This window comes from Micromesistius poutassou, assembly GCF_964030765.1.
Source record: "Micromesistius poutassou genome assembly, chromosome: 7".
NCBI classification, from domain to species: domain Eukaryota; kingdom Metazoa; phylum Chordata; class Actinopteri; order Gadiformes; family Gadidae; genus Micromesistius; species Micromesistius poutassou.
Window position 1 is genome coordinate 9,788,743 of NC_140277.1, and position 60,948 is coordinate 9,849,690.

Below are 60,948 nucleotides of genomic sequence, written 5' to 3' on the forward strand. Positions count from 1 at the left end.
GTGGAGGGGATGGGAGGAGGGGGGAGAGAAAGGGAGGGCTGGCTGGTGAAGAATGAAACAATAAAATAAGGGGAGATACGGACGGAGTGGAGCCACACTCCAGCGGCCCGATAAGCTGAGAGGGACCAGCTAATTTGCTACAACTTTAATTTGCATGCATTTGAATAGACTTACTAATTGGTATTAGATGGTTATGCGGTGATAGAGGGGAGGGAGGCAGACTGGTTGTTTGGTGGGGATTAAAACAGCATAGAGTGTGTATGCTTTGTTAACACTTGAAAAGTGAAAACCCTTAACACACTCACTAAGACCCTGTATACACGTTCTGAGGTATCTTTAAATAAAATAATTTTTGACTAGGCCTTAGACAAAACGAGTACTAAACACGGTAACAGTAGTCATATCTTTATTAACATTGTAGTGCCTGTGTTGGTGCTGATATTGGTGGTAATGCTAATGGTGGTGATATTGCTGATAGTTGCCGACAATTCCAGACAATGGTACTGGTGGGTTTCGATTAGATCAAATAGTAGTTAGTACATACTGTAAGTGGAAAGACGTATAGATGGTCGTGGCGTTATCCTATTCTTCTTCCTCCTACCTCTCCTTCTACCTCCTCCCCTCATCTTCATCATCTTCAAACCTCCTCTCTCCCCCTCTTCCTTCTCCTATCTCTCATTCTCTTTCATCTTGCCCTTTTGACATCTCTTTCTCAATGTCTTCTCCTTTCCTCCTCCTCCTCTCCACTCTCTTCCATTTCCTCCCCCCCCCCCCTCCCTGTCTCCTCATTTCCTTCATCCTCCTTGTCACCCCCTTAACTCCTTCTCCACTCCTCTGTTTCTCCCTTCGTCTTCTTCCGCTTCTTGTTTCTTCTCACATCCTTCCTCCTCCTTCTATTTCTCCTCTCGTCTGTCATCTTCTCTGTCCTGAAATAGTCTGTATCGCACCTCGTTCACAACCGGTGTCTTGCATGTTAGCCTATGGGTATGTGTACATGGGACACATTAACTGGGTGCCTGTGTGCAGAGTGTCACCGCGACGACAGATGGACTTGTCAGAAGGAGAGCCAGGCGCGTTCCATCCGAAAGCCGCAGCCAGCCTGTTCCAGGGTGTTTCCTTGACAACCACGGATGACACCTTGCACGCCTCCTCCTCACTGGTCGTTGCTTGTGACTGGCTGGTAATAATGTGCTTTCAGCGGAGCAAGAGCAGCAGCATGGCTACATGACCGCTCTTTATTTGTTCCACCAAGGCACAGGAGCCAGCGTTAATGTCAGTCACTTTAGAATCAGAGGCATGCTCGTGTGTATGTGTGTGTGTGTGTGTGTGTGTGTGTGTGTATATTCATGCATGTGTGTGTGTGTGTGTGTGTGTGTGTGTGTGTGTGTGCGTGCGTGTGTGTGCATTTGTGTGTGTGTGTGTGTAAGTATATGTGAATGCATTTGTGTGCACCTGTGTTTGTGTGTGTGTGTGTGTGTGTGTGTCAGCAAGTGTATGTGTGTGTGTTTGTGTGTGGGAACGATGTCAGTTCACAGTGTTAGTGAGGACAGCTGTGCTGACAACAAAGACAGCTATGAATATGGATACAGCCGAGACACGGAGGAACCATGACTGCACGACTACAATTAAAATTTAGCACCACCCAATACCTAGAAAGTGCCATGCCCATGTATAACGCAAAACTCAACTGCCAAAGTCAAAATTGCTATCAAAAGTGAACAAACTCACTCACTTGACTGAAGACGTAATCCGTGCCCTCATATTTACATATTCCTCTGAAAGCATTTGGCATCAACAACTGGAATTAATTTAACACATCATTAAGCAAACCCATCATTTAATTTGATGCAAAATGGTTGCAGTAATCTATGTCCTATATTGCACACACTTGCAAGTAAGGGTGTGTGTTGTGCGTGGGAGAGGGACTCTGATGTGTTGATCAATGTTGGGACCTGGCTCATTAAGGGATAAGACTATGCTTTTTTGAGAGAGGGTGAAGATTCATTACCAGTCTGTTCTATTCTCGTCATTTAGCAGATGCTTTTATCCAAAGTGCATTATGGTAAATTCAGTTAGTTAAGGAGCAGGGAGAATGTAAGGCTATCTTGCTCAAGGATGTCTACAGGTTAGTCTGTGGACGTTAGGGGATCGAACCCAGGGCCTTTTGGGAGATGAAAACCCCCTACCATCTATAGAGGCCCTTACTAAGGGCAGCATGTTATTCACAGTCAGGGGCCCTTTAGTCCAGCCCAATGTGTTACCTTTACCGGTCAAGCTCCTTCACCTCTGTTTCATTGAATTCGGATTTGTGGCTGCAGCCAGCCATTGGAACATCGGGCCGCCCGTTCTGGTCTTCAACTCACTTCAAGAACAAACCCCACAATCACAACTCAAGTGCCACCCGAATGGCCTGCCGAAACTGTTAGGGTCTTCTCCCAGGCTCTCCCGTACAACAAAAGTGTCACAAGAGAGATTAGAAAATGGAGACCCTTTAACAGGGAGGCTCATCATCCTCTAACCTGATCAATACAGACCTTCTAGACCTCAGCGCGTCTTTCTTAAACAGAAACAGATGGGAACCTTTTGTTAGCAACAGTTCAGCCAAACAACAGACAACAGGTTGAAAGAGATGACATGGATTTAGTGATGGAGCTCTGCACTAAAATGGCTTTCAAGTCTTTGAAGTTGCTTGTTGCTAATTTTATGTTCTGTTCATAATAGTTGAATCGGGGGCGGATTTATATGTAAACAGCTGAAGTTTACTGACAAGCCTCTGGTCTTCTGGGAATAATATATATATATATATATATAGGGAGGGAGAGGGGGAAGGAGAGGGAGAGAGGTACACATACAGTACAGGGGATAAGCAAGAACACTGTCTGTGCGCACACAGACACACAGGTGCACATACACACCCACACACACACACATAACCTTCTTTGAGCAAAAAAGGCGGAGGCCTGCACAGTCAAGCATAAATAGATTTGATGAAACATCTGTTTAGAAAAGCCGAAACATCAGGGGGACAAGCATGGAAATGTGGACGGGACATTCGCTATGTTGTCACGCAGATTGGAATTATAACCCGTAATAATAATAACAATGGAAAACCTAACTAAAGAAATCTCAAGTCACTAGAGTCAACAACCATATGAATTGGAGTAAGCCAAAATAAAGCATAGTTATGGTATTAGGGTTCAAAGAAAGTTTGTGGATTCGTTCATTATTCATATTGAAAGTGGTTGTAATTACGTTATGACGCAGGTGTAAAGACAGATGTGTAAACCTGTTGGTGCTGTTGTCCCCAGCTGTCATCTATAGATCCAAGATGGCCTTCACCTAGTTGTCAACGTCATCTGATTGGAGGTCAAGGGGAGTGACAAAGTGTCTGTTTCGTCACACGGACAAATCAATACTGTGGTTTGGACATGTACTTCATCTTGTTACACGTAGACGCTGTCAAAGTAAATGAAGGTCTTCTCCATTATGCTTGGATGGGACAAGGACACTGTCTTTTTAAATATATTTTATTGTCTTTCTTTAAATACTCAGCCAGTTCAGTTGTGTCTTATCAGTTACCTAAAAAGAGTCAATACTTATAAAAGAGTCAATACAATACTTTCTCTCTCTCTCTCTCTCTCTCTCTCTCTCTCTCTCTCTCTCTCTCTCTCTCTCTCTCTCTCTCTGTCTCCCCATGATGACATATAATTTCCTGATTAATTATTAAACAATGACCAAAACACCGTACCATTCCTATGCTCCTATACTTCCAGAATGGAGGCGTTCATTGTGCTCAGGCGTCGGAGGATGAACAAGCCTTTTTCCTAAATTTAATCAGATATTTAATACAGAGAAGGCTGAAAATATCTATCAAAGATGAACAGTAGCTAAGAAGACAGCCATTTCTGGGATGACTATGAGTTAGTGCAGTGATCTTTACAAACAAGCAGTGGCGGTTTTAGGTACGGGCGAAGCGGGCAGCCGCCCGGGGGGGGGGGCAGGGGGGGTGGGGGGGGGGCACACGGAGGGGGTCTCGCCCGGGGTGCAATTCAATGTAGAACCGCTACTGCAAACAAGAGAGACGTTTTTGTTAGTTAGGAATCACAACTGAAGGGTGATATCCTTCTGGTTTTTAATTGATACCTTAAATGACAAATGCCACAGTTGTGAGCAATATAAGGAATTATATTATAAGGATAACTACTTATGCCTACTTTGTTTTATTGCAGCAACAATGTTGAATACCTTTTTTTATAACATCATATTTCGGCTGAAACATGCATCTTTAACTTAGATCTCATCACTTTTGTGTAAAATTAGGATAATTCAAACAAAGTGATGTGGCTGATGCACAATAAAGAAAATAATGTGATCCTCAATCAATCCAAAACACGGAATATAAACATTCTGTGTTTAAACTCAAGAGTGATATATACTTTTGAAGGTTGATTTGTTTTGTGAAATGAACAAAAAATATACAAATATTCCAAGTTGACTGGTTCGCAACAGCACTACAGGGCTCATGAAAGCAAACCAACTGTATTCACACTCTACAATAAAGACAGATATAAACACAATTGAATTCAAGGACTTCAACAAAATACAAAGAAAATGTTTGTCTTCTGTGATTTGACTAATTATTAACAATGAAATGTTGGCTATATATACAATCTAGCTATATATATGCTATATATACAATCAGTCTATTATTTATTAACTTGGCCACTGCTACTGTGACTGTTACTACGGCAACGAGGGCCAAGTGATGTTAGTGATGCTGTTAGCAGAATCCATTCGCCTAACCAAACCTTCTCATGAAAGCCTTAGGACTCATTAGAATGGTGTTAATCTTAAATGTATCTACACATTATTGAGATCTCTTCATGAATTCATAGGAATAGGAATGAATATAACATCTAAATTCAGTTGGCTAGCCCTGAAAGGCTGTCGCCTGAAAACAACCCACTCATGCCCCTACTTTGTAACACGTTGCCATAGCGACAAATCTACTCAAGGGGGGGGGGGGGGTCTCTCGTAAATACCGTCATTATAATATTAATTATAATGATTACTTGTTCCAAAAGGTCCCACACATTGAGTGTGTCTTGAGTTACAAAGATACAATCTATGTGAAATAATTGTATATGTATACAACACACTCCTTTATTCATATTATAATCATGCTTCTCTGGTATTCATATCTCCTCACTTACACGTGCACATAATTACGAACACAAATTCACTGACCTTAAACTGCCATGTCCTTTGAAAGTTTTGAAGGGCATTAACTTCCTTCATGTGAAATGATCTGCCTGACAATGGGGGTCTAAGTAGAAGTGGCTGGTCTTGTTGTGGATATGGATGGGTAGTGGTATAAAGTCCTTTCTTAAGAGGCATTCAGGGTTTCCATCTGTGGGCCCTCACAGGCATAACCCTTGCGGGTGTTGAGATTTGGTCGTCTGTAGAGGCCAGTGATGGTCACAGGGGAAAGGGCGCTAGTGAAATCTGCATTAGGGTCAATGAGGATGAAACGTGGTTGGAGTGAGATGTGAAGGGTTTCTCCTCTCGGTTCAATGCAATATCACACTCTGGTCTCCAGTGCACAGTCTGACTGAATTCTGAGTTCATACTGGTCATCTGATAATTACCATTTCTTTCCTGTCCTGCCCATTGTGTGGCCCTGTCCTTTTCTAGCTGTGTAGGTCAGGTTGCTAGCTCTCTCTCCCGGTTTAATTGTGAACATTGTCCTGAAGCTGGAACCGCCATCATATCAACCCTTGTGTCGAAATAAACACACACATGGACATAGACGGTGGATGCGTTCCTCTTTGGTGAGTGGAACTTCAGTGGTGAGTGGAACAAAGCTGACTGCTGAATCTCCAGGTTATTACCTACACCTCGTCCTCCTAGTTGGATCTCTGAGTCTGTCACGGGCTTTCTGCACTCTGTCTATCTCACCACACCTCTTGCTCCTGGGTGAGGTTATTTGGCCATGCTATGCTTCCCTGTCATAATGCTAGCTAGGGGGTTGTTGTTTTTCACTGACAAGCCTACTTTGTGACATTGCTGCCTGGCTGTGCATGATGCTTTCCTCGTTCGCTGCTGTCATGTAGATGGTCTGTGTAGTTCTCTGGTTCACTGTGTGGACATTGAGGCCATTTAAGACAAGGTTGTCAGGGAACATGGTGTACCCTTCAAAGATCTGAAAGAGTGGAGACAGTTGCTGTAGTTAAAGAGCAAGTCTCATTGTATGAATTGACAACTTCTCAGTGGAAGGAGGACTCAATTGTCACTTCCATTCGTCTAGTGGGTCGAAGCCTGACCCACTTGCCTTTTTACACTTTTTGAGTGGGTAAGGGCTGGGGGGGGGGGGTGAGATCGTCTTACTAGCTGCACTCTGCTGCCCTGGCATGCCCATGAATTGAGTCATTGATGATGATGAGACTTCGAGGAAGGTGGTGGATTTGTGGAAGGTTGATTTGTTCCATGACATACATCCAGTTCCAATACTCCTGTTGGAGAAGAGAATCCTGACCCTATTCATTGCTGGGTCCCTCCGGCGAGATTCTTATCTCCTTACACCGTTCACAGAGGGGTACGACCTCTGGGATCACTCCCTCCTCTGTGTACGGGCTCCTGTAGCTTCCATACATGACAAACATAGGGGCATTCGTCGAGACATACCGATTGGCTTGTAGGTGTACCTCCCTAGGCGGTGATTGATGGCAGTGTTGGGTCTGGTCTATCTCTGCAAATCCAACAATGGCCCGGGGCGTTTCAATTTCACACTGGTAGGCACACACACAGAGCGCAGTGGGTTGTTTTTGTCTGCGTAGTCCATTGTGAACTATTTTTTTCCCATTGGACATTTTTCCCATTTAAATGCTAAAGAACTTCACCGTGCCAGAATGCTTATGATCATTCTCTTCCGCTGGTGCGACCGTAGCAGAATCAAGGAAATGACCAATGGCCAACCTCCATTATGGTTCCTTGGTGCTGACAGAGATCAAATCTGGTCCTGTCGGGGGGTCCTAGTGCATACTGAATGGTGTGGATAGCAAATCCATGTTAGATGACAGGCAGTTGATCAATCTGTTTAGCATGTGTTGATTTTCTTCAGTCTGTGTGTGTGTGTGTGTGTGTGTGTGTGTGTGTGTGTGTGTGTGTGTGTGTGTGTGTGTGTGTGTGTGTGTGTGTGTGTGTGTGTGTGTGTGTGTGTGTGAGGTTGTGTCCGTGTACCTGCGTGTGTGTGTGTGTGTGTGTGTGTGTGTGCGTCTGTGTGTGTGTGCATGTGCATGCGTTCGTGGGGATGTATAGGATCTATAAATGTGAGATATACATTAATGATACCTCCATACAAATGAATAATAAGGGTTAGGGCATCTTGCTCAAGGATTGCCTTCAACTAGACTGCGGACATTGGGGCTCGACCACAGAACCTTTTGGCTGGGAGGCCGACACCCTAACCACTTGAAGACTATCCATCTCCCTGCACACCTCTTATAAATAGACAATGAGTGCTTAAGCATCCTCATTCATGATTGGCTGCCTGGCCGTACTTAGCCCATGCGGGGAGCGTACCTATGTTCCCCGGGTCCTATGTTCCCCGGTCACGACAAACTTGCACGCTGACTCCTAACCCTAACCCTAACCCTAACCATAACCGTGACCCTAACCCTTACCCTAACCGTAACCCTAATATTCATGATTCTTCCGGATTCCACCTACGAAAAACACATTCGCTCCCCGGTCACATACAAAGTGGGGAACATAGGACCCAGGGAACATAGGACCCGGGAACATAGGGATGACCCCCCCATGGGGGCTTATAAGATGAACTGTTACAAAACATAATAATGATGCAGTACCAAAGTACATTCATAATTATATGGATCCAGTTCAAATAAACAAGGAAAATACAACATGAGAATCAGGGATGTAGTGCATTTTGTCTTCTCCCCCAGGCTAGATCTTAATATTTTGCCCCTGTGAATGCCAGCATTTTGCCAGTTTTGTCGTAGCCAAAGGCCTTGCCCACTCCTCCCACAACAGCTCTCTCTCACCGTGTCTCTCCCCGGCTCTGGGACATTTGGACCAGTTGACAGGCAGGCTGAGATGTTTGGGTTGTTTTCCCGCCGCCGCTGAGGTTCCCACTCTGTTCCTTTCTCGGCTGGGGCTCCTTCACTGCGGGGATGTTGACAGCACAGCTTGCTGTATTCCTGAGGGTCAGAGGCAGCAGCAGATCTGTAGGAGGGCAGACGGCGTGTGCTGTGCTCATAGCCGAGTGACTGAACAATGCGGTGTTACAGACAGAGCTCCGGCACATCGGCATACCCTCTCCATTGCATTAAGGGCTATAATGGTGGCCCTTCTCTCTGCTGGAATTCTGTATAAATAGGTAAGGGGACTGCAGAGGGGAGGGGGGCGGTGATGTGGTTCGATCGCACCATTTCGCCACCTGGATGGTTGGTGTGTGTGTGTGTGTGTGTGTGTGTGTGTGTGTGTGTGTGTGTGTGTGTGTGTGTTTGTGTGATGGGAATAGGTGGTTATTGGATTTCAGCTGGTCGTGGCTGGCTGGTGTATCCATGTGTACGTGGTGGTAGCTGGAACAGATGACCTACGGCTACTGACAGTCCCATCACACTAGTCAATCTTGTTTCCCACTCTCCTCCCTGAGTGTCTGCATGGCCTTCTGCAGCCATGTCACTCTCTGACATAAAATGCACAGCTTCTAGATCTCTGCCTGGTCTGACCACTGGAGGTGCATCTAAGGTTGGGTGACAATATCTGTTCACTTTCCATCATTATCTGTGTAATTTAGATTTAGATCATGTAAATGTAACTAACAAGGCAAGAAGGTGAATTTTGCACCAGAAACTCCCATGGAAATATTGGGAGTGTCCTGTTTCTGGTGCTTAACTCTTTAGTTTGTCTCTAATACATCCATCGTAGTGCCTTGGCCTCAAAATGTCCTGGGGGTGGATCCTTGGCAATGGCAAAAAAAAAGGGGGGTTTTGGTTAAAATAAAAAAATGTTGTAGTCTAAATACTTTTCCTTCCACTAACTGACGACGTAGCAAACTAATTCATAATGTGTCATTGATGGCACCCATTTTAAATAGAATACATTGTAAAATTAAGCTAGATTACTTACAAACTCTTTCCAACTACCGCCACTTAGTGCTCAATGTGTTCAACTGGCAAACTGACCCTTAATGATCTCTGGCCTCCGCCTGCAGGTCTTAGGTTCCAGCCTCCCGTGGTATGTGTGATAAGTGACGTCTGAGGTATCTGCCACTCATGGATAGATGGGGTTCTCTTTCTCTTCGAAGCACTTTAGGCAGGGCTCATGTTTCATGCGCTTTTTGTTTGCCTTTTCTGTTCCCCAGGCATGCAACTTCTTGAATCCTCTTGAATCAGAGTCGCCTAGCTGAATGTGATACTTGTTGGTGTTCTTGAATTTTATACTCGTTTCTGTACTTAGGTAATACCATCTATGGCACGGAGGAACTCACACTGGATGAGGTCATGGCTAGACTATTCCTCAATTTACTGAACTATTACTATTACACCAATTAAGAAGCTTAAACTCACTGATGAGCAAAACTAAAAGGACTATGGCTGTATGTATGTGCATTGTTGTTGTATGTGTAACATGTGTTACATACAACAACAACACATTGCTTATCTCATCTTGTATTCTAATTGTTCCTTTGTTCTGTGTAACCCAAAGCAAAGTGGTGAGCCTGCTTTGTTAAAATTGATGCCGAAATGATGTTGTTTATATTTGTGTTGACTTTGTGTTGCAGACCAACCACACCACTTTAAATTCATTCCACCGCCGTCTGACTATCAATAAAGTCCTGTTGTGGACAATAAACGTAAAACCTAATCACCCTATTAGCATCGACATTGTCTAAAAGCCACAGTAAACATTTGTTTTAAAAAGAAATGACTTTTTTTTTTGTCTGTTTCAATCGAAGACTTTACAGGGGGATACTACATTGAAGAGAAAACTGTATTGTATATATAGAGTATAGAGAAATAGCTCACTTCTTGACACAGAGAATGTATTGCTTTATTTTACTGCGCAAAATATTCTGGGGATCCTAGGGAGCAAACGTACCCCCAAAGGTGGGTCACGGCATGAGAAAAGTTTGGGAACCCCAGCTCTGTAGTGTACCGTTGGGATGCCCCCACCTCCCCTAACCCTGCCTCCATCTGATGAATTACTCTGTGCCTTTCACAATTTGTCTTCCCACCACTCCTCCTTCCCCGGTGTGTCCCATCTCCTCTGGGCCGTCCACAGAGACCTCTGGGGCTGCAGGTTGGGTGTGCTGGAGCGGAGTGGGACTCGCCTCAGGTGAGCAGTGGTTGGTTCGGGGGGAGCTGGATGTGGTTCGGGGGGGTGGGGATGCGGTTCAGGGGGGTGGGAAGGCTGTCACTGAGGTGCTTCATCTCTGCCAACAAGGCCCTTGGTGATTTTTTTCTGTTTTTTCTCTTCTGCTGAGATACAGCACAGAGAACAGCTTTTTGAGGTCAGATACTAACACGACTAATCCATCAATCGATGTAAAAATAAAAAGACAACAGCATTTGTGGATCCTGTTTGCATGAAACTACCAACAGTGCATATTGAGTAACATCACAAGTTTATTTTTACTGTAAATTGCTGTAAGATAATAGCCATCAAGATGTGTTGACTTTGATAATTTTGATATAACCATGGCTAATTCATTTTTGCTAAACTTTTCTTCCTAACCCTGCATTGTTCAACATTTTTCTGCAGACTTTTAATAGATGAACAATTTTCGATTTAAGTAGAGCCTATAAACCATTTTAAGCTGAAATGTTTTGCTTCAGAGCAAGTGTAATCTTGTAATCTTATTTCCTGAGTGTAATCAATGTCTGGCTGATAGAGTTTCTGCAATGTTTTGCATTACATTTTCAGAACTGATCCCACTTAGCTTGAACTCTGAAATTAAACTATCTAGAATCAACTGCCCTGTATCAAATCAACCTAAAATGTAATATTGATAAATATTTTATTATTTATGGATTAAATGTTCTTTTGTTTAATTTCTAAATACTATAACAATAAACAGTGTTTTCCTGTATAATAGAGAGAGGAGGATTACATTTTAAACAAGACACACAATCAATTTAGTGAAAAACATGAATCTTCTGATGGTAGCGGGCTCTTTTGAAAGAAACAGTTGTAGCAGTTGATGGCAAAATATCCATTTGGTTTTGGTAAAGAGCTGTTGCTCTTTCATGCTGAACATATCAAACAGTCCTGAACAAACAACAGTATCACTTCTGGTTGTACAGAGGATATTTTTGTTGTTGTTGAATGAAAACTTTTTTTTAAATGTTATTTATACTGTATCATTTTGTGTATACATAAAAAAGATTATTATTATTTTATTAACAATGCTTTCTGATTCCTATACTACAGTTTTTGTTTTAAAAAATTTGATTTATTCTAGCTACCCCAATTTTTATTGTGTACTTTGATATGTCTATCTTGTAAATCATTTGATAGAAGAATATACTTAATGACTAATAGTCACTTTTTTAATAATCGTCAAATTAAATACAGAGGCCTAATTGTCAGGTAAAAACATTAGTTTAAGACAGTACATTCATACATGACATACACATTCAACAAGTATATGAAGTAAACGATCGTTCGCCCATCAACAGTTCTAAAATCAAAAATGATACGTGACTCTGTATTAACCTTGGCCGAGTCATAAGTAGCCGGTGCAACTCAATCTATTCATTCTAAATATTTTGACAGCACAACCTACATCTACCTTAGTAGTCCCGGCTCTGGGTTACCCTACATGGAAGGCGTTTGCTCTAGGGCCGAGACACAGAGCCAAGCCACTGTTTGTCAGTGCGTTTATCCATCATAGCCATGTGTCACCTGAAGCATAGCGTGGGAGTTAGCCTCAAGAGAGAGGGCTAGCTTGTTCCATACGACGCTGTGTTAAGTCAAAGCGGTCAGCTTAACCATTGCAAACCAAGGATTTAACCGTCGGGATTGCATTACGGCTGTCAGGTTGTTTGTGTCCTTCAACAAACGTGGATTCTTGGATGTTGGATGAGTTCCAGTGGGAATGCACAATAGATGGATGCTAAATTAATCACTTCATAGTCCCTAAATGCATTAATCCATTCGTAATTAAAGAGATGGGCCTCGATCAGACACACTCTGAAGTGTAGCACCAAGCATCGGAGGCCACATTTAATTAGGCCTAAACAGAGCTTAGAGAGCCTTTGTGTTCCTCAGGGTAGAGCTAAAACGCAATCACTTGTGATGGTGTGCTCAGTCTATCGCTATGAAATATCGGTTGCATGTGGATAACATAGTAGTAGTAAAGTATTGGTTTACTAAGTACTAGTAACTAGTATATAATGTAAATTATATTCATAGCCCTATTTTTTTAAATGAGGGAGTGCATTGATTGTTTTATGATGGAGATCTTTGGGATAGGCTGTTGGACTGCCAGTGCACAGGTTCTACGCCAATCCCCCAAGTCTACAGCTTCAACTGTAGGCATCCTCAAGAAGCTAATTGGGTCACGGGCCCAAAAAATAAAAATAAAGCATGTTTAAATTACCATCCCGCCCTTGGAATTCTGTCAATATCACCCCCATCCCCCCCGCCCCCCCTCGACCCTGGGTGATCCCAGTCCAAGGATCTTGTGACTAATGCTACTGTCACACACCCACTGCCCCCCAAACCCCCCCCCTGCCCCTCATATCACTTAAATGAACATGGCTGTGTGGCTGCGTCTCCACTGTTGCGCCCCAAACAGTCCCATGACCCTCTTGTGTTGTCTTTGAGTTCTTCAGCACATGGAGCCCAAGGCAGACGGGCGGATGTAGATGGGGGGTGGAAGAGAGTGAAAGCATTTCCATTGAATGCTTGTTTTTGTTTGCCAGATTGTTGTCCTCCACGGAATGAGGAAGTATGCACAAAGTGTAAGTGGCAGTCGGCTCGAGGCAATGTGTGCAAGTTTGATGCAGAGTTTGCCGACGCACCCGGTGGGGCTGGCCTGCTAACCGTCTCTGGTGGTGGAGGGTACTTGGTCGCCTCTGTGAGAGGGTGATGAACCACAAACTAGTCTGACCCCTCTGGACCTAGCTAGGGAAAACAAACAGTTCAGCTATTTCAAAATAATGCTAATTATGGAGGGGGGAATACAGGGTCGTAGAAACTGTCCCAACGCATGACATTGAGCGCTACTTGGTAGAAGTGTAGGCCTACTTTTTTGTACAGTTTTTTGTACAGCGCTCAGTTCTCTGAAAAACAGGGCAGTAGGCTGTTAGGACGAACCGAAACAACACGCCAAAGTGCATAGTGACAAATAGAAAATGAAATATCACGCGTTTATCGGACTAAAGTTTACCAGCTGCTGGGGATACTCTATACAAAATGGGAGAGCTCTATATAAACAGCTTGAGAATGGTGCTGCGTCGCCAAGCCTAGTACATTATTTTACAGCGCTGGCTGCCCGGGGGGATTATGTAAACTTCTTAGAGGGACCAGGCCTTGGGTGCCTGCACCCAGGACCAGCTGTCGGTTACTGGCACACATTATAGCGTAGATATAGGCCTCATACAATATAACGGATCTCTTATAGAATATAACTCACTAATACCGTTTTGATGAACTCATATGATAACAACATTTTAAATCTTAAAATATAGGCCTAATAATAGAACCTTTGATTTTAGTAGCGTGGTTGAAATTCGTATAGGCCTGGGCCACATAAAACCATTAAGCGACTGACAAATGTAAAATGACTGAAAATGACTATTAAAATATAAGAATATTAAAAATGTGTCGATTCTAACGACATCGCCACGGTGGTGTTATGATCTGACCCGGGGCGGTCGTCCCCAGGCGAGAGCTGACTTTACCGGTCGTCTTCGCAACTTTACGCATTTTAGAGCCACTAGCCTAGTACAAACAGTTTGGGCCTGGTTCCGTCCAACAGTTCGAATAGATTTCCCAGACGAAGATGACACCGTATGTCGACAGCTTTATGTTTTAACGAGACATGTTTAGAGGGAGATGAGTGGGCAGAATAACTAAATCAAGATCTATTTATTATTTATTTAGACCATATACCCCCCCCCCCCCCCCCCCCCCACACACACACACACACACACACACACACACACACACACACACACACACACACACACACACCCACCGCTTTAACCGCGCGAAACACCTGAGCCTCTCTGGCAATGCGATGCAAAACAGTCTTCTATCTAGAAGTATAGCCCACCACCGGTAGCCCCACCCCCACCACACCACCACCTCTGTGTCGAGTCCCAGTGACGCCCCACCCACACGACTACCTTTTATGATGAGTTCAATTGAGTCGTGCGTTGCTTGGTGGTAGCGTGGAGGAGTCGCTCGCTGCGTGTCCGTTTTCTGCACATTGCTGCCCGATGTCGTCGAGTCGGTGGACGTTCGTAACCCGGGGCAGTCGTGCGATTCGTGACGCTGTTGTAGAGGGTTTTGTTTGTGGTTGTTATGAACGGAGATAACCTAATACCTAAGAGGCGAGTGATCATGTTGACATCGGAGACGCACAGTTTCCTGAGATCGTTTTGGACCCGCTGAAGTGAGAGGAGAACGCGTGTTTCATGCGACCATGGGTGGGCAGATAACGAGGAACACCTTTTACGGTAGGCTGAATAAGAAAGCATGTTTCACTAAATGTTTAGGTCATTTCTAATTTTGATTTTAGTGATATTGTTATATAGGCCCAAGGTATAGTCCACCAGACATTTTTTTTCCTTCAATTGGGAAGAGCTCTGTGCGTCCGGGTTCCACATGCCCGGCTACTTGCTTAAAGTTGCTGTCATGAATAGAGCCATGCATTAATGCAGGCTCTCCAGTGAGGAACTGGTTGCTAAGTGAGTGTGTGTGGGCTGCTGCTGACGTATGGCATGTGTCTGTGAATTAGTTATACAAATCCTATGCGATTGTTGTTTTGGAAGTCTACTACATATCATGAATTGCAACTGTTAGAACTTTTTAAAAGATGGAGTGTACGTTAGCTGTTTTCTTTATTGAATTATACATCCTTTGAGACAAATTCAGAATTCCACGTGGTCTTGGGTGTTAGTCCCCTAAAGCAACACTACTATTGACGGGTTTGTCATCATCTGTCATGAGTAGGCTACTTTCTAATAGTCAACCCTATGTTCTGGTTCCCTTCATTCTTTACATTTCTGTAGTAGGCCTAGCCCTACCAACTTTACAAATAACGATGTGAGTTAAGCAGTCATCCAAAAAACAAAGTGTGTGTGTGCGTGTGCGCGAGCGTGTGTGTTTATATATAAATATACATGTGTTTATATAGGCCTATATATAGACAGATGGATAGCTGGATGGATAAGCCAAGGCGATATATATGGAAAAATCTGAAATCGAACTAACCATAAAGGTAACTTTTAGTCATTGGTGCGCGTTAACTTGACATACGCATCCCATTCCCGTGCGTCTGCTCACAATGACGTCACAACACGTCGGAAGACGCAGTTCAATGAAGCGTCAGTCCGTTTCCAGGGCCTGACTTTTCTCTTGTTCTGCATTCTTCGAATGAACGACGGCCAAAATAATTAGGGACCGAGCCAAACTTGGCAAGGACCCTATTGAAATCCTCATGTTTATTAGGGACCGAGCCAAACTTGGCAAGGACCCTATTGAAACCCTCGTGATTATTCTTATTATTATTATTATTTTTAGTCGACTTCGACTGCATTTTTCCCCCCCTGCACATATTCTAAAACTCAAATTTTTTTGGTGCAATTGTGGGGACTGGTGAAAAATTTGATATTCTAGCCCTCAAATTCACATTCGCCCCTAGGTGGCGCTATAGCAACTGTTCAAAAGTGCAAACTTTGCACAAGCATATCTCGCCACCGGTTTGACCTACACTCATGAAACTTTGCACACACATGCATATCCTCATGATGAACAAAAAAGTCTCTTGAACTGAACACTTCCGGTAGCCATATTTTCCGCCATTTTGAATTAGGTTAAAAACAGTAAATTCCCCAAGGATCCCAGGTTTTTCGACTTTGACCAAAATCCTTTGGCACATATCATATATGGCCCATTATCTTCAATCTTACTTAAGGATTAGTCTGTACAATAAAGTTTAGAGCACCAATGAGTTCTAAAAGGGGTGTGGTTGAAACCTCGAAAATAGTTAATTGCTCATATCAACGTCAAGTTGGACGCCTATGATGTTGGCCCCAATACAAAAGTTGTTCAGAATCAAATTCTGAACAAGATAAAGTCAACATATTTTCAAATGGGGCGTGGCATCGAAATGGGCGTGGCCTGACACTAAAATCGCCACAGTTCATAGACGCAATGTTTGATTTCAGCAGGAGCGACTTAGTGGCCGTTAGGTACCAAAGTTCTAACTGCTCACCAAAAATTTAGTCGATTTAAAAAACAACATGGCCGCCAGAGCCTCAAAATCACTGTGCGGAGACCGTAATAGTTATGAATATGAAATTCACAGCACACGTGTAAACTGGTGCCGATAGCTCACATACCAAAATTCGTGTTTCTATTTTTTGTAGCGCCCCCTACAGGAACTTTAAAAAGCAGCCCCTGCGCCACGTTTCACCAATATGTATGAAACTCAGTATTCACGTACAATGTGCCCATACCTACAGAAAAGCCTCTTGGACCCATGCCCCAAACCCCACAGGAAGTCGGCTATTTGCATTTCTAATTTTCACTTTTGGCGGCCATTTTGAATTTTTTTCACTTTTTTGCCTTGTATTTGAATGAACTCCTCCTAGGGATTTTATCGGATCTGCTTCAAAATTGGTCGGTACAGTCATGAAGTGGTGCTGAACCAAAATCATGCTATTTGTGATTGTACGTTGAAGGGCGTGTCGGTGGCATGCCGTCAAAGTTGGCCATTTTTGAATTCCGTCGCCTTGTATTAAACTTACTCCTCCTAGGGAATTTATCAGATCTGCTTCAAAATTGGTCAGTACAGTCATGAAGTGGTGCTGAACCAAAATCATGCTATTTGTGATTGTACGTTGAAGGGCGTGTCCGTGGCATGCCATTAAAGTTGGCCATTTTTGAATTCCGTCGCCTTGTATTTGAACTAACTCCTCCTAGGCAATTTATCGCATCATTGATGTAGGGTTAATGAACATGTAATTCAGTTAAATGTGGTCTTACATGTTAATGTCAAAACAATCAGTAGGACACCACAGGGCACCTCTGCTTCTACAGATTACATAAATTTGCGAATTTTTTTTAAAACTGCGCTTTTTTAAAACTGAGCGCAGTGATGAACGGGACCTCGTGCCGGCTTGCGGCTGCGTCACGTGCGGTCCTAACATGTGCACATCTTGCCAGCACACATGTTACGACGGCACGTGACGCGGCCGCAAGCCGGCGCGATTTTTTTTTAAAACTGCGCTCAGTGATGAACGGGACCTCGTAGTGGCGGCTGCAAGCCGGCGCGAGGTCCCGTTCATCACTGCGCGCAGTTTTAATTAGGGACCGAGCAGAACCTGCAAGGTCCCTATTGTTTTTGATCCGATTATTATTAGGGACCGAGCCAAACATGGCAAGGACCCTATTGAAACCCTCATGATTATTATTATTAGGGACCGAGCCAAACTTGGCAAGGACCCTATTGAAACCCTCGTGTTTATTATTCTTATTCTTATTTTCCCTCATCTTCGACTGCATTTTTCCCCCCCTGCACATATTCGAAAACTCATTTTTTCTTGGTGCATTTTGTGGGACTGGTGAAAAATTTGATATTCTAGCCCTCAAATTCACATTCGCCCCTAGGTGGCGCTATACCAACTATGCCAAAATTTCAACGTTTGCACAAGCATAACTCGTCACCGGTTGGACCTAAACTCATGAAACTTTGCACACATATTCAAATCCTCATAATGAAGAAATTTGCAGATACTAACTTAGCACTTCCGGTAGCCAGATTTCCCGCCATTTTGAATTTAGTTAAAAACAGTAAATCTCCCCAAGGATCCCAGGTTTTTCGACTTTGACATAAATCCTTTGGCACATATCATCTATGGCCCATTATCTTCAATCTGACATAAGGATTAGTCTGTAGGATAAATTTCAAAGTACCCATGAGCCATTGAGTTCAAAAAGGGGTGTGTTTTTCACCCCAAAAATAGTAAATTGCACATATCTACATTAATTGGACTCCTATGGTGTTGGACCTCTCTACTAAAGTTGTTCACAATCAAATTCTGAACAAGATTGAGTCAACAATTTTTCAAATGGGGCGTGGCATCGAAGTGGGCGTGGCCCGATACTAAAATAGCCACAGTTCATAGACGCAATGTTTGATTTGAGCGGGACCAACTCAATGGCCATTAGGTACCAAAGTTCTAACTGCTCACCAAAAATTAAGTCGATTTAAAATACAACATGGCCGCCAGAGGCTCAAAATCACTCTGCGGACACCGTAATAGTTATGAATATGAAATTCACAGGACACGTGTAAACTGGTGCCGATAGCTCACATACCAAAATTCGTGTTTCTATTTTTTGTAGCGCCCCCTACAGGAACTTTAAAAAGCAGCCCCTGCGCCACGTTTCACCTATATGTATGAAACTCAGTATTCACGTACAATGTGCCCATACCTACAGAAAAGCCTCTTGGACCCATGCCCCAAACCCCACAGGAAGTCGGCTATTTGCATTTCTAATTTTCACTTTTGGCGGCCATTTTGAATTTTTTTCACTTTTTTGCCTTGTATTTGAATGAACTCCTCCTAGGGAATTTATCGGATCTGCTTCAAAATTGGTCAGTACAGTCATGAAGTGGTGCTGAACCAACGCCGTGCTATTTGTGACTGTACGTTGAAGGGCGTGTCCGTGGCGTGATGTCAAAGTTGGCCATTTTGAATGGAATTTCACTTTTTCGCATTGTATTTGAACGAACTCCTCCTAGGGAATTTATCGGATCGTTGATGTAGGGTTAATGAACATGTAATTCAGTTAAATGTGGTCTTACATGTTAATGTCAAAACAATCAGTAGGACACCACAGGGCACCTCTGCTTCTACAGATTACATAAATTTGCGAATTTTTTTTAAAACTGCGCTTTTTTAAAACTGCGCGCAGTGATGAACGGGACCTCGTGCCGGCTTGCGGCTGCGTCACGTGCGGTCCTAACATGTGCACATCTTGCCAGCACACATGTTACGACGGCACGTGACGCGGCCGCAAGCCGGCGCGATTTTTTTTTAAAACTGCGCGCAGTGATGAACGGGACCTCGTAGTGGCGGCTGCAAGCCGGCGCGAGGTCCCGTTCATCACTGCGCGCAGTTTTTTCTTCTTCTTCTTATTTTCCCTCATCTTCGACTGCATTTTTCCCCCCCTGCACATATTCGAAAACTCATTTTTATTTGGCACATTTTGCGGGACTGGTGAAAAATTTGATATTCTAGCCCTCAAATTCACATTCGCCCCTAGGTGGCGCTATACCAACTATGCCAAAATTTCAACGTTTGCACAAGCATAACTCGTCACCGGTTGGACCTAAACTCATGAAACTTTGCACACATATGCAAATCCTCATAATGAAGAAATTTGCAGATACTAACTTAGCACTTCCGGTAGCCAGATTTCCCGCCATTTTGAATTTAGTTAAAAACAGTAAATTCCCCAAGGATCCCAGGTTTTTGGACTTTGACAAAAATCCTTTGGCACATTTCATCTATGGCCCATTATCTTCAATATGACATAAGGATTAGTTTGTAGGATAAATTTCAAAGTACCCATGAGCCATTGAGTTCAAAAAGGGGTGTGTTTTTCACCCCAAAAATAGTAAATTGCACATATCTACATTAATTGGACTCCTATGGTGTTGGACCTCTCTACTAAAGTTGTTCATAATCAAATTCTGAACAAGAATAAGTCAACAATTTTTCAAATGGGGCGTGGCATCGAAGTGGGCGTGGCCCGTTACTAAAATAGCCACAGTTCATAGACGCAATGTTTGATTTGAGCGGGACCAACTCAATGGCCGTTAGGTACCAAAGTTCTAACTGCTCACCAAAAATTACGTCGATTTAAAAAACAACATGGCCGCCAGAGGAGGGTCGATCACTCTGCGGACACCGTAATAGTTATGAATATGAAATTCACAGGACACGTGTAAACTGGTGCCTCTAGCTCACATACCAAAATTCGTGTTTCTCATATGTGTAGCGCCCCCTACAGGAACTTTAAAAAACAGCCCCTGCGCCACGTTTCACCAATATGTATGAAACTTGGTAGGCACGTATAAGGTCCAATGCCCTACAGAAAAGCCTCTTGGACCCATGCTCCAAACCCCACCGGAAGTCGGAAATTTTAATTTTTTCATTTTCACTCTCGGCGGCCATTTTGAAAGTTTTTCACTTTTTTGCCTTGTATTTGAATGAACTCCTCCTAGGGAATTTATCGGATTTGCTTCAAAATTGGTCAGTACAGTCATGAAGTGGTGCTAAACCAAAATCGTGCTATTTGTGACTGTACGTTGAAGGGCGTGTCCGTGGCATGCCGTCAAAGTTGGCCATTTTTGAATTCCGTCGCGTTGTATTTGAACTAACTCCTCCTAGGGAATTTATCGGATCTGCTTCAAATTTGGTCAGTACAGTCATGAAGTGGTGCTGAACCAAAATCGTGCTATTTGGGACTGTACGTTGGAGGGCGTGGCCGTGGCGTGATGTCAAAGTTGGCCATTTTGAATGGAATTTCACTTTTTCGCATTGTATTTGAACGAACTCCTCCTAGGGAATTTATCGCATCTGCTTCACAATTGGTCAGTACAGTCATGAAGTGGTGCTGAACCAAAATCGTGCTATTTGTGACTGTACGTTGAAGGGCGTGTCCGTGGTGTGCCGGCAAAGTTGGCCATTTTTGAATTCCGTCGCCAAAAGTTGGCAATTTTTGAATTCCGTCGCCTTGTATTTGAACTAACTCCTCCTAGGGAATTTATCGGATCTGCTTCAAAATTGGTCAGTACAGTCATGAAGTGGTGCTGAACCAAAATCGTGCTATTTGTGATTGTACGTTGAAGGGCGTGTCCGTGGCATGCCGTCAAAGTTGGCCATTTTTGAATTCCGTCGCCTTGTATTTCAACTAACTCCTCCTAGGGAATTTATCGGATCATTGATGTAGGGTTAATAATGTTAGTTAAAGTTGTTACAACATGTAATTCAGTTAAATGTGGTCTTACATGTTAATGTCAAAACAATCAGTAGGACACCACAGGGCACCTCTGCTTCTACAGATTACATAAATTTGCGAATTTTTTTTAAAACTGCGCATTTTTAAAACTGCGCGCAGTGATGAACGGGACCTCGTGCCGGCTTGCGGCTGCGTCACGTGCGGTCCTAACATGTGCACATCTTGCCAGCACACATGTTACGACGGCACGTGACGCGGCCGCAAGCCGGCGCGATTTTTTTTTAAAACTGCGCGCAGTGATGAACGGGACCTCGCGCCGGCTGCCCTATTGTTTTTGATCCGATTATTATTAGGGACCGAGCCAAACATGGCAAGGACCCTATTGAAACCCTCATGATTATTATTATTAGGGACCGAGCCAAACATGGCAAGGTCCCTATTGAAACCCTCATGTTTATTCTTCTTCTTCTTATTATTATTTTTCAGAACTTCGACTGCATTTTTCCCCCCCTGCACATATTCGAAAACTCATTTTTTTTTGGCACATTTGTGGGGACTGGTGAAAAATTTTATAATCTAGCCCTCAAATTCACATTCGCCCCTAGGTGGCGCTATAGCAACTGTTCAAAAGTGCAAACTTTGCACAAGCATATCTCGCCACCGGTTTGACCTACATTCATGAAACTTTGCACAAACATGCATATCCTCATGATGAACAAAAAAGTCTCTTGAACTGAACACTTCCGGTAGCCATATTTTCCGCCATTTTGAATTTAGTTAAAAACAGTAAATTCCCCAAGGATCCCAGGTTTTTCGACTTTGACCAAAATCCTTTGGCACTTATCATATAAGGCCCATTATCTTCAATCTGACTTAAGGATTAGTCTGTACAATAGAGTTTAGAGCACCAATGAGTTCTAAAAGTGGTGTGGTTGAAACCTCGAAAATAGTTAATTGCTCATATCAACGTCAAGTTGGACGCCTATGATGTTGGCACCAATACAAAAGTTGTTCAGAATCAAATTCCGAACAAGATAAAGTCAACATATTTTCAAATGGGGCGTGGCATCGAAGTGGGCGTGGCCTGACACTAAAATCGCCACAGTTCATAGACGCAATGTTTGATTTGAGCGGGACCCACTCAGTGGCCGTTAGGTACCAAAATTCTAACTGCTCAATTAAAATTAAGTCGATTGAAAAAAAAACATGGCCGCCACAGGCTCTGGTGTCAGGGTAAATCACTGTGCGGAGACCGTAATAGTTATGAATATGAAATTCACAGGACACGTGTAAACTGGTGCCTTTAGCTCACATACCAAAATTCGTGTTTCTATTTTTTGTAGCGCCCCCTACAGGAACTTTAAAATGCAGCCCCTACATCACGTTTCACCAATATGTATGAAACTCGGTAGGCACGTACAAGGTCACAATACCTACAGAAAAGCCTCTTGGACCCATGCCCCAAAACCCACCGGAAGTCGGAAATTTTAATTTTTTCATTTTCACTCTCGGCGGCCATTTTTAATTTTTTTCACTTTTTGGCCTTGTATTTGAATGAACTCCTCCTAGGGAATTTATCGGATCTGCTTCAAAATTGGTCAGTACAGTCAATAAATGGTGCCGAACCAACGCCGTGCTATTTGTGACTGTACGTTGAAGGGCGTGTCCGTGGCGTGCCGTCAAAGTTGTCCATTTTGGAATTCCGTCGCCTTGTATTTGAACTAACTCCTCCTAGGGAATTTATCGATTCTGCTTCCAAATTGGTCAGTACAGTCATGAAATGGTGCTGAATAAACGCCGTGCTATTTGGGACTGTACGTTGAAGGGCGTGTCCGTGGCGTGATGTCAAAGTTGGCCATTTTGAATGGAATTTCACTTTTTCGCATTGTATTTGAACAAACTCCTCCTAGGGAATTTATCGCATCTGCTTCCAAATTGGTTAGTACAGTCAAAAAATGGTGCTGAACCAACGCCGTGCTATTTGTGACTGTACGTTGAAGGGCGTGGCCGTGGCGTGCCGTCAAAGTTGGCCATTTTTGAATTCCGTCGCCTTGTATTTGAACTAACTCCTCCTAGGGAATTTATCGGATCATTGATGTAGGGTTAATAATGTTAGTTAAAGTTGTTACAACATGTAATTCAGTTAAATGTGGTCTTACATGTTAATGTCAAAACAATCAGTAGGACACCACAGGGCACCTCTGCTTCTACAGATTACATAAATTTGGGAATTTTTTTTAAAACTGCGCTTTTTTAAAACTGCGCGCAGTGATGAACGGGACCTCGTGCCGGCTTGCGGCTGCGTCACGTGCGGTCCTAACATGTGCACATCTTGCCAGCACACATGTTACGACGGCACGTGACGCGGCCGCAAGCCGGCGCGATTTTTTTTTAAAACTGCGCGCAGTGATGAACGGGACCTCGTAGTGGCGGCTGCAAGCCGGCGCGAGGTCCCGTTCATCACTGCGCGCAGTTTTAATTCTTCTTCTTATTTTCCCTCATCTTCGACTGCATTTTTCCCCCCCTGAACATATTCTAAAACTCAATTTTTCTTGGTGCATTTTGTGGGACTGGTGAAAAATTTGATATTCTAGCCCTCAAATTCACATTCGCCCCTAGGTGGCGCTATACCAACTATGCCAAAATTTCAACGTTTGCACAAGCATAACTCGTCACCGGTTGGACCTAAACTCATGAAACTTTGCACACATATGCAAATCCTCATAATGAACAAATTTGCAGATACTAACTTAGCACTTCCGGTAGCCAGATTTCCCGCCATTTTGAATTTAGTTAAAAACAGTAAATTCCCCAAGGATCCCAGGTTTTTCGACTTTGACATAAATCCTTTGGCACATATCATCTATGGCCCATTATCTTCAATCTGACATAAGGATTAGTCTGTAGGATAAATTTCAAAGTACCCATGAGCCATTGAGTTCAAAAAGCGGTGTGTTTTTCACCCCAAAAATAGTAAATTACACATATCTACATTAATTGTACTCCTATGGTGTTGGACCTCTCTACTAAAGTTGTTCAGAATCAAATTCTGAACAAGATTGAGTCAACAATTTTTCAAATGGGGCGTGGCATCGAAGTGGGCGTGGCCCGATACTAAAATAGCCACAGTTCATAGACGCAATGTTTGATTTGAGCGGGACCAACTCAATGGCCATTAGGTACCAAAGTTCTAACTGCTCACCAAAAATTAAGTCGATTTAAAATACAACATGGCCGCCAGAGGCTCAAAATCACTCTGCGGACACCGTAATAGTTATGAATATGAAATTCACAGGACACGTGTAAACTGGTGCCGATAGCTCACATACCAAAATTCGTGTTTCTATTTTTTGTAGCGCCCCCTACAGGAACTTTAAAAAGCAGCCCATGCGCCACGTTTCACCTATATGTATGAAACTCAGTATTCACGTACAATGTGCCCATACCTACAGAAAAGCCTCTTGGACCCATGCCCCAAACCCCACAGGAAGTCGGCTATTTGCATTTCTAATTTTCACTTTTGGCGGCCATTTTGAATTTTTTTCACTTTTTTGCCTTGTATTTGAATGAACTCCTCCTAGGGAATTTATCGAATCTGCTTCCAAATTGGTCAGTACAGTCAATAAATGGTGCCGAACCAACGCCGTGCTATTTGTGACTGTACGTTGAAGGGCGTGTCCGTGGCGTGCCGTCAAAGTTGGCCATTTTTGAATTCCGTCGCCTTGTATTTGAACTAACTCCTCCTAGGGAATTTATGGAATCTGCTTCCAAATTGGTCAGTACAGTCATGAAATGGTGCTGAATAAACGCCGTGCTATTTGGGACTGTACGTTGAAGGGCGTGTCCGTGGCGTGATGTCAAAGTTGGCCATTTTGAATGGAATTTCACTTTTTCGCATTGTATTTGAACAAACTCCTCCTAGGGAATTTATCGCATCTGCTTCACAATTGGTTAGTACAGTCAAAAAATGGTGCTGAACCAACACCGTGCTATTTGTGACTGTACATTGAAGGGCGTGGCCGTGGCGTGCCGTCAAAGTTGGCCATTTTTGAATTCCGTCGTCTTGTATTTGAACTAACTCCTCCTAGGGAATTTATCGGATCATTGATGTAGGGTTAATAATGTTAGTTAAAGTTGTTACAACATGTAATTCAGTTAAATGTGCTCTTACATGTTAATGTCAAAACAATCAGTAGGACACCACAGGGCACCTCTGCTTCTACAGATTACATAAATTTGCGAATTTTTTTTTAAACTGCGCTTTTTTAAAACTGCGCGCAGTGATGAACGGGACCTCGTGCCGGCTTGCGGCTGCGTCACGTGCGGTCCTAACATGTGCACATCTTGCCAGCACACATGTTACGACGGCACGTGACGCGGCCGCAAGCCGGCGCGATTTTTTTTTAAAACTGCGCGCAGTGATGAACGGGACCTCGTAGTGGCGGCTGCAAGCCGGCGCGAGGTCCCGTTCATCACTGCGCGCAGTTTTAATTATTCTTATTCTTTTTAACCGTCTTCGACTGCATTTTTCCCCCCCTGAACATATACGAAAACTCATATTTTCTTGAAACGTTTGGTGGGACTGCTGTAAAATTTGAGATTCTAGCCGTCAAATTCACATTGGCCCCAAGGTGGCGCTATACCAACTATGCCAAAATTTCAACGTTTACACAAGCATAACTCGTCACTGGTTGGACCTACACTCATGAAACTTTTGCCACACATGCAAAACCTCATGATGAACAAATTTGCAGATACTAACTTAGCACTTCCGGTAGCCACATTTCCAGCCATTTTGAATTTAGTTAAAAACAGTAAATTCCCCAAGGATCCCAGGTTTTTCGACTTTCACAAAAATCCTTTAGCACATATCATCTATGGCCCATTATCTTCAATTTGACATAAGGATTAGTCTGTAAACTAAAGTAGCAAGTACCCATGAGCCATTGAGTTCGAAAAGGGGTGTGGTTTTTACCAAAAAATTGGTAAATTGCACATATCTACATGAATTGGACTCCTATGATCTTGGACCCCTCTACTAAAGTTGTTCAGAATCAAATTCTGAACAAGATAAAGTAAAAAAAAATTCAAATGGGGCGTGGCTTCAAAATGGGCGTGGCCTGTTACTAAAATAGCCACAGTTCATAGACGCAATGTTTGATTTGAGCGGGACCAACTCAGTAGCCTTTGGGGACAAAAGTTCTAACTGCTCAAGTAAAATTAAGTCGATTGGAAAAACAACATGGCCGCCAGAGGCTCAAAATCACTCTGCGGAGACCGTAATAGTTATGAATATGAAATTCACAGGACACGTGTAAACTGCTGCCTGTAGCTCATATACCAAATTTCGTGATTGTCATGTTTGTAGCGCCCCCTACAGGAACTTTAAAAACCAGCCCCTGCGCCACGTATCACCAATATGTATGAAACTCGGTATGCATGTACAACATGCCAATACCTACAGAAAAGCCTCTTGGAACCATGCCCCAAAACCCACCGGAAGTCGGCTGTTCTCTTTTTTAATTTGCACTTTTACCGGCAAATTTCACTTTTTTACCGGCAAATTTCACTTTTTTGCCTTGTATTTGAACGAACTCCTCCTAGGGAATTTATCGGACCTGCTTCACAATTGGTCAGTACAGTCATGAAATGGAGCTGAACCAACGCCGTGTTATTTGTGACTGTACGTTGAAGGGCGTGTCCGTGGCGTGCCGTCAAAGTTGGCCATTTTGAATGGAATTTTTTCACTTTTTCGCCTTGTATTTCAACAAACTCCTCCTAGGGAATGTATCTCATCTGCTTCTACAGATTACATGAATTCGCTAAAAATTAAAATTAAAACTGCGCGCAGTGATGAACGGGACCTCGTGGCAGCGCACATGTTACGAGGTCCCGTTCATCACTGCGCGCAGTTTTAATTAGGGACCGAGCCAAACATGGCAAGGTCCCTATTGAAACCCTCATGATTATTCTTCTTCTTCTTATTATTATTATTTTTAAACACTTCGACTGCATTTTTCCCCCCCTGCACATATTCTAAAACTCATTTTTTCTTGGTGCAATTGTGGGGACTGGTGAAAAATTTGATAATCTAGCCCTCAAATTCACATTCGCCCCTAGGTGGCGCTATAGCAACTGTTCAAAAGTGCAAACTTTGCACAAGCATATCTCGCCACCGGTTTGACCTACATTCATGAAACTTTGCACAAACATGCATATCCTCATGATGAACAAAAAAGTCTCTTGAACTGAACACTTCCGGTAGCCATATTTTCCGCCATTTTGAATTTAGTTAAAAACAGTAAATTCCCCAAGGATCCCAGGTTTTTCGACTTTGACAAAAATCCTTTGGCAGATATCATATATGGCCCATTATCTTCAATCTGACTTAAAGATTAGTCTGTACAATAAAGTTTAGAGCACCAATGAGTTCTAAAAGGGGTGTGGTTGAAACCTCGAAAATAGTTAATTGCTCATATCAACGTCAAGTTGGACGCCTATGATGTTGGCCCCAATACAAAAGTTGTTCAGAATCAAATTCTAAACAAGATAAAGTCAACATATTTTCAAATGGGGCGTGGCATCGAAATGGGCGTGGCCTGACACTAAAATCGCCACAGTTCATAGACGCAATGTTTGATTTGAGCGGGACCCACTCAGTGGCCGTAAGGTACCAAAGTTCTAACTGCTCAATTAAAATTAAGTCGATTGAAAAAACAACATGGCCGCCACAGGCTCTGGTGTCAGGGAAAATCACTGTGCGGAGACCGTAATAGTTATGAATATGAAATTCACAGCACACGTGTAAACTGGTGCCGATAGCTCACATACCAAAATTCGTGTTTCTATTTTTTGTAGCGCCCCCTACAGGAACTTTAAAAAGCAGCCCCTGCGCCACGTTTCACCAATATGTATGAAACTCAGTATTCACGTACAATGTGCCCATACCTACAGAAAAGCCTCTTGGACCCATGCCCCAAACCCCACAGGAAGTCGGCTATTTGTATTTCTAATTTTCACTTTTGGCGGCCATTTTGAATTTGTTTCACTTTTTTGCCTTGTATTTGAATGAACTCCTCCTAGGGAATTTATCGGATCTGCTTCAAAATTGGTCAGTACAGTCATGAAGTGGGGCTGAACCAAAATCGTGCTATTTGTGATTGTACGTTGAAGGGTGTGTCCGTGGCATGCCGTCAAAGTTGGCCATTTTTGAATTCCGTCGCCTTGTATTTCAACTAACTCCTCCTAGGGAATTTATCGGATCTGCTTCAAAATTGGTCAGTACAGTCATGAAGTGGTGCTGAAACAAAATCGTGCTATTTGTGACTGTACATTGAAGGGCATGGCCGTGGCGTGCTGTCAAAGTTGGCCATTTTGAATGGAATACTTTCACTTTTTCGCCTTGTATTTCAACTACCTCCTCCTAGGGAATTTATCGGATCATTGATGTAGGGTTAATAATGTTAGTTAAAGTTGTTACAACATGTAATTCAGTTAAATGTGGTCTTACATGTTAATGTCAAAACAATCAGTAGGACACCACAGGGCACCTCTGCTTCTACAGATTACATAAATTTGCGAATTTTTTTTAAAACTGCGCTTTTTTAAAACTGCGCGCAGTGATGAACGGGACCTCGTGCCGGCTTGCGGCTGCGTCACGTGCGGTCCTAACATGTGCACATCTTGCCAGCACACATGTTACGACGGCACGTGACGCGGCCGCAAGCCGGCGCGATTTTTTTTTAAAACTGCGCGCAGTGATGAACGGGACCTCGTAGTGGCGGCTGCAAGCCGGCGCGAGGTCCCGTTCATCACTGCGCGCAGTTTTAATTAGGGACCGAGCCAAACATGGCAAGGTCCCTATTGAAACCCTCGTGTTTATTCTTCTTCTTCTTATTTTTAGGCCACTTCGACTGCATTTTTCCCCCCCTGAACATATTCGAAAACTCATTTTTTTTTGGTGCATTTTGTGGGACTGCTGTAAAATTTGATATTCTAGCCCTCAAATTCACATTCGCCCCTAGGTGGCGCTATACCAACTATGCCAAAATTTCAACGTTTGCACAAGCATAACTCGTCACCGGTTGGACCTAAACTCATGAAACTTTGCACACATATGCAAATCCTCATGCTGAACAAATTTGCAGATACTAACTTAGCACTTCCGGTAGCCAGATTTCCCGCCATTTTGAATTTAGTTAAAAACAGTAAATTCCCCAAGGATCCCAGGTTTTTCGACTTTGACAAAATTCCTTTGGCACATATCATCTATGGCCCATTATCTTCAATCTGACATAAGGATTAGTCTGTAGGATAAATTTCAAAGTACCCATGAGCCATTGAGTTCAAAAAGGGGTGTGTTTTTCGCCCCAAAAATAGTAAATTGCACATATCTACATTAATTGGACTCCTATGGTGTTGGACCCCTCTACTAAAGTTGTTCACAATCAAATTCTGAACAAGAATAAGTCAACAATTTTTCAAATGGGGCGTGGCATCGAAGTGGGCGTGGCCAGTTACTAAAATAGCCACAGTTCATAGACGCAATGTTTGATTTGAGCGGGACCAACTCAATGGCCGTTAGGTACCAAAGTTCTAACTGCTCACCAAAAATTAAGTCGATTTAAAAAACAACATGGCCGCCAGAGGAGGGTCGATCACTCTGCGGACACCGTAATAGTTATGAATATGAAATTCACAGGACACGTGTAAACTGGTGCCTCTAGCTCACATACCAAAATTCGTGTTTCTCATGTGTGTAGCGCCCCCTACAGGAACTTTGAAAAGCAGCCCCTGCGCCACGTTTCACCAATATGTATGAAAATCGGTAGGCACGTATAAGGTCCCATGACCTACAGGAAAGCCTCTTGGACCCATGCTCCAAACCCCACCGGAAGTCGGAAATTTTAATTTTTTCATTTTCACTCTCGGCGGCCATTTTGAAAATCTTTCACTTTTTTGCCTTGTATTTGAATGAACTCCTCCTAGGGAATTTATCGGATCTGCTTCAAAATTGGTCAGTACAGTCAATAAATGGTGCCGAACCAACGCCGTGCTATTTGTGACTGTACGTTGAAGGGCGTGTCCGTGGCGTGTCGTCAAAGTTGGCCATTTTGGAATTCCGTCGCCTTGTATTTGAACTAACTCCTCCTAGGGAATTTATCGGATCTGCTTCCAAATTGGTCAGTACAGTCATGAAATGGTGCTGAACCAAAATCGTGCTATTTGGGACTGTACGTTGAAGGGCGTGTCCGTGGCGTGATGTCAAAGTTGGCCATTTTGAATGGAATTTCACTTTTTCGCATTGTATTTGAACGAACTCCTCCTAGGGAATTTATCGGATCTGCTTCAAAATTGGTCAGTACAGTCATGACATGGAGCTCAACCAACGCCGTGTTATTTGTGACTGTACGTGTAAGGGCGTGTCCGTGGCGTGCCGTCAAAGTTGGCCGTTTTGAATTCCGTGGTCTTATTTTCGCTTTTTTCCCCTTGTATTTGAACGAACTCCTCCTAGGGAATTTATCGGATCTGCTTCACAATTAGTCATTACAGTCAAAAAATGGTGCTCAACCAACGCCATGTTATTTGTGACTGTACGTTGAACGGCATGGCCGTGGCGTGCTGTCAAAGTTGACCATTTTGAATAATTCCGTGGTCTTGTATTTCAACAAACTCCTCCTAGGGAATTTATTGGATCATTGATGTAGGGTTAATGAACATGTAATTCAGTTAAATGTGGTCTTACATGTTAATGTCAAAACAATCAGTAGGACACCACAGGGCACCTCTGCTTCTACAGATTACATAAATTCGCGAATATTTTTTAAAACTGCGCTTTTTTAAAACTGCGCGCAGTGATGAACGGGACCTCGTGCCGGCTTGCGGCTGCGTCACGTGCGGTCCTAACATGTGCACATCTTGCCAGCACACATGTTACGACGGCACGTGACGCGGCCGCAAGCCGGCGCGAATTTTTTTTAAAACTGCGCGCAGTGATGAACGGGACCTCGTGCCGGCTTGCGGCTGCGGCACGTGCTGTCCTAACATGTGCACATCTTGCCAGCACACATGTTAGGACGGCACGTGACGCGGCCGCAAGCCGGCGCGAGGTCCCGTTCATCACTGCGCGCAGTTTTAATTCTTCTTCTTATTATTTTACCTCATCTTCGACTGCATTTTTCCCCCCCTGCACATATTCGAAAACTCATTTTTATTTGGCACATTTTGTGGGACTGGTGAAAAATTTGATATTCTAGCCCTCAAATTCACATTCGCCCCTAGGTGGCGCTATACCAACTATGCCAAAATTTCAACGTTTGCACAAGCATAACTCGTCACCGGTTGGACCTAAACTCATGAAACTTTGCACACATATGCAAATCCTCATAATGAACAAATTTGCAGATACTAACTTAGCACTTCCGGTAGCCAGATTTCCCGCCATTTTGAATTTAGTTAAAAACAGTAAATTCCCCAAGGATCCCAGGTTTTTCGACTTTAACAAAAATCCTTTGGCACATATCATCTATGGCCCATTATCTTCAATCTGACATAAGGATTAGTCTGTAGGATAAATTTCAAAGTACCCATGAGCCATTGAGTTCAAAAAGGGGTGTGTTTTTCACCCCAAAAATAGTAAATTGCACATATCTACATTAATTGGACTCCTATGGTGTTGGACCTCTCTACTAAAGTTGTTCATGATCAAATTCTGAACAAGAATAAGTCAACAATTTTTCAAATGGGGCGTGGCATCGAAGTGGGCGTGGCCCGTTACTAAAATAGCCACAGTTCATAGACGCAATGTTTGATTTGAGCGGGACCAACTCAATGGCCGTTAGGTACCAAAGTTCTAACTGCTCACCAAAAATTAAGTCGATTTAAAAAACAACATGGCCGCCAGAGGAGGGTCGATCACTCTGCGGACACCGTAATAGTTATGAATATGAAATTCACAGGACACGTGTAAACTGGTGCCTCTAGCACACATACCAAAAATCGTGTTTCTCATGTGTGTAGCGCCCCCTACAGGAACTTTAAAAAGCAGCCCCTGCGCCACGTTTCACCAATATGTATGAAACTCAGTATTCACGTACAATGTGCCCATACCTACAGAAAAGCCTCTTGGACCCATGCTCCAAACCCCACAGGAAGTCGGCTATTTGCATTTTTAATTTTCACTCTCTGCGGCCATTTTGAATTTTTTTTCACTTTTTTGCCTTGTATTTGAATGAACTCCTCCTAGGGAATTTATCGGATTTGCTTCAAAATTGGTCAGTACAGTCATGAAGTGGTGCTAAACCAAAATCGTGCTATTTGTGACTGTACGTTGAAGGGCGTGTCCGTGGCATGCTGTCAAAGTTGGCCATTTTTGAATTCCGTCGCGTTGTATTTGAACTAACTCCTCCTAGGGAATTTATCGGATCTGCTTCAAATTTGGTCAGTACAGTCATGAAGTGGTGCTGAACCAAAATCGTGCTATTTGGGACTGTACGTTGAAGGGCGTGTCCGTGGCGTGATGTCAAAGTTGGCCATTTTGAATGGAATTTCACTTTTTCGCATTGTATTTGAACGAACTCCTCCTAGGGAATTTATCGCATCTGCTTCACAATTGGTCAGTACAGTCATGAAGTGGTGCTGAACCAAAATCGTGCTATTTGTGACTGTACGTTGAAGGGCGTGTCCGTGGCGTGCCGTCAAAGTTGGCCATTTTTGAAATCCGTCGCCTTGTATTAAACTAACTCCTCCTAGGGAATTTATCGGATCTGCTTCAAAATTGGTCAGTACAGTCATGAAGTGGTGCTGAAACAAAATCGTGCTATTTGTGACTGTACATTGAAGGGCATGGCCGTGGCGTGCTGTCAAAGTTGGCCATTTTGAATGGAATACTTTCACTTTTTCGCCTTGTATTTCAACTAACTCCTCCTAGGGAATTTATCGGATCATTGATGTAGGGTTAATAATGTTAGTTAAAGTTGTTACAACATGTAATTCAGTTAAATGTGGTCTTACATGTTAATGTCAAAACAATCAGTAGGACACCACAGGGCACCTCTGCTTCTACAGATTACATAAATTTGCGAATTTTTTTTAAAACTGCGCTTTTTTAAAACTGCGCGCAGTGATGAACGGGACCTCGTGCCGGCTTGCGGCTGCGTCACGTGCGGTCCTAACATGTGCACATCTTGCCAGCACACATGTTACGACGGCACGTGACGCGGCCGCAAGCCGGCGCGATTTTTTTTTAAAACTGCGCGCAGTGATGAACGGGACCTCGTAGTGGCGGCTGCAAGCCGGCGCGAGGTCCCGTTCATCACTGCGCGCAGTTTTAATTATAGGTTGTGATTTCATTTTTCCTTAACCTGCACTTCTATTTGTGACTGACGTGCAAAATTATGAAATGCAGTAATACCTCAAACATAGAGCTTCAAATTGCGATTGGTATCGACCTAAAATGTATTTAAACCAGGTCTTGGCGTTCTAAATAACATTTGTAATAATACCTTTTCCACTTCAGTAGCCGTCCATCTAGTTGTTTTATAACAATAACACACTGCCTCACTGTTCTCTTGTAGACATTACATACCGGGTCAGCGTCATTACGTCAACCGTGACATATGCGTAGAGTGTGTTTGATCACTTCATTAAGGACCTTTGTTTTCCATAGAGCTTCATTCAGCATCAGTTTACATAATACCAGAGCACACAGCTGTACTAGTGTTGACCCAAAACAAGGCAGTTCCTGTTATCAGATGCAGAAAACACAAAACAGAACTGAAAGTTTTCACAAAGTAAAAGAAAAAGTAATATAATACAGTGTTATGTGTTTAGTGTTTGTGCTACGATAAGATCTGTGCCTAAACTCTGCAAACCGCTGCCCAAACATAAAATTGTTAGAGGGGTCACATGATCAGAGGTGACCAATCCTGTCACCCCAGGAGAGCCTTAATTGATCCGTCTCCCGGGAGAGGCTGAGGAGCTCTTGACCTTCCAAGGTCAGACGGGAATTGGGACAGAAATAGCCTGGTTTAGAGAGAAAGAGAGGGAGCAAGGTGGAGAGACAGGGCATATATGGACATCCTCTGGCAGATGCTGCTGCTCATTGTTAGGCGGTCTTGTGCTCATACAACTTGGGTCTTTCTAAAGCATGAAGGGATGCTGGCGAGAGAACAGGGTATAGCTGGACGATATGCGTCAGTGTGTAAATGGTAGAATATCCTGGTGTTTGTGGTGTACAACATTCAGATAAACAAAATGTAGCCTACGTGTTGAAGGAGAATCAGTTATTATTTCTGAAGGTTTAAGTGTACCAGAAACAAGCCTTTGTGGGAACAGTGAACGCTTGACACTGTTGAAAAACGGGTTTGTTTTACTCGTAGCGATTCAGTTCTACATATGTAATGACATATATTTCTGTATCACATTAACATGATGTTAATTAACCTTCATGCTAATGTCACATTAGCTTTACTAGTAAGTCAAAGATGTATGCAAATATAATATAACCGATTAATAATTTCCATGTTGTTCTTGTTCTTGGAAAGAATGAATTCCACTGAACCTTTTATGTTACTCCAACTGGGATTATCTGTTCCAAAAAGGAAATATAGCCTATCCACATGTGAAAATATAGTTAAGAAGCAGTTAGCAGAAACATTTTCCGTGAGTCATATTAATCACAAGGTGTTGGAGAAAACAGAAAATGGTGACGTGCATTTAGAATTTTCCAAAGCCCAAGTATTAGTTTCCTAAAAGCGAACTTGGTAGCTATGATATCATCTTGAGAAGAAACACTTGTGAGTTAGCTGAAGCTTATGTAGGCTACAGCCATAATACCTAATATTAACGGGGGCTGAATTACACACAAAACATAAATCATAATGTTTAATCATTTCTGTGCAGTCTGTTCTAATTTCTAAAGATCATCAAATAAGCATCATTTTAATTGACAATCCCCAAATCCATGATTTAGGTTACAATAACATCACAGATTAAGTACTTATAATCACGTATGGTCAAGATTATTCAAATCATATTTCACTGTATATAATGGAATATAAAATCTGTGCTCTTTTATCAAACTTGTACACTCAACCTTTTGCACATTATACACCATCTTTTTAAGCTAGCCCTTTGCAGCTAGCTTCATCTCATTGTTCTAAAAATCGTTATTTTCTTATTTTTGTTCTCCCTTCTGTCCTAGTATCTTTCTAGCTCCTCTATCCAGTATCTCCTATCAATATTACCTGAGATAGACCAGTTGTTCCCACCTTTGACTTCAGGAGTTCCATTAAATGTCCTCTAGAACTTTTGCAGACCTCCTCATATGCAAATAGTAAAAAGCTGATAAATACTCATGCAGTGGCTCAGCAAAGAGTGCCAGCGTTCCATTCTTACACAGTTATTACTGAAGAAGGCCATGGCCAGAGGGAAAAAGTGGACAGATAAAGAAGAAAGTAGACCACATAAGAAGTAGACCACAGGTTAAAACATGATGGTATGCTGCAAGTTAGAAACCAGAACAGTCTGAACATTTCCCTGCCGGTTACTTCCCGTCGGCCTTTGCAGCTTTTACCTTCCATCTTCCATCAATATTCTCCCAATCCTTACACACTTTCCCTAACCTTCTTTTCTAAAAGTCAAGATGATAACTGAGTAGGACTGTGGCGCTATTATTATGAAATTCAAGTCATGCCGATCACTGTGAAATTATATGATGTTTTTAATGTGTCATGGTGAATACTGAGAAAGGCCTATGACGCTTTGATTTTGAAATTCTCTGAATTATCCCTTGTCTTTGTCTTAAGATTCTTTAGGCGGTACTTTTCCGGCCACTTCCCAGCGCTGTCAGCACAAGCCCAAGCGCTGCCTACCCATCCAGCAGTGCAGCATTGGCCTCTCCTCCTTCCCTCTCCTGTTCCACCCCAATGCCAAGGGGTCCCAGATCGTCATGGACATGTCCCAGAGGACGGTCAAGAGGCAGGCCAGCTTCTGTAACGGCATCACCTTCAGCAACAGACCCATAGCTCTCTATGAGCAAGTGCGACTGAAGGTAAAGCTCAAGGCATACATAAAACATCACATTACGTCACATTAGCTAGACCTTTTCTCTGTTATATTCCCTCAGTTGACTATTTACTACTAGTATATAGTCTGTTGGCAGAAACCTTCATCAAGGTGTGGATTATTTTGGATACATGTCATTATGGAGCAGTTAGGGGTTAGTCATCTAGCTAAAGGATGCCCACAGGTTAGACTGTGGGTTCTAAATCTTCCTGTGATCTGATTCTCTAATGATTTCTCCTGGCTCATGTGTGGGCCGGAGCAGCCGCAGCAGCAGCAGCAGCTTACAGTTTCCACTCAAGACTATCAGGAAATCTGTGTCTTGAAAGCCAGTAGGACAAGCATTTCCATGTGAGGAACACTATTATCGCGCACAGTAAACCAAATGTAAATACGAGGATCTGAATGGGACGAGAACAGCTACTTCACAGGCCATAAAAATGCCAGAAAGCCTTATCTGTATTTGCTTTTCCACAGATGTGTCAAGTGCACGGGGGCCACGTTGTACTTCATTCAGTTATTTATTGGAATAAATGCATTTAGGTGATACGTATCTTCTTCACGTCTCCCCATGAAAAGTGTAATTAGCTGCAGACGTCAGTATAGACAAGAGTGTTGGAGCATTCAATATAAATCACCCATTCAGTTAATAGGAGAGTAGAGAATATGTGAGTGCTGCGGTAGAGATTAGAGAGTAGAAAGATCCATCATTGAGAAGCAGATTGCTTCTTAGCATTCACATTAATCAAAAGTGGCAAGGAAACCAGATTCATCCTTTCATCCGGTTTCATCCTAGGAGTTAGGGCATCTTCCTCAAGGATGATGGCTGCGTACCTTTTTAAGTCCTTTTGAGTCCTTAGCAAAATGGAACCCAGTACTGGAGGGGAAGTCAGTTTCCAGGTCTTGGAGCTTTTTGATCCATTCCACCTTTTAACCCTTCCAAACAGATCACCAAGAAGCAGTCTTGTTGGAGCGGAGCTCTGCGGCTGGGCTTCACCTGCAAGGACCCGTCCAGAATCAATCCAGACAGCCTGCCCAAGTACGCCTGCCCCGACCTGGTGTCCCAGAGTGGCTTCTGGGCCAAGGCCCTGCCGGAGGACCTGTCCAACGAGGGCAACGTGGTCTCCTTCTGGGTGGACAAGAAGGGCCGGGTGTTCTACCGCATGAACAACTCCAGCCCCATGCTGTTCTTCAGCGGGGTCCGTGCCTCCGAGCCCCTCTGGGCTCTGATCGACGTCTACGGCCTCACCAGGGGAGTGCAGCTACTGGGTGAGTTGTCCTGGAAAGTGGGTCCTTTGGTAGTACTGTCTCAGCTGAGTAGACCCAAATCAGTTTAGCTAGAATGCAGCAATACTGCCAGGGTCAGGGGGTTCAATTCCTTGAAGTTAAGGGTTTGATTCCATTTCATGAGACTGGTCCTCTTAGATTCTCGGTCTAGATCAAATGAGAGAGCATGGCATAAACATTGCTAGGGTTAGAGGTTTGAATCCCACTGAGGCCGCCCCATGCTCAGAATGCATGCACTCAGTTATCCGCATTAACTTGCATTAATGCGTTACTGAAAAAACGCTAAATCAATGAAAAATTAAAACTGCGCGCAGTGATGAACGGGACCTCGCGCCGGCTTGCAGCCGCCACTACGAGGTCCCGTTCATCACTGCGCGCAGTTTTAAAAAAAAATCGCGCCGGCTTGCGGCCGCGTCACGTGCCGTCGTAACATGTGTGCTGGCAAGATGTGCACATGTTAGGACCGCACGTGACGCAGCCGCAAGCCGGCACGAGGTCCCGTTCATCACTGCGCTCAGTTTTAAAAAAGCGCAGTTTTAAAAAAAATTCGCAAATTTATGTAATCTGTAGAAGCAGAGGTGCCCTGTGGTGTCCTACTGATTGTTTTGACATTAACATGTAAGACCACATTTAACAGAATTACATGTTGTAACAACTTTTACTAACATTATTAACCCTACATCAATGATCCGATAAATTCCCTAGGAGGAGTTAGTTGAAATACAAGGCGAAAAAGTGAAAGAATTCCATTCAAAATGGCCAACTTTGACGGCACGCCACGGACACGCCCTTCAACGTACAGTCACAAATAGCAGGATTTTTGTTCAGCACCACTTCATGACTGTACTGACCAATTTTGAAGCAGATCCGATAAATTCCCTAGGAGGAGTTCATTCAAATACAAGGCGACGGAATTCAAAAATGGCCAAATTTAACGGCACGCCACGGACACGCCCTTCAACGTACAGTCACAAATAGCACGATTTTGTTTCAGCACCACTTCATGACTGTACTGACCAATTTTGAAGCAGATCCGATAAAATCCCTAGGAGGAGTTAGTTCAAATACAAGGCGACGGAATTCAAAAATGGCCAAATTTAACGGCACGCCACGGACACGCCCTTCAACGTACAGTCACAAATAGCACGATTTTGGTTCAGCACCACTTCATGACTGTACTGACCAATTTTTAAGCAGATCCGATAAATTCCCTAGGAGGAGTTAGTTCAAATACAAGGCGACGGAATTCCAAAATGGCCAACTTTGACGACACGCCACGGACACGCCCTTCAACGTACAGTCACAAATAGCACGGCGTTGGTTCGGCACCATTTATTGACTGTACTGACCAATTTTGAAGCAGATGCGATAAATTCCCTAGGAGGAGTTCATTCAAATACAAGGCTAAAAAGTGAAAAAAAATTCAAAATGGCCGCCGAGAGTGAAAATACAAAATGCAAATAGCCGACGTCCTGTGGGGTTTGGAGCATGGGTCCAAGAGGCTTTTCTGTAGGTATTGTGACCTTGTACGTGCCTACCGAGTTTCATACATATAGGTGAAACGTGACGTAGGGGCTACATTTTAAAGTTCCTGTAGGGGGCGCTACAAAAAATAGAAACACGAATTTTGGTATGTGAGCTAGAGGCACCAGTTCACACGTGTCCTGTGAATTTCGTATTCATAACTATTACGGTGTCCGCAGAGTGATCGACCCTTCTCTGGCGGCCATGTTGTTTTTTAAATCGACTTAATTTTTGGTGAGCAGTTAGAACTTTGGTACCTAACGGCCAGTGAGTTGGTCGCGCTCAAATCAAACATTGCGTCTATGAACTGTGGCTATTTTAGTAACTGGCCACGCCCACTTCGATGCCACGCCCCATTTGAAAAATTGTTGACTTAATCTTGTTCAGAATTTGATTCTGAACAACTTTAGTAGAGAGGTCCAACACCATAGGAGTACAATTAATGTAGATATGTGCAATTTACTATTTTTGGGGTGAAAAACACACCCCTTTTTGAACTCAATGGCTCATGGGTACTTTGAAATTTATCCTACAGACTAATCCTTATGTCAGATTGAAGATAATGGGCCATAGATGATATCTGCCGAAGGAATTTTGTCAAAGTCGAAAAACCTGGGATCCTTGGGGAATTTACTGTTTTTAACTAAATTCAAAATGGCGGGAAATCTGGCTACCGGAAGTGCTAAGTTAGTATCTGCAAATTTCTTCATTATGAGGATTTGCATATGTGTGCAAAGTTTCATGAGTTTAGGTCCAACCGGTGACGAGTTATGCTTGTGCAAACGTTGAAATTTTGGCATAGTTGGTATAGCGCCACCTAGGGGCGAATGTGAATTTGAGGGCTAGAATATCAAATTTTTCACCAGTCCCACAAAATGTGCCAAATAAAAATGAGTTTTCGAATATGTGCAGGGGGGGAAAAATGCAGTCGAAGATGAGGGAAAATAATAAGAAGAAGAATAAACATGAGGATTTCAATAGGGTCCTTGCCAAGTTTGGCTCGGTCCCTAATTAAAACTGCGCGCAGTGATGAACGGGACCTCGTAACATGTGCGCTTTTTTAAAACTGCGCGCAGTGATGAACGGGACCTCGTAACATGTGCGCTTTTTTAAAACTGCGCGCAGTGATGAACGGGACCTCGTAACATGTGCGCTGCCACGAGGTCCCGTTCATCACTGCGCGCAGTTTTAATTTTAATTTTTTGCGAATTCATGTAATCTGTAGAAGCAGATGAGATACATTCCCTAGGAGGAGTTTGTTGAAATACAAGGCGAAAAAGTGAAAAAATTCCATTCAAAATGGCCAACTTTGACGGCACGCCACGGACACACCCTTCAACGTACAGTCACAAATAACACGGCGTTGGTTCAGCTCCATTTCATGACTGTACTGACCAATTGTGAAGCAGGTCCGATAAATTCCCTAGGAGGAGTTCGTTCAAATACAAGGCGAAAAAGTGAAATTTGCCGGTAAAAAAGTGAAATTTGCCGGTAAAAGTGCAAATTAAAAAAGAAAACAGCCGACACATGTTGTACGTGCCTACCGAGTTTCATACATATTGGTGAAACGTGGCGCAGGGGCTGCTTTTTAAAGATCCTGTAGGGGGCGCTACAAACATGACAACCACGATTTTTGGTATGTGAGCTACAGGCACCAGTCTACACGTGTCCTGTGAATTTCATATTCATAACTATTACGGTCTCCGCAGAGTGATTTTGAGGCTCTGGCGGCCATGTTGTTTTTCCAATCGACTTAATTTTACTTGACCAGTTAGAACTTTGGTCCCCAAAGGCCACTGAGTTGGTCCCGCTCAAATGAAACATTGCGTCTATGAACTGTGGCTATTTTAGTAACAGGCCACGCCCATTTTGAAGCCACGCCCCATTAGAACATTTTTTGACTTTATCTTGTTCAGAATTTGATTCTGAACAACTTTAGTAGAGGGGTCCAAGATCATAGGAGTCCAATTCATGTAGATATGTGCAATTTACCAATTTTTTGGTAAAAACCACACCCCTTTTCGAACTCAATGGCTCATGGGTACTTGCTACTTTAGTGTACAGACTAATCCTTATGTCAAATTGAAGATAATGGGCCATAGATGATATGTGCCAAAGGATTTTTGTCAAAGTCGAAAAACCTGGGATCCTTGGGGAATTTACTGTTTTTAACTAAATTCAAAATGGCGGGAAATGTGGCTACCGGAAGTGCTAAGTTAGTATCTGCAAATTTGTTCATCATGAGGTTTTGCATGTGTGGCAAAAGTTTCATGGGTGTAGGTCCAATCAGTGACGAGTTATGCTTGTGTAAACGTTGAAATTTTGGCATAGTTGGTATAGCGCCACCTTGGGGCCAATGTGAATTTGACGGCTAGAATCTCAAATTTTACAGCAGTCCCACCAAATGTGCCAAGAACAAATGAGTTTTCTTATATGTTCAGGGGGGGAAAAATGCAGTCGAAGACGGTTAAAAAGAATAAGAATAATAATAATCGGATCAAAAACAATAGGGACCTTGCAGGTTCTGCTCGGTCCCTAATAATTTGGCTTTAACAAGGTTGGTGGGAATTTGGGAAAACAAATATTTGACTTCTCTCCCCTCTTCTCTCTGTTTCTCTTCTGGCCCTCATCCTATGTCTATAGCGCCCTTCTAGCTATCATATCCTCAAGGTTTACACGTGCATCAGTCGAATGAGTCAGACTGGAAAGCCCAACTTATCCCGGCTTAATTAAAGTCTCATTAGCTGAACTGAGAGAAAGTTCCTCGCTACAACATTGCCGGTTGGAAATGTTTTGAGTTGGACAGGTTTCAAGTGTAAATGATTGAGATTTAACCACTGGTATGTACAAGCTACCCCCACCTCTCGCCACCCCCAAATCCAATCAAGCAATGGAAAAAAGATGGCGGAAGATTAGCGTGGTTGTTTAGTTACCAGTCATTTAGTTTCAAACGGTTTTCTAACGTTCCCCGTCACGTTTGATAAGACATTAGATCGAGTGCTCGAGGAGGTGACCTCCTCAAGCATTTGACTGTTTTCCAACCTCGTGGCTCAAAACTTATATTTCTTAGGGAAAATAAACGTAGCACAACATTCCGGGTGTTGTGTATAATGACTTGGTAAACACTCAAATGTGTTTTTATCAAACAGAGTTTTTGCTTACAATGCAAATAAATAAGTTACGTGAATCTTTCCACCATGAAACACCGACCCCCCCCCCAGTACATGAACATTCATTTCCAGGAACTACATTACACTACACTTTCTCCCCGGAATGGAAGCTGTCATCGCTGCTAAATAAAAATAGAAGAGGCTCCGGCATTGTGGCAGAAGATAGCACCGTTGCCGTTTAACCTAATTTCTCGCGGCGCTCGCTGACAACAAATGGCGGTGCTATCTGGTTAGGTTGCTGTTCAGTGTCCCGCGCCAGAGCCCAAGACTATCTGGGGTTCAGTGGCTTCGCTTCGGCGAGCCATGATGGCAGCCAGCACACGGCTGTCACTTCCCTCCGTCATCTTCTGACGCGATGATGGATGAACTGCCGGGAGCCATTTCATCAGGCGGGCGAACCTGTCGCCGCCGCCACCGTGACTGCCTGTGCTTTACACGCCCGACTCACACACCGTTCACGCACCGTTTGTGTTGAATTCCGGTGAAGATATACGAATATCTATTTTAAAATGCAAGGCGTGGCGATGACTGAGAATCGCTGTGCTTCTGTTATTTTGGAATGCAAGTCACAGACATGACTGCAAAAGGCTGGAGCGCTTTGATTTTTCAAATTCAAGTCACGACAATCTCTTGTGAAAGGCCGGCGCTTTCATTTTGAACTCAAGTCACAATAACAACAGAGAGAAAAGCCTATGGCTTTTGTAGTTCTGTGTTTCTATAATGACGGGCTTCTCGGTTGTATGGCAACCACAAAGCAGCGGTACTTCTCCTCCAGCCTTTCCATGGCTCTGCTCCTTATTTTCCTCCTTCGCTGTAATTTCTGCTCTTGAGTATAAACTCAAAGATGATGAAAGCGAGGCCTCAGTCTCCCTCCACCCGTCAGCCCGAGTGTCACTTCACAATCAGCTCCTCTTCTACACGACAACGTCACCGCTCAGGAGCGTGGGGTATCTCAAGGACCCCCACCCACCCACCCGCCCCCCCCCCACACTCTACCTCGCTCCTTCAAACATGGGTGCCAACATCAAAGCATGGTGTGCTGCACTGGCAACACACTGTGGCTTTTTTTTCTTTTCCAATAGTAGGGCTGCATTTTCACGCTTTAATGATGCTTACAAACGCGCCCGCGCGTGTTTGCACACACACACACACACACACACTACGCTGAACGTCAATGCTGCCCCAGCTGATGCATTCCAGACCAATTTCACCTGTTGTTTCCAACTTTATCACACGGTCCGGTCCAACCCAGGTGGGAATTGGAGATATGCGGCCGTTGCATTCTGCACGGTCTGGGTTAGATGGCCTTGATGTGGCCCCCTTGAAGTGCAAATGAGAAACAAACCCTGCCCTGCGTTACATTTAGATGTACTGTACAGAATATTTAACCTCTAACCTTCAAGTCACTTTTGATAACAGAAATGTCAGCTAAATGTGACGTGAATATACTTTTTTCAATTTCCTTTCCTCATACTGACTTATGTAGTTGATTCTTGTGAACCACAAGTGTACCTCAGGGTCTAGTAAGGTCCAGCAGCTTAATCCCCTAAATGCTTGTTATCCTCTTTCTAAACCACTGACTCCTACTACTGATTGTTCCAAGTGTCCCTGCCTATGTGTGTAGCTGTTCTTCTGAACAATACATCAGAGGACAGGGACAGCCCTAATGATAAATGCACTACCGTTCAGGGGACTTCCCAACACACAACACAAACACCAGAGTTAAAATGGCTCTGAAGTTGTCCTCCATTTCGAGAAATACTGGTTGAACAGTTGAGTTTATTGAGAATGAAGCTTTTACTTTGATTCTGCAGGAAAATACCTATTTACTTTTACATGTAACCTGTTTTAATTGAACTGATAACTGATGCCTACTAAGTACAACCAAGTGCATTGTAATAGTGTTAGAACTTTGGAATCACCTGATTGTCAATCAGATCATTTAATAATTATGTAATTGACCTAGCATCTAAAGAAAATATATGTTCTGACATATCTAAAAGGAGAGAGTGGGAAACACTCTAGTATTATGCCACCTTTCCACCAAGCGATGCGGTACAGGTGCGGCTCGGAGCAGGTATGTTCGGTTACGGCTCGTGTGAACCGTACCACACCGCTCGGTAGAAACGTGCCTACAGATAAGGATGTCACTACTGCCTTGGCCATCCCAGGATGTAGCTCATGGTATAGCTGTAAATCAACCAAATCGGACGTCATCCCTCTAGGTAGATAAGCGTGGCCTTGAGTGTCTTCGGAAAAATCCTGTATGGATATTTCCTTTGCAAAAGGTAGCTAGTCGCCCCCGCAAGGGGTGTCAAAGGTGAACCCCAAGAACAGATAGGCCGGCCGCGATGGAGTTGAGTTGCATAACCGAGGAAAAGCTGGCAGTGAGGGGCCTTCAGATGATTGATCTGTCAAGGACGAAAGCCTAGCAGGTTGCTAACTACTGCTCAACATCATTGGCAGTCGATCTTTATGGAGGAGGTACTGCTATAATCCTTTGTATTTATGTGGACATAAATGTGTGTGTGTGTGTGTGTGTGTGTGTGTGTGTGTGTGTGTGTGTGTGTGTGTGTGTGTGTGTGTGTGTGTGTGTGTGTGTGTGTGTGTGTGTGTGTGTGTGTGTGTGCATGCGCAGAAAAACAATGGTTCTCCATGGAATTTAATTACGCTCTGTTACATCACCGCCATAGTCTTATCTCTTACCTCATTCTTGCTCTCTGTTCATGCATGCAGCTACTGTTGCAGATGTAGTGTAGAGACAATGCTGTTGTTCAACGCTTTGACATCCGGCCAAGGACACACTGCAGTCTAACTATTTTCATGTTGCATGGCTGTTCTCAACCTGGGGGGGTGAGAGAAAATAATCTGTGGGAGTTGGAGGACGGTTGTAAAACATCCATATATTTAATGATTTTTCCATTAAAGCTCCAATACCAATGAAATAATGTAGTCATTATAAAACCGATTTGACTGAGTGGGTGAAAAGAGTGTGTGAATGCGTACATGCGCGCACACAGAGGAGGCTGCCAAGAAGGCTTCTCCTCCAGCTTGGGTGGCACAGACAGCGGGTGAAGCCGTACTGCAGGCCCAGCTAATAATAACGAGATGAGAATGTATTGGCCCCTAGTTCTCGCCTGTTTCCATAATTCAGCCCGTAAAGCAGTCGTGTCCCCGCCTTCACAATGAGTAGTGCTGTCGGGAACCTGAATAGATTTTGAAACTTTAATTTATGCCAAATTGCAGTAGTCTATGTGAGTGCATCATGGGTAGCTGTCATGTGTGATGGTAGCCCCTGGGACCAGCAGGGAGCAGAGAGGCGTATATATCTGCAGCAGAGTAGTGTGTGTTTGCAGCGGCGGGTCACTCCACCTTCCACCTCTATGAAGCTGGCCTCCCGTGCGCAGAGGAGATAAATATGCGTCGGGTCTCAGTGCCGCGCCCGTGTGTGTGTAGACAGCCCTGCCTGCAGCGCAGGGAACCGGGTGAAGCGGGGTCAGTGTGTTTTAAGGGTGAGTCCAGGGGGACGGGGCCACGAACCCCTGCATAAGAATGTTTTTGTTAGTCGCAGGCTAAAAAAGGCTGAGAACCACTGATGTAGCAGTGGTTCTCAGCCTTTTAATGGGACTCATATAAAAACTGAACTGCAAGGAGTCGTTTCTCGAAATAATGAATGAATGTTGAGTAAGGAGAAATAAAGGAAGATATGAATATTGATGAATCGATTAAATATTGATATGCTGATGCATCATTTAGCAATTTACTTTTTTGTCATTAAGCAGATGCTTTCATTCAAAGCAAGATGGGGGATTCTGATATATGTCATCCAGTTTGAGTCAGGGGTTAAGGCCTCTTGCTCAAGGAAGCCTGCAGGAAGGCATCAATGGGCGTAGGGGATCAAACCTGGTACCTTTCGTCTGGGAGCAGAACACCCTAGTCATGATACTACTTTCCCTTAAGAAAGACTGGTGTCTTCTTATACTGAAGTTTAAAGGTGGCCATATTATACCACCACTTTTAAACTAATATCATATTATATTTAAAAAAATAATAATTTGACGAAAGCATTATTATACTGAAGGGGATATTTTAAGAAGAACAGTGTTGTGTTGTCCATATTATTGTCTTTGTTGTAAAGCCTCGGCATAACACATCTCTGTTATGTTACCTGGGGATCTCATCTGCTTTAGTTTGAGATAACATGAAAAGAAAAACCTCTTGAGGAATTGACTGGCGTCATGTTTTTTCCAACATCTTCATTTTCTCTGTGAAAGATTGAGGAGATTTACACACACACACACACACACACACACACACACACACACACACACACACACACACACACACACACACACACACACACACACACACACACACACACACACACACAGATCAATGAGAAAAAGGCTATGTTTTTCTCCAGTTCCCAGTAGCACAAACACAAATAGAAACGGACCATTGCATACGCTCCCCTCTCCCCCATCTCCCCCATCTCCCCCATCCTCCCGCCTCCCCCTTTCAGAATAAAAATCATAAAATAATGACAGATGGGGTCGTCCACTTCACACACGCTGTAACACTGACAGAATGTTTGTTTACGACAAAGAATTCCTGGGGAATCGCGCCGCTTCCACCCTACTCCCCTCATACAGGTGTGATAGATTACCTCCACGGGCACGATAAGCACAGTGAGGAGGAGGAGGGGGAGGAGGAGGGGGAGGCGTAGGAGGAGGAGGAGGGGGACGAATAGGGGGATGAGTGGGAGTGGGAGGACGGGGGGGGGGTGGAGGCGGAGGCGTGTTTTGATGGATTAGAGGCACTCTGCTAAGTTTGTTTACTAGGGGTAGATGAGTCACTTAATCACTGACAGAATGCCTGCGATCCGCGACACCTCGCACACGGGCACGCTCCAACACACACACATTCTTGTGTGTCTATCTCGGTCATTAGACACAGATCCAAAATGGGGTCTGGAGACCGATCCGACTATCTTGGTTACGAGGCTGCCGAGATCCATCATATGTGGTGCAAGGCATTGTGGGACAATCTCATCAGTAACACTTCACTTTACGGTGTTGATGTCGGAGGAAAAAATCAATGCCACATTTTGATTTTGTATTTTAATCGTATGACCTTGTAAGTCTTGTGGGAATTTTTCTCTCTTTTTAAACACTGAACAAAAGCATTTTTCTCTCTAGCTTTCATTTGGACATTCCAGATGAACCAAGATTGAATAGCTCCAAGTTTCACAAAAACACAACCTGCCGATACTTGATTGCAAGCTTGTTTCCTGTCTTTGTGGCTATTTCTGTCTGGGTGCTCATGCATTCACATGTGTGCCCACACCCTGATACACACACACACACACACACACACACACACACACACACACACACACACACACACACACACACACACACACACACACAGAGATTACTAACCTGCCTTATTGTTGAGCCTGTCTTCACCAAAGCTATTTACACAGAATGGATCTATGGATAAAGTGATTACAGTCTATCCTGCACCCTAGCTACCAGCTACTAACAAGCAAATGAAGTTGTTCTGTCGTAATGAATGAAGACACTGGAGCTACTTCAATACTGTTCTGCTATATGAAATTAAAATAAGCGAGAGTGGACTGGAGAGCAGGAAGGAGGCAAAGAGAGATGTTCAATGTGTGGTTATTGTAAATATTTAGCAATGTCCACCGAATTGTTTCTTGGCAGAATAAGGCTAAATACATCTCTCTCTTGCTTTTGTGCTCTCTTGCTCTCGCACTCTTGCTCTCACTCACTCGCTCTCTCTATTTTCACCCCCTCTATCTCTCTTGCTCTCTCTGTCCGTCTCTCTCATTCCATCTCTCCGTCTCTCTCTCACTAACAGGCTAACATTCCTTGTGAGGGTCTGTCTCTCGCCCTAATAAATCATGGGAAAACGCTGGCTGTCTGCAGTGATTGGATGTGTAGACCTGATTAAAGCCGCATTAAGGTTTTCACATGCGTCCAAGTTCCACAAGTCTGGAAATCACTGAAACCGTCAGTGTGTTTTGAGAAATGTCCATGTCAGGGAGTCAAATAGGAGATGTTTCAGTGTTCTAACCCGAAAACATGTATTTTGGGATGGATTACATTGCATAGAATAAGAAGAATACATTATTATTATATCAGTAAGTAAAATAATCAAAATGTAGGAAATAAGACTACATCAAAGGTTTATTCTGTGGGGTTTGGAAAAAGTCGAAATGTTGAATTTCCGTCATTAGATTCATATTGTTGAGTTTCAGACTTATAATCTGATCTCATCAGTATGAACAGACATATGGGATGTGAGTCATGTGATGCATTCTCGAGATTGAAATTATCTCATCCCTTGGAGTTAATTACATTTTTACCGAGAACTGAATAAATGGCTGGACAGGCTGTAGTTGTCAGTGCTGATGAAGCGCATTGGAAACTAACACATTAGGGGAGAAAGGAAAATACAAGTTGTAATTTTACGCCCGTTGAAGATGATGGTTCTGGGATGAACTGCGAGAGGAAGAGTAATCCCTTTCAGCTGGCCATATTTTCATGTTAATAGTTCACACCCATTCATTTTCAGACCTTAGAGATAATGTAATTATAGAAAAGTGCTATTAATTCGTTAAAACAACCAATGGCACTTTCATGGAAAATACACACCTTCCTAATGAAGAACACTTATGAAACATTGCTTATTGCGGTGACATCCAACATTTCAACCACTATGTATCGGGGTCAGCAATGAATATCGGCTAGGATCATTTTGGGCCAAAAAAGAAAAGTACAGCCCTTGTAGTTGTGCTTTTAAATGCCAACGTAAAATAAAGATAACTTCAATATTTCCCAACATTTCATCAAATTCCCCTGGGAATGATCCAAAATTCCCCCGAAACATATTACAAGAGTGAATTTGCTACACTGCTATGTATCCAATATAAAAAGTGAGACATTTGATTTAAACCTAGTGGACAATCACAACCAGTGTGGACGCGGCCTCTAAAGTTGAGGCGTGCCCTCAAAACGACCTTGTGCATGAGTTGAGACATTTAATAACATCTCAATGTTAAGCATTGTCTATTTCTTTTCTCATCCGACTCCTCGTCTCTAACCCCTTATGTTTCCACAATGGCGCGCCAAAAAATCCTAAACATCTGGTCCTGAGCCAGAGCATTCTGCTGCGGCCTCCCTCTGACATGCTGCGGGCGGACAGCTCCGCTTTAGACCAGCATCAAAAGGCCACCCGGAGGACCGTGTGGTATCGAATGCACGCCACCAGATTCTCCATCTCTCCCCTGTTTAAGACGCCAGTTCACCTCGCATGTCCCCCCCACCCCCAACCAGACTGGACTGCCCTCAGCCCACCTCCGACCTCCCCCCCACCTCCCCTCGGTCGCTCTGATGACAGATGACTTCACTCATTGTAGACAGACCCCCTGGAGCCCCCCCAGGTTCGCAAATCCCCCTTCACTTGCATGCAAACAAACACACACACACACACTTCCAAAAAAAGACATAGTTACACACATGCGCCGGCTTGCACAGTCTCTCTCATACACACACAAAGACAGACACATGGACACAAAGACCCATGCAAACACACCACTTCCAAAAATGGACAAATGCACAGGCACACACACACACACACACACCTAATGACAACACACACTCACACACACACTCCTCTACACAATATGACCTTGTATAGAGGTTTCTGCCAGCCCACAGAAAACCAAAAAGCCTGATAATCCTTTTCCTCCCTCGAGCCAATAAGAAATAACCAGAGCCTTACTTTTTACCGCCCAAAACTAGAAAATACAAGAAAAGACCCAGTCACCCAGAGATTAACGTTCGGGTTATTTCAAATTACATATTTATTGATATTTATGTATTTTTTACATGTTTCAATAATTTCATAATTATTTTAGCATGAAGTTCAAGACATGATAATGAGATTTTAAAAAAGTATATTTTTTGAGATCGGCCCGTGAAACAGGATGATTTTGAACCTCCCTTGTCTTCCGCCGGTCCGGAGTCCTGCTTTGTTCCACCGTCCAGCAACTGGTTTGACGACATCTCTTCCCCTCTCTCTGGGTCTCACCTGAGGAGAGGTCATGTTTCGTGATCCGCACGGTCTTTACCCTGGCCTAAGGTTCAACTTCAGCTCCCACCTTACTTTCCTCCTCGGAGAACCCAATGCAACCAAACTCCTTTTTTGGTAGCCATGGCTACGTGCCAGTTGAATTAGTCCTGTGTCTTTTTTTTTCCCACAGTTTGTTGATATTCCGCCAGAAAAGCAGGAGGAAACTACCAAAGCCCCTTCTTATTCTACAAAGGCCTCTAGTCGATTAAGCTTTCAGTCGATTAAAGTCGAAAAGAAAAAACGGCTCCCTATTTGATCTCTCTTTTCAAAAAGTCAACTTTGGCAACCTCATTTTCTGGAGCATTATTACATCTGCATCATTATGGTCTAATATACTTTTATAATGGGAACTTCTGGCCGGTGTCCAAATGGAGCGGCTTAAAGAAAATGTGTTTGGGGGGGGAGCGGGGTGGGAAAGGAGCGGGTTGGGTTAGGCCACATTTGAAGGTCTATAAATGCCAGAATTAATTTTCTGGCAGAGTGCTTTCAAACGGCCCAGTGAGGACAATAGGTGTAAGCCTGCACCTGTCTGTCTGTCTGTCTGTGTGTGTGTGTGTGTGTGTGTGTGTGTGTGTGTGTGTGTGTGTGTGTGTGTGTGTGTGTGTGTGTGTGTGTGTGTGTGTGTGTGTGTGTGTGTGTGTGTGTGTGTGTGTGTGTGATTGACATTTTAATGAGTGCCAGGGAACCACACTGGCTTCTACGCTTCATAGGAACCTGTTCTTAACTTTTTCGGTTACCTACTGTAAATAATTGCCGTTGGCTGTGTCGGGCGTAGGGATACAAAAAAGAACAAAGGAAACTAATTAAGAGCAGGAAACGTCTTCTATCACGGTTCCATAATGTGTTTTATATGAATGAAGCGAAGATTTTAGTCAGGTTGGTTCAAAATAACCTTTCAATAGAAAATGGGAAGGAGTCGGATTACAGAGATTTTAGCAAAGTGTGGGGAAAAGCCAGAGTGGGGTATTTTCACCTTGAAGAGCCGTTGGATCCGTATTTGCATGCACCCGTCATCCAAACACGGATCTAGGTTACATTTACAGGTTGTTGTTGAGCAGACGTTTTTATCTCCAGCGATTATCTAATCCAGTGATCGAAATATAAATACCCTGGTAGAAACCTCTTCAGGTAACCAGTGATGTCCTGTTCCAACCTGCATAGAGACAATCCTATTAACACTATAGTATGGGAGGAACATAGTTTCAATTCTTCTCATGCTGCTCTTCACACGACACCAGACGTACATCAGATGCAAAAATCAACTGTAATGTTTTCCTGTTGAATCAATGTGGCAAATTTGTCTGGCAGTACAGATTCAAATAAAGAACTTTCAGAACTTATTCCATGTTCAATTCAATGAAGGAATTGTGTTCGGTATCAATATTTTACTTCATTATGTAATTCTACTAGCACAGTGTTTTAACCTTTGCATATTGTGTACTCAGCTATGATTATGCGCTCTTGGAATGGGATGTGTTGTGTATTGTGTATTCTCCTTGTGAGGATGTGTGCATGAGTGACTAACCCAGCCTCTCTGCTTAGGGATAAATGAAGTGTATCTAATCTTAATACAGATGAAAGAACAACTCAACTTTCATATTGAGCTCTATGTTGAGTCAGTGTAAGAGAAGTGTGTGAGGCTATAATGGTAGCGGATGGAGGAGACACACTGTTGTGGGGACTGTGGAGGTCTTAACGATAAGTAGTCTATTAATAAGGGCCCTTACGCTGGGCTGGGGCTCCGCTCTCTTGACCCAGGAAGTCATTCAGGTCAAGCAGTTTATCAGATGTTAGCCGGAGTCTTCTGGAGGATAACAGACTGATCCCTCGCTCTCTCTTGTCTATCGCTCTGTCTCTCTTTCTTTCTCACCCCTCTGTCTGTCTGGCACTTTCTCTGTCTGTTTGTTGTCTGGCCTTGTCTGTCTGTCTCTTTATGTCTCGCTCCTTGCTACTCCCTGCCTCCCTCTTCTAACTATTCGGTCCCCAAGTGTCCATCCATTATTAAAAAAGGGATGGAAAGTTTAGTTTTCTTTCTGTGCACTATGAAATGTAAAAAAAAAAAAAAGCATTTATTTCCATGCAAAACCCGATGTTAATAAAAATAGATATAATCCGCAACCATATTATCCGTGTCAGATTCAGAAACACGCGCTGCACTTTAGCGCTACAAGCGAATAAGGATGACAAGCCAGGCAGAACACAATGCTGCCGCTGCAAGAGAGAAAGTGGAACAAGGTTATATAATAGCAGGCTGTAGAGACGGGATCCCATTTGCACTAGTGTCCTGTACAGCGTCTAGTGTGTGGTACAGCTGTAATGGCTTTCACATTGTGCTCGTTACATCTGAAGGGCCCTCAATCCAGCTGAGACTTAATATAGGGGCCGGGGCCTCGACTGCTCTTTTCTGTGTTACATAAAGCTATTAGTTCTTCTTCCCTTTCTAATGGTTATCAAGGCTTTTACTGCCGCTGGCCATGTCCACAATTACAAGAAACATCTTGATCCCTTTATTTGAATGTGTTGTCACAGGGAGAAAATGATTTGTATTTATTGCATTTTATTATGATTCTAGATATCTTTATTTATTGTCATTCTCTCTTAACACTTAACTTTGGGTCACATGCTATGATAGGATTATTTGATTACTACTCTGTCAATTTCCGTTTTGGGGCTGTTTGTTTTGTCTGAGGAAAAGGTTAATATCAGTAACTTCCAGAATATCATCTGCATTAATCATAATCGTTCAGCAGGTGCTATCATTCATCTCAACACAAACACGTTCTGTCTTTATTCTCCACCAACATCATTCATAGTCTGAAAACATAATTATCATCTACAGGATCAATTCACTCTCCTCTCGTCTTCTTTCTCCACTTCAGCATCCCACTCTCCTTGCCTCTCCTCTCCTTTCTTCTCTTCTCTTCTCTCCATCCCTTTCCTTTCTTCTGTTACCCCCTCATCTCACATCCTTTCCTCTCCTCCTCTCCTCTTCCTTACTTTTCTATCCTTTTTCCTTTCTTCTCTTCATCTCTTCTCTGCGCTCCCTTCATCCAATACCTCTTCCTCTTCATGGCTGTCTAGTAGAACAGGCCTCCTCCACTACAATCAAAGTCCTTTTGGATCAGCATTAACCTATGTGTACCTAAGCGGTGTTGGGACATGTGAGTGACGACGGTCTGCCCTCTGCCTCTCCCTCCGCAGACAGCCGGATGGTCCCGCTGGACTGCCTGCGGCCCCGCTCCTTCGACCGGCCCTCTGTCCACGACGCCCGCACCTCCTCCTCCTCCTCCTCCGTCAGCCTGTGTGACCTCAGCCTCCGCCAGCAGCGGGAAAACGAAGAGGAGGAACAGGAGCAGCAGCAACAGCAGCAGGAAGAAGAGGAGCAACAACAGATGAGCCCGCAGCCACAGTCCAACTCCTTCTCGCGCTCCGTCTCCTGCCACGGTCCGCAAAACTCCCAGAATTCCCAGCGGTGCGCCCTGCAAGACGCTGGCGAGCTACGCTTCCACGCCGTGCACGGGAGTGACATTACCGCGCCGGACGAGCAGACGGTGGCGGCCCATCGGGGAGGAGGAGGAGGAGGAGGAGAGGAGAAGAGGACCCTGGTGTTCACCAGCCGGCCGCTGCGCTGCTCGGAGACGGTCCTGGTGAGGGTGACGCGGTCGGGACACTCCGCCCCCGGCGGCGCCACGCCCCTCTCCTACGGCGTGACGTCATGTGACCCGGCCACGCTGCGGCCCTGCGACCTGCCGCCGGGCCCCGAGGCGCTGGTGGACCGGAAGGAGTTCTGGGCGGTGGGCCGCGTGGGCGCGCCCCTGCACAGCGGCGACGTGCTGGGCTTCTCGGTGAGTGGCGACGGGGAGCTGACCATGAGCCGCAACGGCGCCAGCGCCGGCGCTCGGCTCTGCGTGGACAACTCCCGCCCGCTGTGGATGTTCTACGGTCTCCACGGCAACGTCACGCAACTCAGGATCTTAGGTGAGGATCTCTCTTAACTCGTTTGTGTCTCTCGTCATCACTCTACTCATCGCTCTCTGTGTGTCTCTCTCTGGTCAACTCTCGTTCTCTATCTCCTGATCTCTTACATTCTCGTCTGTCTCTCCCAATCTCTCTCTCTCTCTTCAATCTTCCATCACACACACACAAATGCACAGACAGACAGACAGACAGACAGACAGACAGACAGACTATCTCTCTCTTTGACTCTCTCTTTCTTGAGGAGAGGGGGGAGGGAGAGGGGGTAAGTTGGTGACAGCCAGAGCCAGCTCAGCCTGTTTTGGAACTGAACACATTGTTCTGGTTCATCAACCAGCCAGCCGGCATCATCATATCTAAAATTACTTAATGTCAGAAGTTGACAAATAGTTTGAAAACAATAGAACTATGATGGAACTTTAGTTTTTATTTAACCAAAGTTAAGCCTCATGGTCTCACTGTTTAACGAGTGAGATCCACTCGTTAAACAAGTCAAAACAGCAGCAACAACCAATAAACACACAGTTAACAAAAATAAAACACCACAGAAGAAAACATAACTTCAAACATATTAGCGTGTGTGGTTATTGTATTTTTAACACTTGGGATGATATTTGACAAAGAGACACACTTTTTTTGTTAGTTTATTGTGCAGTATATAATGCATTATGCTTTGCCTCTAATACAGTATTATACTAATACTAATAGTGTTCCTAATAGTGTTAGTCTGGGAATAGTCCCTGCTTAGCAATGAACAGGCATCTGCCCACTTCTGTGTAACTAGCTAAATGATAATCGTTGATCTTATTCAGCAGGTGCTATCATTTGTCTTCATGTGAACACGTTCTGTTTTAATTCCTGATCAAAGTGTTTCTCGTCTGAAGATGTATGGTGTAATTGAAAGGATTGAAGAAGTCCCCTCTTACCTTTCCTTTCGTCTCCTTCCCTTTCCTCTCATCTTCTTTCCTCTCTTCCTTTCACTTTATCTTCTCTCCTCTCCTTTCCTCTCTTCTTCCTCTGCTCTCTATTCCTCTCCTCTCTTCTGCCCTCCTCCCAGCCCTCTCTTCCTCCCCTCGCTTTTCCTCTCCCATCTCACGTCCTCTCCTCTCCTCATCTCCTCTCTTCTCTTCTCGTCTCCCATCCTCTCCTCTCTCATGTCAAAACACAATGAAAGAATGTATTTGTGTCCTACGTGGGCAGACATGACAGAGCCTTTTACATACATCCATCATACCTTCTAGTCGCACGGATGCTTCGAGCCTGTGAGTTTCGCTGCCCACATTGCATCCACTATAGCTCTCCTTCCCCCCCCCCCCCCCCCCGACCCAGCCTCCCATGTCTCTCCCACCCTCTCACTCAGTAAATTGCATGTTGAGTCATCGCCACCCACTCTGCGAAACAGGAAGTGTTCTTTTTTTTTTTCTCGCTTCATGCCACGTCGCCCACTCACGACAGCGTTGCCACGGATACGCTTAGCCATACCTAACAGGGGGAAAAGTTTTTTGTTTTTTTGTGAATGGGTGTTATCGGAGTGTTGGAAGTGGAAAAGATTGGGTTCAATTTTCTTCTCTCTTTTTCTCTCCATCTCCCGCTCTCTCTCTCTCTCCCCGTCTCTCATCTCATCAAGGCCGGCTGGGTTCCTGGTGCTCAAGTGCTTGATTGCAGAATCAATAATTGCCTACTTACCTCCTGCACTGATACACCATGTGACTCAATATATCATCACAACAGAATACGTAGAATACGTAGAATGACAAAGAATGACAAAGAATTACATGGAAATACATATAATGGTTTAAAGGTCCCATCACATGCCATCAGGTGTGAGTGTGATTAGTCGTTACAAGCCGTTTTGAAAATCTGGCTCTTCTGACATCACAAGTGGGCGTGTCCACCTAGATGTGTGATGGATAGATGAGCAACGTTTGCTACAGTCCACTGGGTAGGCTGGTAGACTGATCTATCCAGCGTACATCTAGGTGGACTCGCCCACTCATGTCAGAAGAGCTAGATTTTCAAAACTGCTTATAACGGCTAATTATACTCACACCTGGTGGCATGTCATGGGACCTTTAAGAGTGACATAGAATTACATTGATTTGGCAGAATGAATCCTGTCATCTGTCACACATTTGCGACATATAATTACTAATATAATAATAATAATATTCATATAATTACTTAAGGGACAATTCCAGTATTTTGAATTTCTGGTTTGTCTAGAATGAAATAGAGTGGTTGACACCAAAAAGACTATTGGTCCTGTCTCGGGTATTTGTCTCATTTAGAATCACCCCTGCCTGCTTCAGAATGGCTGGCTATGGGCATTCACAAATCTGTCCTTAAGACAACCCTAAACGTTAGTTTTCAGAAATGTGCAACTCACCGAGTGGTTAGTGCTGTTCGTTGATGTTCCAAATCAAGTATTGTAGCGAAATACAGTTTCTGTCGTGTTTTATTTGGCATTTTGTAAATCCCATTGAAATGGAAACCGGACCAGAAACGGAAACGGAAATGGGGCTGTTTACGTTTGGTTGTAGTCTTTTCGCTCGGTTCGCTGTATCAACAGTAGGGCTAGACCGAGCAAAATGACTACAACCAGCTCACCTTTCCGTTTCCGGTCAACGAGCAAAATACTGGAATTGTCCTTTAAGAATGATATAAAATGCATGGAATATGGACTTGAGAATGACTGATTGAGATTTACATAGATTGACATAGCTTGACATAGAATGGAATAGAATACATGGAATACATTAGAATCACACATAATTACATAGACTGACATACAAATGAGCTATAATGAGACTGAACTTACAATTCATACAATTCATAGATATCCGTGTTGTGTGGCCTTTATATATTAAGCATGTGATGGGGAGAGCATCTCATCTATGCGTCATGTGTTTATTTAGGTCCACATGTATTTGAGTTCTACTGCGGATTGCATACCCCAACAGTATGACTGAAGGCATTTGGGAATAGACAGGAAGGTTATCGGTTACGCCTCAATAGAGGTTGCCTTTAAACAGCTGCTCAGTAACGTGAGGCAGGTGGTCACATGATGAGATTAGAATTTCTTACTCGTAAAAAATTAAAAACAACTGCCCTTAATTTTCTGTGAAATAAATAATTGAAAATGGAAATATAATAAATCTATTATATAATATAATATTTACTTGTTAATTCTATTTTTGTTTTAATTAAGTCTTCAGCTATTATTCAGCTATTCATTGCTTGACCAAAAATAAGTAAGATTTTGTCTGATTATCCCTATGCAACTGCAATTTAGAATGCCATGAAATCGAAAAATTACATTTGATTTGCCTACCTCAAGATTTCCAATGACCTCATATTCTCACGGCACAGACTATTCTTAGCAGAGGCCTACATGCATGGATGCAATGTAGATAAAAAAAAAATGAAAAGCACACGTGCACACTATCACATTGTATACAATATAGACGACGACGGTTACACAAGGGCGCACACTAGCACACACATCATATTATATAACAGTGTTATCCTCTCTTCAACTCTCACGCATTACGACGAGTCCAGAGAGCGAGGAGGACTGGTCATCCTTAAACCCTCTAGTGTTATGGTCTTACTGTCAACCTGTCTGCCATTTGACCCGTGTGTGTGTGTGTGTGTGTGTGTGTGTGTGTGTGTGTGTGTGTGTGTGTGTGTGTGTGTGTGTGTGTGTGTGTGTGTGTGTGTGTGTGTGTGTGTGTGTGTGTGTGTGTGTGTGTGTGTGTGTGTGTGTGTTTGCGCGTGCGTGCACAGCATCTAACAAGGTGTGTTTATGCCAGCTCGGAGCTGAGACATCTGGGTGGTCTCGGACCGGACCCTTCAGGGCATCTGGGGAAAATCGACCACGCGTGGCTTAGTACAAACTGTTGGCGTTTGGCTCGCTGCATCTCATTTCTATCAGACTTACTGATCGTTCATTTGTTTATTCTGCTTGTCATTATTTATTTATTTTCGTTATCTTCATATTAGTAATCGTAGTTTTGTAAATTTTCCTCCTAGGTCTGACGCACATTGTAACCACTCCCTATTATAAAAAAAAGTTTTCATCCTTTTCCGATTTTGTCCGTTCAATATTCAGAGGAATAATTAGTTAAGCGTCCCAGCACGACATTGGGAGAGGGTGTTTGTATAAACTGATAACACTAATTCGAATCATGGGGGATTGGTCTGTGCCGACGTCCACCAACCCCCCGATGAGCTGAGCCCCCGGGGGCGGGGGGGGAATTAAAGCAATATTTCTGTCATGAGCAGCTGAAGGACAATATGTAAACAACAATGCATCGGCACTGCCAGCCCAGACATACCAGGTCAGACGCTGTTGGTGTATTTATAAATGGCCGTGCCTCTCCCCTCGCTTAAAAAACGGACAGGAATTGAGCTGTGCTGCCAATAGGAGAACGTATGACTCGCCACAGTATGCGCCGTGTTGAATACTTAGGGAGTATTAGGGAGACGGACACAGGAGGATTGATTGTGTAGGACAGAGTCAGTGGATCTTGGGGGAGGGAGGGAGGGAGGGAGGGAGGAAGGAAGGAGTGTTGGCATCACTGGCAAGACAGCACTAACTCACAGCCCCCGTCTATTATCACACGGACACAGACGGAGAAGGGGGGGAGGATGGGGGAGTGTAACACTGGTTGCACTAACTCACAAACTGCCTGTTATTTATTACGCAGACACACTCACGCACGCACGACCATGCACGCATAAAAAAACCCTACGTAATCAAGACTTCTGCAGGGGTTTGAGAAATGTGTGTGTGTGTGTGTGTGTGTGTGCGTTTGTGTCTGTGTGTGTGCGTGCTTGTGTCTGTGTGTGCATGCGTGTGTGTGTGTCTGCATGTGTGTGCCTGTGCACAAACAAGGGAGAAATAGATTGGTTGGAGACGCACGGAGGCATTTGCTCCATTTCCTCCCGACAACAGTACTACAAGGCCGTGACGTTTAGAACAAATTTGTTTTACCACATGGATAAGCATCTCTAAACACACCACCTCGATCCGCCCTCCAGGCAACAGAGGTGCCTCAATGTGAAACAGTTGTATTGCGCTCCAACTCTGAATCCAGGCTCATCGCTTCACACGGGTCCCAGAGGGCCATCAGCCCCCGGCTCCCCATCCTCAGCCCCGGGTACCCCGACCCCGCACTGCCATGGAGGCTCCGACCCCCACCTAAACAACCCCCACAACAAGAGCCCCAACACCAGCTACCAGAACGCCTTCGCCTCCTCCACAGGTTGGTCTCACTGCTTACTTTTCCCTCTGGAATCAAGTCGACCTGGAGTCAATGTGAATAGGATGTCTATCTTTTCAGATTTCCATTACTCTCCTGTACTTACTACACTCTGCTGTGACACCCGGATTAATAAATGAAGAAAGTACTATCTTATTAATGTCAAGTCAGGTACATTCTTGTATTGCCTCAAAGGAGTTCACAGGCCCCACATTTTCTGACAGCCCCTGACCCTAAGCCCTCTAAAGAGCTTAAATAAAAAAACTCCCCCCAAAAACCCAGAGGGAAGCAGCCTTGAGAAGGAGCCCAGCAGAGATCCCTCCTTCCAGGGCGGTTAGGAGTTAGAGTGCAGGAGGTGTTATCTGTCTTTCTGCTTGCTACTTTTGTCAGCATTTAATGTGGGGCAGGATAGTTTAATCTCGTGTTGGGGTGCTGGCCTTCGAGCTGAAAGGTTCCACTCCCCAAGGTCTGTAGACGACTTGTAGGCATCCTTGAGTAAGACACCCCCTACCTGGTTCTTAATGACACGCAGCTAACGTCCCCTTTAAGACGCTTTTGATGAATGCATCTGCTTAATGTGCTCTCTCTCTCTCTCTCACTCACTCTCACTCTCACTCTCTCACTCTCTCTTTTTCTCTCTCTCTATCACGCTCTCTCTTTTTCTCTCTCTCTATCACGCTCTCTCTTTTTCTCTCTTTCCCTCTCTATCCTAAAGGATCAACACCAGGCTCCGCCAAAAGCTCTTCCTCCTTCGGCTGCCCAGAGTCCCCCACCTTCTTCTTCCCGGCATGCACTGGGGTACCAGCACTACCGCCGGCGCCGCGGTGGTGCGACACAGAGTGCACCATCTGCTACGAGAACACGGTGGACACGGTGCTGTACGCCTGTGGCCACATGTGCCTCTGCTACGCCTGCGGCCTCAAGCTGAAGAAGATGAACAACGCATGCTGTCCCATCTGCAGACGCGCCATCAAGGACATCATCAAGACCTACAGGAGTACGTAGGTGGGCGTAGGGAGGGAGGGGCGGCGGCGATACGGCGGTGTCAAAGGCCTGTGCTTGAACGTGAATTCGACCCTTTGAATCTCAAACTCGAATTTGACCTCAAATCGAGACCATCGAGCGCTACATAAGGGCGTGGAATGGCGGGGGTGACGGTACGGGTGTGCGTGACGTGTGTCACAGGCCCTGTGCGTGAACTCAAATTTTAGCTGAAAAGTGTGTGCAGAAGTGGTGACAAGGATTGTGACCCGAATTTAGCCTGGGGAGGA

At 43.9% G+C, this 60,948-nt stretch overlaps 1 protein-coding gene across 1 annotated transcript; it reads left to right on the top strand.

Moving 5' to 3' along the window:
- Positions 1–14,668: 14,668 nt before the first annotated feature.
- Positions 14,669–60,682, top strand: neurl1ab (neuralized E3 ubiquitin protein ligase 1Ab; the record flags this gene model as incomplete). Its single annotated transcript, XM_084470469.1, has 6 exons — positions 14,669–14,714; positions 36,042–36,286; positions 37,245–37,566; positions 53,640–54,416; positions 59,513–59,680; positions 60,393–60,682. The coding sequence occupies exons 1-6, from the start codon at positions 14,681–14,683 to the stop codon at positions 60,680–60,682; spliced, it is 1,836 nt and encodes a 611-aa protein (XP_084326595.1). The 5' UTR covers positions 14,669–14,680.
- Between the last annotated feature and the right edge of the window lie 266 nt (positions 60,683–60,948).